This window comes from Aethalodelphis obliquidens, unplaced genomic scaffold (assembly GCF_003676395.1).
Source record: "Aethalodelphis obliquidens isolate GAN/ISIS:26980383/991018 unplaced genomic scaffold, ASM367639v1 scaffold40, whole genome shotgun sequence".
Lineage (NCBI taxonomy): Eukaryota > Metazoa > Chordata > Mammalia > Artiodactyla > Delphinidae > Aethalodelphis > Aethalodelphis obliquidens.
Genome location: NW_020837984.1, coordinates 12,577,376 through 12,649,464, shown reverse-complemented (window position 1 = coordinate 12,649,464; position 72,089 = coordinate 12,577,376). Strand labels below are relative to the sequence as shown.

The following is a 72,089-nucleotide window of genomic DNA, read 5'->3' as shown; positions in this document are numbered from 1 at the left end:
TTATTCTAAATTAAGTACTTACTCGTTTTTTGGTTTGTATCTCTCATTAGAATATCAGGTCAAAAATTTCTGTCTTTTTTGATTCCTGCTATGTTCCCAGCTCCTAGAAAAGCACCTGGAACATAGTAGGTACTCAAAAATTTTTGCTGAAACATGGATGGACCTAAAAGATTATCATACTAAGTGAAGTAAGTCAGACAGAGGATGACAAATATCATATGACATCACCTATATGTGGAATCAAAAAAATGATACAAATGAACTTATTTACAAAACAGAAACAGACTCACAGACAAAGAAAACAAATTTATGGTTACCAAAGAGGAAAGGGGTGGGGGAGGGATAAATTAAGTTTGGGATTAATAGGTACACACTACTATATATAAAACAGATAACCAACAAAAACCTACTGTATAGCACAGGGAACTATATTCAATATCTTATAATAACATATAATGGAAAAGAGTCTGAAAAAGAACAGATATAAATATATATATATATAAATGAATTGCTTTGCTGTACACCTGAAATTAACCAAGGTGGTATTAAATGGTCTCTAAATATAAGAGTTATATTATCTCACTTATCTTCAGGTCACCTACGAACCAAGGTCCCTTTCTTTCTTCAATCAGACAATGACTTTAAAAACTGAATGCACAGGGCTTCCCTGGTGGCGCAGTGGTTGAGAATCTGCCTGCTAATGCAGGGGACACGGGTTCAAGCCCTGGTCTGGGAGGATCCCACATGCCGCGGAGCAACTAGGCCCGTGAGCCACAACTACTGAGCCTGCGCCTCTGGAGCCTGTGCTCCGCAACAAGAGAGGCTGCGGCAGTGAGAGGCCTGCGCACCGCGATGAAGAGTGGCCCCCGCTTGCCACAACTAGAGAAAGCCCTCACACAGAAACGAAGACCCAACACAGCCAAAAATAAAAATAAATTAATTAAAAGAAGGCTCAACATTAAAAAAAAAAAAAAGAGCTGAGTACACAGGTGGGACTTGGCTGTGGTCCTCACCAATAGGACTGTCTCAGTTCTTTTCTCACAGGGGCTGATGGGAGGGGTCCTAAGACACATTTCTCAGGACAGCAGCCTGATGTTTCATTGCTGCCCCCAGTCCGATGCTGCCAGATTCCTCAAGTCATAATTTATGTGTGCAGTTAAGCCAGAGGGAAAGAAGAAGGGTAGGGGAAATAAAAACTCTTCTTCACGTATGTGCCTTGCCTTTTACTCATCTCCATCAACTATAGACTTTAAGGACCTGATTCCAAACAAGAAAGCTGAAAGAATAGCAGTGTTTTCTTGTAATAATTATTGATGAAACTGAAGCCCAGCATTCAGTTGAGTCCCTTCCAAATCCTCAAATATCAAATTGTCCTTAGAATAATCTGAGTGTAGATGGCTGCAGTGAAATTCTTCGAACATTGGTCACTTAGGGTCACTTAAAGTGTGGTCTGGGTACAAGCAGTGACATCAGCCTCCTCTGGGAGCTCATTAGAAATGAGCCTCCTCTGGGTACAAGCAGTGACATCAGCCTCCTCTGGCCTATCCCTGACCTGCTGAATCAGAAGCTGCATTTTGAAAAGATCGCCAAGAGACTCAAATGCACCCTATCTTAGTGCAGGCTGCTATCACAGAATACCATAGATTGGGTGGCTTATAAACAACAGAGGTTTATTTCTCAGATTTGGAGGCTGGGAATCTGAGATCAGGGTGCCAGTGTGGTTGGGTTCTGGTGAGGGTCTCTTCCAGATTACCGACTGCCCACTTCTCATTGTATCTGTTGTATCCTCACGTGGTGGAAAGAGAGTTAGCAAGCTGCCTGGCCTCTTCTTTATAAGGGCGCTAATCCCATTCATGAAGGCTCCACTCTCATGACCTAAATACCTCTTAAAGGCCCCATCTCCAAATACCCTCACAATTCCAGCATATGAATTCTTGGGGGACACCAACATTCAGTCCACTGCATACTGTAAAATTTGACAACGTTAGCTTAAGGTATTCACTCATTTAAATAATTTATTCTTCCCCAACTTTTAGGTACAATTACCCTATTGTAATTTCAGAGACTAAACTCTAGTCCGTACAAATAACTTGACGACAATAGTTATTTTGCATTTTATCTGGAAAGCCAGTTTATTCTAAAAGATCTGCTAATTTTCAGACTGTGTAAGTCACCTTTTGAAATCACAGTATCAGAAAATGAGTCTATGCAATTTAAGATTCAGGGGCAACTTGTGGAAAAGAACTTCAAACAGAGCAAAAGCAAAAATAGTACTTTGGATTTTAATTATCCTTGCTCTTTTTTCTCAGAATACTTAGGTCCCTACTGGACATTGTATATCTAGAGAAAGTAGAGGGCTTTAAGTGAATTAATGTCATCCTACATTTCTATGTCTATTCCCCCAAACTAAATTCCTGCAGTACTTACATCCAAATTCTCTCACTTGTGTTACCCCCATTTCTGCTATCACCGCTTCTCATGAGTCCAACTCGAGAGTGCAGACTCTTAGTGATATCATTTCAGATTATTCACACTTTCCCCCTTCTGTCTGAATTATTAGATGAACTTGGGGAATACACACACGATACCAACGAACGTTTCTCTCTGTGGAGCTCAGGTGTCCAGTCTGATTAGTTGAGTCACTGTCGTTAGCGTGGTGATTTCACTCTTCCTTGTTGGAGTAATTCCTGTACTATGATATGTCCATAGGACCTAACTGAAGTGCAAATAGACTGGGGTTAATAGTTTAAAAAATATCTGTCTTTGAGAAAAAAAAGGACATGCTTGAGACATACTCTTGAGGCATACTCTGTGTTCTTCAGGCAATATTGTGGGTCAGGAGTCCCTGCGAATCAGAATTTGACGTTTTAACAATCAGATCATGGGAGTTTAACCTCCTCATTGGACAGATGGGGAAATTGAGGGTCAGAAGATTTCATTGTTCTGCCCGGGGTGACATGGCTTGTGGGAATCAGATGAGAGGAGAACTTGGTGATACCGTCTCCCTTTGCTAAATAGAACATTGGGATGTGTGCTGACCGCCAGTCCTGCAATTGAATGCATTTTATTTAAAAAACACAAGCAGGTATGCAGCCGAGAACTGCCACTTAACCTTCTGGTCCCCAACTCCTGCAGTGAGAAGCATCCCCACACTAAAAACAGGAGGACATTTTGAATAAGCAAGTGGCATTGGAGGTTTCTGTCTCTGGTCCTGTTAACAGTAGGCTAAAAATTGGCCCTGACGTAGCGAGGGTGTACTGGTGACCTCTCTGGGGAAGTGTCTCTAGAGCACTTTGTTTTCTTGTGAGCTCCTCTTTCCATTTTCTGTTGCCTTAAAGTCAAGCCATAGAGAAACTAGGCAGGATGCCTCAATTTGGGCCAAATGACCTGTGTAATAGCAATAGTTACAACTGATTCCAGAGGACACACTCTCTTTGCTTCTTTCATTTCTGTGTTATGAGGCAAATAGAAAGAAGAATGAATATTTGGAGCAGGGAGTGAAAAATCACCAACTGTTTGTCTGGAAAGACACCAGCATAGATGTGTGAGCCCTTAACCCAGGGCAGATTAAAGCGCTTTTGACATGTCATACAACCAAGATCAGATATCACAATTCGGAGAGCATCGTTAAAAGACGTACCGTTGGGGCTTCTCAGCTTTAATCACAGGTGGTGATGAGGGCCTTGCCATGATGTGAGTGTCCGTCATACATACAGGCTGGTAAACCTTCCCTGGCAGAATGAGAGAAGGGGCTGAATCATAAAATAATGGTAGTGAAGTGCTGCTTTGGGACAGCTGTCCACCGGTGTTGAAGAAGCTGGGTTCTTCAACCAGGCAGGAGAGAGAGAGTGGGCGGTGATTCGTTTCTGTTTAAATGTCATGTTTCATGTGGTAGGGTTGATTTTAATTCAGGTTGTATTTGACAGAAGAGGAGCTAGTTTGATTCCAAACAGGATCGGGTAAGTGGCTGATCAATTCCGAGTTGATTTCAGTTAGCAAAGACCGTGGCCAGAGATGGTTTCCAACGTACACAGGTGAGCAAGGAGCACATCCCTGGACCCGCAGCAGGCTGTCCTACTGCCTCAGCTGGCCTGGGCCTGGTGGTGACAGATGGGAGACCTCTAGGAGCGCGGTGTGGTGTGGGACCAGGGCTGGCCATCGGCTGCCCCTCCACCCTGGAGAGGCCAGGGCTGCCAGGGGAGGGACTTCCTTGAAAATCAGTGAAGCACGGGTCCCATGTTGTTCTACAACGGAGCTGGATCGAGAGTCCGTTGTTAGAGTTGTGGGTGATTTAATTACAAGGAGGATGGAATTTTGTCTCATTTGTCAGCCCTCCCCTTTCCCTGTTTGGAAATCATGGTACTCCTCCACTGCAGGGGTGTGGTGACTGCTACATGTTATCTATGTAAAAAGCTCAGACCTTTTTTTAAAAAAAAAAAGGCCCCATCTGGTTTTTATTCAATTCTACTAAAACATTTAAAATATTGTTTGTGTTCTTAAAAGTATGAAAAGCCAGATGAGCCATTTACAGGCTTTTACAAATACATATTTCTCCTTAGACATGAGAGATAGTTATTTGCTCAAGGTATAGGAGGGGAAACTTCAAAAGACTTCAGTTTGCCTGCAAACCCTGTAACCCAGAATTTAAAAAGCATCCCGGGTACCTCTCCCACCGCTCTATTTCACTGCATCCTTCACCTACAAGCGGAGACGGGGCTCTCCCCTGAAGCTTGCCCTTTGCCACAGACATTAACTCCCCACCCAAATACATCACCAACGATTTCTCTGTTGATAGATATTTTTCTTTTTTTTTCCATCCAAGCCAGAACCAGGACTGTTCTCTTTTTATTTCTAGATTTTTTTTTTCAAACTCTCTGGCCAGCCCTGGGAGGTGCCTTTGGTCATTAACCACAAATCAGCAAATGGTGTCTCTTCATTCAGCTCATTTTTTTCTCTTAGGTGAAATCCTGAGCCTCAGGTCAGCCTGAGAGTGCTAATGATTACTTGGTTAATAACTTCAAGTGGAAAGTAGAAATTCCCCATTTCACACCGAAGACCACCAGCTTTGGTCTCCATATTTTCGAAAAACCTCTTTTTAATGGCTCTGCATAATTCAGGGTCTCTAATTTTAAGTGGGTCTGTGGTCATCTGCACTATAGTATATTTCAAATGATGCCAGGCCAGAGGACAGTAGTTTTGTGGAGGAAGTCAGTGCACCTTTACATTGGGAGAAAATTACCATACTTCAAAACATTGTCCCCTGCAATATTTGGGACATACTTATACTAAAATATTATTTGTTATGTATCTGAAATTCAAATGTAACTGATCATCCTGTATTTTATCTGGTAACCCTATATTAAAACAAAGGAGTGAGACCATTTTATGTGGCCACTGCAGTGAGAATATGGTCCAGCACTGAGACTTCTGTACCAGGAGGGCGTATCAAGAGAATAACCCGTTTAGGTTACTTTGAACTGCAGGGGGAAAATCTCATCTATGGCTCTAGATCAGAGTCGAAGAGATCAGGTTTTGCAACACGTATAAAGTGAGATCAGGAAAAAAGAACAGTCACATTAAAAAAATAAATAAAATAAAAATGTATTGTCCACATGGCAAAAATAAAATAAAATAAAATGAAATACAGAGAAAAAAAGAAAGAAAAGCAGATCTAAATCAGGTGACCCGATTTGTCAGTTTTCTGCATGAGGATGTTCTCTATTACCCATGCGTGTCTGTCTTCCTTTATTCTCCCTAAACTGCTCGTAAAGATGGATGTGGTTTGCTATCTAGTGATGCTATAGGAAGTTGAGCATTAATGAAGAAAATATGGCTGTCTGTCCTGGCTCAGGGCTCTCTTGGTGCTTAATGCTAACCAGCTTCTCTCCTGGTTAGTATTAAGATGGTGTCACAGGCTCTCTTATGCGGCCAATACTTAATGCATATAACAGGCTTGTTAAGCCGTTAAGGAAACAGGCATGGACCACAAATCTGCCACCATGGCGTCCTGACTCCTTGCTTTAGGGCGCCACGCTGCTGGGGGAGGGCAGACCCTTCCGCGGAAGGTAGGACACTGGGCTAGAAATCCAGAGACCAGGGACACGTGGGCACCCAGCTTCCCAATCTGTTTTTCAGTTTGTTTGCCCTTCAATCAGAGTAAAAATAATCCTCATACTTTCTGTGTAAAGGAGTGGATGTAATAATCAAACAAGCTAGTGAATGTGCAAGTCTCCTGAAATGGACAGAATACCAGATAAACACAAGAGAAAGTTGTTTCCCTTTGCTAGTTTCTGCTGCTCTCTTCTTATTGGTGGGATGGCCAGATGTCCTAGTTTGCCCAGGACAATCCAGATTTATGTCTATTGACCCAGTATAGTTATTAATAGCACCTCTTTCACTCACAAACATGGAAGATGTATTATGATGTTGCTTGAGTTATGGTAAACGTGTCTGTGAGTCCCAGCCTAGGATATATTTGACAACAGAGACAGAATACTTGATATTAGGACTTGGGAATTTTGATTTGTCAGAAGTCACACCATTGCAAAGAGGCCAGGGTGAGTGCCCATCTTCTAATCCCAAGGCAGGGCTTTGTTGCTACACCCAGTCCCACTTGGACCCAGGTCCCAGGTGGAGAATGGGGTGAGAATATCCTTTTCTTTCCTTCCCATAATCCCAGAGGATAGGATTCCTCAACCTACTGACATTTTGGGTAGGGTAATTCTTTATTTTAGGGACTGTCCCATGCACTGCTATCTAGTGATGCTATAAGAAGTTGAGCATTAATGACCTGACACCTTGTCTAGAACCTTCTCTGAGCCCAGTACCTTCTGAACAAGGATGTCTCCCTCTTACTTCCAAGCAATATTGATAGCAAATACTGAGTCTGAATATTTGCTCATTCTTTTGCAAAAAGCACAGGCTTTAAGCTTGGGATCTTTGTCAACCAGTATCTAATATACTTTGCAAATGCTGAGCTGGGGCTGTAACTGGGGCTCTCTGATGAGTGTGCTGTGTCCTCATTCTCCTTGTAAAATCAGTGACCTCCATTTTAAAATGTTTGTTGAGGAAAAAAATCACCTAAAACTCCCCTCTTGGGGGGTGATCTGATGGCTTGCTTTAGAGAAGTATGGACATCGTGATTCTTCCTGTGTAGTTGTTAAAGCCTGCCCGAGACTCAGGAGCACAGGGGGAGGGTACCACTGTTTATCCTTTAATGCCTAACAATCTGGGGCAGGACAAACATTAAACTTCAGTATAGTCCTCCTGTTGTAGCTGATCTCTTTCAATTCTAGATTAAGGGAGAGGAATAGAAGCAAGGAGAAGCGGGTTCCCTGGGGGCATGATTATTGACAGGGAATTATGAATAATTAACATGGATATTAACCAGTAGCCGTAAGAACAATGATGAATCATCCTATTTCGGAGGGAAGTTTGTTTGGGATAAAACAAGGACCGTGAGAGGTCAGTGAGTGAGAGGTGCTTCAGTACGTCAGAGTTTTCTAACTTCCAAAAGTGCAGGGTGGCATGATAGGACTTTAGGACTTGACAATGGAAAACTCATTATCTTGCTTAGCTGAGCTGGACTCTTGGTTGTCAGTTCTGAAGAATCTCTAAGGAAGGAAATTCTAACAGCTTCTTTTTTTTCTTTTTTAGCTGGAGTTAGCATCCTCAAATATGAAAATAATTGGTGCTCAGTAATAAAGGCTGTGAATACACGTGGGCAAGAGAACGAGATTTCGCTGGAATGACAGATGGAGTCATGGTCCCGGGAAGCAGGTAAGGATTTGGACGTGGATCCTGCATAGCCCAACCGTTGCTGTGGAGGGGAGAGCGGCACGCGAAACCAGTACCAGGGGCCCCTCAAGCCACACTCTTCCAGCTGAATAAATGAGCTAATTCTATGCTATCAGCCAGTAGATGTGTCTGTCTGTTATATCTCTTCTGATTATTACCTTGGCCATCAGACAGTTCTGCTACATTACTCGACTATACTGCCGAGAGGGAATCGACAGTATTAAAACGACTCCATTGCTTTTATGAACTGGCTCTAGGAGACTCAAGTCCATTTCCATTACTGAGATGTGTCGTGTGCCTAACCAAATGCTTTTGGAAGCAGGTAATTAGGCATTGCAGGCTGTGATTGTTTAAAGAAGATATACAATGAGGTTGCAGTCTTCAGCCGTGGCTCTGTGAAATGTCTTGTCGCCTGAAGATCAGGCTTACTTTCAAAAGTGCCTCCGGGATTATTTCAGTTGGGAGTTGGGAAAAGGGCAAGACTGCCTTTCTGGAGCACACACTACAGTAGAGGCAATGGCAATATTTAAAACTCAAGCAGTCCTTGAGAAGCAACCGTTGAGCAGTTCTGAGAAATTCTAGCCTCATACCTCCCTGCCCCAGAAAAAAAAATCACACCGTCATCGTGTCCGAGAAATCAGGGTGTTGCTTTTGAAATTTTAACCTTCTTGTTCTTAAAATGCCAGTGCCACCATACATAGTTTGTATGTTCTGATATAAAGCATATTTGAAATCTGAAAGCATTTAAGAGTTAAATAACACAAGACCAGTATCTGGAATAAATTACAGAAAATGCTGGTGTAAAGGGAACACATTTACGACATCTTGTAAGACCCCAAAGAGAGCCTTAAAGAGAAAAGAGTCTTTTCAGATGAAATATATCGATGGCCTGTGGATGATAAAGGGGAAATACATAAGGAGACCTTTTCCAGACCTTCCCAGGTGATCAGAAGTAAAGGTAAGATGATCATTGACCCCACACCTGAGTGAGATCACGAGCCGTGTCCACTGAGACTCCATCAATACTTCCAGAAGGTGCTAACTCTGGGATGGACTTATGAGGAAGTGACTCTAAGGTAGGTATACACGGATCGCAGTAGGAAGGCGTTTCTGGAAGCCAGTTTTCAGAAGCCAGTTTCTAGACCTACGTCAGCCGACAGTCAGCTAGAACCTTGATGTTCAAAGTGTGGTTTGTGATCTGCACCACTTGGCGCTTTAGAGATGCAGACAGACTCTCAGGCTTCCCCCAGACCTACTGCGTCAGAGTCTACGTTTTAACAAGGTGCTCAGGTGATTCGTTTGCACGTTCAACTTTGCAACCTCTTGGGCTCTCCTGCAAATGCTTCGGGGATAGAAATCATGTCGTCTCGTCATTCTTTTATTTATTTATGTATTTAATGAGGATTCACTGAATGTCTACTTTGTGCTCGGCATGAGGCTAAGCCCTGGGCTAACAGGTCTTAAAGAAAGACAGGATTCTTGCCATCATCATATTTTATTTTTTAAATTTCTTGAAAAAATAGATATAGTATGCATCTTACAGACCATCATTCTCTGAAGTACTTCATGTATATTGACCCATTGATCCTCTAACAACTCTGTGAGGCAGGTACTATCATTTTTTACATTTTAGAGGTAAGGGAATGGAAGCACAGAGAGGTTAAGTAACTTTTCCAAGGCCACACAGCTTGGAAGTGGCAGAGCCAGAATTTGAATCCAGAGAGTCTGGCTGCAGAGTCCAGGCTCTTAACTATGATGTTATGCCAGCAGTAACTCAATCCACTCTTTACAACCTGTGATTTTGCTTTTAATAAACAGAATGCTAGTGATGGTTTAAAACTTAGCTAGGCAGGTCAGGGAAGATGTTTGTGAGGAGATGATATTTAACCTGAGACCTGTGGGAAGGGAAGGACCCAGTCATGCAACAGGGGGAGCGCCTTTGAAGCAGAAGGGATAGCAAGGGAAAAGACTGGAAGTAGAAAGGGTGTGGTCTGTTCTGAGAACCTCCTGAATCCATCATGACTGGAACATGAGGGTAGTGAAGAAAGAGAGTAGAGGTGAGGGCTGGGGAGGTGGAAAGAGTAGAGTCCCTGGGGAGGTAAGCAGGGTAGGTGATGCAGGGCTTTGGAGGACAGGGATGGAGTTGGGATAGTATTCCAGGTGACCTGGGAAACCAGTAAGGGTTTAAGCAGGAAAGTGAGATGATCTGACTGCCCATTTGAGTGCTGAGATGGGCCTGCACTGAAGGAAGCTAGCATGGAAGCAGCAGATGTCCAAGAAGCCATCCAGAGTCTATCTGAGCAGTCCGGTTGAGAGATGGCACAGAGAGGAGAGCACAGATCTGAAGGGGAGCAGAATATGCCACCCCAAATATGCCTCTTGACATACAAATTATTTTGAGCTGATTGTTTCTGAGAGCCAGCAGTCACAGGAGAAGCTCGGGAAGCAGAGTAGAAGTTACCCTTCTGTAAGGAAAATCTCCACTTATAAAGGAAATCTCCATTTATAAGGCCATCTCCCTCTCTGTCCCAAGAAGAGAATGACTTTAAAGCACTAGAAACACATCCCTGGGGAAGGCCACATCCCACTTAAATCTGCATAACAACCACACCCTTGTTTACTGTGTTTTCCTGGTCGCCTCTCACGTAATTGGCTTCCCCTCTGCCACAACATCTTTCTTTTGTCTGTCTTGAGCTCAAGATGATATTTAAGCTGGTGGCTTGGACTATCTTGGGGAGTTTATTCATTGTTCCTGGGTATCTTCCATGTATCCGTGATGTATACATGTTAACGAACTTCTATTGCTTTGCATCTTGTTAAACTTTTATTACTGGGCATCTGAGCCAAGAACTCAGAAGGGTGGAGGGAAAATTATTTTTACTCTCCTACAGACACAAGATCTGATTTGGAGACAGGACCAAAAGGAGTGGTTCCTTGGACACGCGCGTGTGTGTGTGTGTGTGTGTGTGTGTGTGTGTGTGTATGTGTGTGTGTGTGTACTGCCAAAAGATAAACTGAAGCATATTACATTTTTTTAGGAGTTTATTTGAGCAAAAATTGATTTGAACCAGGCAGTACCAAACTGGAAGTGAACAGCAGCGCTTCGCTGACAGGAGCTGGGGAGAGACTTTTATAGAGAAAAGGTGGATGCAAAACAAGAAAATGATTGACTGACTACAGCTTAAAGCCTACTTCGTTGTTTGTGATCGGTTAGCCTTAGGTTTTGATTTCGTAACCTTGAGGTATTTACGGGCTTAGATTCTGCATAGGCGGCACCTGCATTATTAACCACCTGAGTCTAATAGCCTCCTTGTTAAATTAATTTCACAGGACACATGTGGATATGTGTGTCAGTGTGTGTGCACTATTCTGTTCTTCTGTGGGGTGGTGTCGGTAAAAGGGAGGAGTTAGATTACGCCAGGATTTCCAATTTGAGCACATTGGGTACCCAGCTCTGCTAGTCTCTGGTTTGGGTGGGCGGATTCTACTTAGGATGTATTCAATTTGAGATGCTTGTGGGGCTTCCAAGTAGAGATGTCAGAAAGGCATCTATGTCTTTCCAGCATTTAATTCTGGATCTAGAACAGAATCAGTACCATTAGGATCTGTTGAATTAATTTCAGGCAAGAAGACCTGGTAGGAAAAGCTCCTTAGGTGTTTACTATTGCTTGCAAGTTGCTCTAGCAGAAATCAAAGGTTTGCTTTTATAGTCGAGAATGACTTAGAAATGTAAACAGTCACCACCGCCACAAACAAACCACAAATGATGGAGAGGTACCACATTAATTTAATTTACACTAAGGTTTGCATGAAAACACTAGAACCTTCTTGAGAGCAGATTTCTGTAGGTGCCTTGGAAGCATGTTTTATTAGCACGAGTCCTCAATGAACGCTATTTTGAATGTGATGTCCAAAATGAATTTTGCTCAAGGCCAGTGCTGTTTCATTAAAGTAAATGTTGTGACCACAAAGTCTTTAGAGAATGTGAACATTGTCTGAAAGTCATTCACCTCCTACACAGCCACATCATCTGCTCTCCATACTTTGTTATCTTAGGTTCATCTATTCTATGACTTCGTCCATATCCGGGTCACAGAATGACTCAGCCTACGCTGAGATGTGCAGAAAAAGTATAGTTTCCAAATTTGTAGGCTGGTTCAAAACTTAGCCCACTAGGGTAAATGATCTCTTTGAGTTATTATTCAGATTCCTCCCTACACCTCATCCTCTCTTAAAACGTCAGAGTAAAGGAGAAAGATCTTCATAGGTTCAGGAAGAAGGGGTTGCCCCATGATTCTCCTTGGGTGAGTGCTGACTGGTGTCTGCTGAGATCTAGTTTAGCTGGCTGCTTCCTCCAGGCATTCTGCAGCTGATGAATTTGTGGTATGTTTCATAGCTCATGGTCCTGATTCTTTCCGCTTCTGTAGTTCACTGTGAGTCTCTGTCAAGTCCTCAAAGGTTCCTGGACCAGGCCATCCACCACAGACCCTAACTCCTGCAAGGTCTCCATGGCTGTACATTCAAAGTCTATGACACAGGCACATATAACTGCCTACTTCTCCATCCCCATGCCCTTTCTTCTTCAGACCTCCAAGCGGAAAGAGTTTTGTTTTTTTTCTTGTCATTTGCTCATTTTTCTCAAAGTGGCCCCTGTCTTCTCTATTTCAATGGGGCTAAAATGGAAAAGCAGTACAAGGCATATGGAAACACACATTGGAAAGTATTTTGAAAGTAGACTGGTGATACATATTTGGAGTCAGAGAATGCTGATGAGAGGCCCAAGGTAGTGTAAAAGAAGGCCAGGGGAAGTCTCAAGATACTCTTTTTTTTTTCCCTTTTTTTCTTTATGGCTGCGTTGGGTCTTTGCTGCGGTGCGCCAGCTTCTCACTGCGGTGGCTTCTCTTGTTGCGGAGCACGGGCTCTAGGCACACGGGCTTCAGTAGCTGTGGCTTGAGGGCTCTAGAGCGCAGGCTCAGTAGTTGTGGCGCACGGGCTTAGTTGCTCCGCAGCATGTGGGCTCTTCCCAGACAAGGAATCGAACCCGTGTCCCCTGCATTGGCCGGCGGATTCTTAACCACTGCGCCACCAGGGAAGTCCCCTTAAGATATTCTTGATGACAAAGTGCATCCATCCAAAAGTGAGAAAATTGGCCCCTGAAGGAAGAGTATCACATCTCTTTGGGTTTTTTTTGTTGCCATATTTTCTTCATTGGCAAAGAAAAACCTCACTTCTCCTGTAACGTAGAGCAGAGTGTCTAAGAAAATGAAATTGATTCAGTTGAGCCAATTGGGACTGTGTGTCCCACATTCTGCTTAGTGCTGTGGAGAAGATAAAAGATAAAAGGCACATTTACTATCCACAAATAGGCTTCAAACTTCTTGGGGAGACATGACCCACACTTAGGAAGCAGTTGATTTATGAGACCAGGTTGGATAGAATTGTTGGGGTAAGTGTGTGGCATAGACCTTGAATGCTAGAATAAATGAGGATTGGGAAAACCCCATCGGCTTGGAGACCTCAGGATACAATGGTTCATACGCTACGTATTACGGATGGCTGTGTTGCAGACAGGCAGAGAGGTATGGAAGGGAGAGGGTAGAAGGGAGAGTGTGGACGGTAGGAAGGTATGGGAGCAGCAAAAACCAAGACCTTGAAGTATAACTGCATAGAATTTCATATCCATATGGTAGCCACTAGCCATATGTGCTTAAAACATGGCTAGCTCATATCACAGTATTCCTGGAATAATTACCTTGCAGCTCATATCAGTGCAGATTGCCACATCTTCTTAGAAGTGTGCGTGTATTTTTTGAGGACGTCATGATGTCCCTTTAATAATAAAAAGATACAATTTTAAAATGTTTTATCATAGATTATCCATTTAAAAATTTCTATTACAAATGTATACTGTGTAATATGCACAGTATTTTATAACTGTAGTACCTAGGTATATTATCAATAAAATAAATACATTGGAAAAAAAATATGGCTAGCTCAAACTGAGATATCCTGTCACTATAAGATACATACGAGATTAAGACATATGAGATTAAGTCTTAATATGAAACAAAAGTAAACAACAAGGACCTACTGTATAGCACAGGGAACTATACTCAATATCTTATAATAACCTATAATGGAAAAGAGTCTGAAAAAGAATATATATATGTATATGTATAACTGAATTACTTTGCTGTCCACTTGAAACTAACGCAACGTTGTAAATGAACTATACCTCAATTAAAAAACATGAAAAAAGTAAAATATCTCCTTAATAATTTTGAAAATACTAATCACATGTTCAAATGATAACATTTTGGATATATTAAATTATATTATGAAAATCAATTTTCCTGTTTCGTGTTTTAAAAAGTGGCTACTAGAAAGTTAAAAATTCCATGTGTGGCTTGCATTCAATTTTTATCAGACAGCACTGGGAGAAAGAAAGATGTCAGGGAAGAGACGGCCTAGCTGAAGAAATGGGTCTGTGCAGACCACAGGACCCGACTTCTCAAGGCGGACTTTTTTGTGTTAAAAAAAAAAAGCTTCTAGGAAAGTAATTGCTCATTCAGTACTAAAGGCAAGGAAAAGTTCAGTAATATTTCTAAATGAACCATTACTATATGGGTTTCATACAAACTCTAGCAGTTTCATATATATATATATATATATATATATATATATACACATATATGGACAGATATGGGTAAGACAACCTTAGTGTATCAGAATCTGTGGCCCCTTGGACTGACTCTGAGGTCCTCTTGGTGTCTGCAACTGTAACTTTGGAGCTGCATCTGGGTAGCCGTGACGGCACAGTTGGCGAGAGAAAACTGGCTATGTTGGGTAGAGCCTTGAGTGTCAGGCGTAGGAGTTGGGACTTTGTTTCCTAGGCAGTGAGAAATCTTAAATATCCTACACTCTTCCACCCTTTCCTGTGCTTGTCTAACTGCTGTAGCCTTTTGAGGGGCTCTTGTCTTCCTGCTGACTTTCACTGTTCTTGAAGCTTGGGTATTGTTGGAAGCATCCTTGATGTCCACAGGAAGAAATTGAAGGGGATTCTAAGAGACTGGGTTGAACCTTTCTGGGTGTCCTCAAACCTCTTTTAGAATCACTGGGGGGGTATCTGGTCAAGTCTGCATGCTTGGGTGACAGCTAAGGAACTGCTATGATCTTGTAGCCCGAGACCCTGCTGCCCTCTTGTCTTCGAAGTCTCTTGAAATCCTTTTCCAGCTTGTGCTAAATGCCTGACTTCCATTTTCAATGTCCAGTCCCGTCCTGAAAGATTTGAAGCATCCAACTTACCTGTCAGGTAGAAGATAACCGTAACCCCTTGTCTAAAACCTGCATGTTTGAGGCCATTGCCTGGAAAGCAGGCCTGTGTGGGGCAGTCCTTGTGTTACTGCTGGGTGTCATCTGAGGTTGGTGATAATTATGGTCAATAAGGCCCATACCTGAGGGGTTAAAAGGAGACGTTATAAACTTGGGTAACCTTGCTACTGTTTGGGACACAAAGATTTATTTTCTGGATTCCTCAAGCCTTTCTCGGGAGATTTTGTCCTGTAAGTCGCGTTGACAGATTTATCCTGGACTCCTGTCATCTATGGCTGTTTTCTCACTAAGCAAGTGGAAGACAAAAGCCCAGGAAGGTGACTGCCAGCTGAGAGGTCATTTGTGAATTGGCGCCATGAAGTGGACATAAATTATACGGATTCCGCAAGGCCTTAGCCATTGCTTCTGCCTCGTCCTAGATTTTTTCTTTGTGATGGTTTTGCCATTGGTGTTAGTATTATTGTCTGCAGAGGTAATTAGAGATTTAGGCCTTGCCCGTACAGAGACAGAGGCCATCACAATTCCTCTCATAGGAGGGAGGGTTCAGTTACACCCATTAAAACAGGCCAGGGGAAATTCCATGATCCCGGGCTTTCCAACAGCATTTCCAGGAACACTTGAAAACTGGTGGACTTGCCCACTTCTCCTGCTCACCCCACCATCACCACCACCCACGGCCAAGGGGAAGATTCCTGTTTGACTTCGGTTCATCCTGAGGGTTTTGGTAGGAAGGGAGTGAAAGGATAGAGGCAATGAGAGGCAAAATGGTAGGAAAATCATAGAACGTTAGTCCTAGAGAGACTTTTAAAGATATCAGGTTCAGTGTTTTTTTCAGCCTTTCTTTGGACGTGGAATCCTTTGTTCAAACAGAATTGTTATAGTTAACATTTGTTGAGCTCCTACTAGAAACTGAGGAGTGAACTAAAGGTTTCACACGTATGACCTCATTCAGTCTTCACAAAATCTCCAATGGTAGGTAGTGTGATTGTCTTTATTTTCCAAGCAAAGGAACCAAGACACAGACGTTCAAGAACACACGTGAGGTCACAGAGTTAGGAAGAGGTGCAACTGGGATGGGACCCTGGCAACTGGCGTCATTGCTGGTGGGACCCAAACTGGACATGGTGGGGATGTCCTACATGTCACCTCTGTGCCCTAGTGGGGGAATAAAATGAACAGAAAATAAGGGAACTGCTCTGGTTGGAACTGGGGTGAGGTGCAGCCCAGACCTGACCCTACACCTCTCACCCCCTCACCCAAGTGCCCTTAAGGGGAGCCAACCTCCTGATCTTGTGAAGTTCCCTAATGTTCCTGGCTGATGAAGCTGAGAAGCTGTGTTTGAAGGTGCTGGGCCTTGCCCCAGGGTCACATAGCCCACCGATACCAGAGTCCAGCCATCTTGATTCCCAGGCCACTGCCAACTCCAAACCCCCAAACAGCAACACCAAGACACCTGACTGCACCTGAAATCCTGTTGTACAATTTTCTCAGAGCTAAAAAGTGACAGAGTAAGCCCAAAGAATAACTAGAATGTTCTACGGAAACACACAGTTTTGACACAACTGGGAAGTGGCACCTACCCTTCCACGTCCCTGCCAACAGCTGATGCCACAGTTGTTTAGGCCAAAGCCTGATTTCCCAAATTATGCCCACCAAATGCCCGAGGATTTATTCTTATAATTTCTCACACGGTTTTGGTTGTTACCAAGGCAGCGTCCTTCAGGGTCTAAGCTAATGTGTCCTCCCTGCCCTGCTGACACTTTGGAGTCTGCTTTCTTTTGCTTTGCTGTGCTGAGAGCCCTTCTAGAAGAGCTATTCCACACTTTTTTTAAAGGGGAATTCATTGCCCCTGTCTTCCTCCTTTTAGTGGACTTCCTCCTTCTCAAAGAAAGGAACTTGACATTTTTAATTCAAACTCCCTCAAAGGACTTAACTCTGCCCTGAGGTTAAAAAGGTGCAGGCAGTCCTACTGAAATTCAGTCTTAGTTACTTATTCCACTGCCCACTATGGGTGTCCAAAGTCTTCATGCCTGAGCAAATCTTCCCTGGTCTGGGGAGGGAGTGAAAGTGTCCCTTTGGATAGAGAGGGTGGAGGCAACACCTGGAAAGTTACCTGGGGAGGGGGATGGTTGATTCTCTCTCTCTCTCTCTCTTTTTTTTTTTTTTTTTTTTTTTTGATGTTTATAGCAGCTCCATTCAGAATTGCCAAAATTTGGAAGCAAAGAAGATGTCCCTCAGTGGGTGAATGGATAATTAACCTGTGGTATATCCAAACATGGAAATTTACTCAGCACTAAAAAGAAATGAGCTATCAACTCATGAAGAGACATGGAGAAACCTAAAATGTGTATTACTAAGTAAAAGAAGCCAATCCAGAAAGGCCACATACTATATGATTCCAACTGTATGATATTCTGGAAAAGGTAAAACTATGGAGATGGTAAAAAGATCAGCGGTTGACAAGGGTTGGGGGGCAGGGAGGAGTGACTAGGTAGAGCACAGTAGTTCTTTAGGGCAGTGAAACTACTCTGTATGGTATTATAATGGTGGATACATAGCATGTACAACGACAAGAGTGAATCCTAATGTAAACAACAGAGTTTGGGCAATGATGACGGGTCCATGTAGGTTCACCAACTGTTGGTTGATTCTCTTTTGTAGCCCCATGCTCTGTTCCCAAATATGGATGCTGTCTTCCCTAAGCCTGGATCCGAGGATCCAGAAGGAAAGGCTAAATGGTTTTATATCTTTGAAAGGAAGAATTACTCTTTTTTTCAAAACTTTCAAAACTTCTTCCTTGCAACCAGGGCTTGTGTCAGGGGCAGGTGACTTGGGCAATTGTATAAGGCACTGAGCTCAGAGGGGATCCTCCCTTGAGTTAATGCTCTGCATTCACCATCTTGAATTCTTAATGATTTTTTAACATGGAGTCTGGCATTTTCATTTTGCGCCAAGCCCTGTAAATCACGTTGCCTGTCTCATCTACAGCCCAGTTTGGGATATGTGTGTTTGTGGTGAGCGTAGGATAGAAAAGTTGTATTTGTAAGGGAGTTATGACCCATTCTGGTTTGCAGCCTTTTTTTTTTTTTTTTTTTTTATAAAATCTCGTTCTAGCATAAGAATATGTGTTTAATTCTGAGTAAAAGAATCTGTACTATATGAGAAGCATGTGGTTACACTGAATTCAGTATCTCACCTTTGTGAGTTAAAAGACTAGCCATTTCTCAGTGCCTTGTGCTATTTTTGGCTTATAGATCCCGAGACTCCAAAGTATGACCTTTTCTAACCAGTGCTTGCCTTGCTGGCAGTGAAGTTACCATGGGTCAGGGCCCAGATGCTTCATCTGTTGTTTTCCCTGTGGGTACAGAATGAGACTTCCTAATAAAGTAAGGAGTTTCAGACTTGTTTATCATCTTTCTACTTGATAATAATTAAAATAAATCATCAAACTAGAAATTTCAGGTCATTACATTCAAAAGACCCAGTGTTATTTTTCAAGGTAAATGTTGAAAAATGCCAACATCGTAACAAATTAGTTTATCCATTTAATCCTCAGTAAAGTCATAGTAAAATATATATTGAGTATTTGAAAGAAGACATTAGTAAATATTCCATAATACAGTTATAATTATTAGCAAGATTATCAACATCAGGTTTAAGATACTACAATGAAGAAAAATAACAATAAAATACGGGAAGAACATAAGTAGTTAAGTTATAAAAAAGGATAATGTAATTCTGAATCTCATTTGTCAAGGAATGTCAAAAACCAGAAGTCTACTTTATTCTGTAATTTAGAGTGAGACAGGGGCCAATTAAGCCCTGTCATCTAGTTCTGTCGCTCTACTGTTGTTTGTAAATATATATGGAGCGCTAGGCATGGCTGGGTTGTTTTGACCTGTCTTCTGCTCTCTGCCTTCGCAGAGAAGCAGATCAGAATGCTGACCCTCATTTTGGAAGACTGAGTGATGTGTTTGGGGGTCTTTATGCTTTCTTCAGACGTCAAAAACTCAAGGAACTACAAGGGGCCACATGGGCAAACAAAATGGGTGTGTGCCTGCGAGGGGACTGGGATGAATTGGAGACCCATATCCAGTCTCAAGTGGCCAGCCCTATACAGTTGACCGGAGGGAACAGTGTTGTCAGAAGTTCTGATTTTTCACAAAGTGTAGGTCGTCTTCACCGAGAGATTTGGAATGTTGGCTTGTGAATAAAAAATTTTTAAATTCCACTGTCCAAAAAGCAAACAAGCATCTATGGCTACATGTTGCCATGGGTTACCCATCTTCAGCCAGTATCCTGTGTTCTTTTGTGTGGCCTGGGGCGTGGATAAGAGTAGAGGGCAAGGAAGACATCTTAGGGACCTTGTTTCCAGACTCAATTTGTTTTCATCAGCTAGAGTAAACAGATGCCTTTTTCATTAGGTTATGGGGCAACCCTTTTCTTGTTCGAATTTCACATGGTTCCTTATTCGTGGACTCCAGTTGCCTAATTACAAAATAGGAGTGAAAACCTCCTGGTCTTTACTTCACATTGAAGTTTAGAAAAGAAAGCAGTAGGTACAGACATTTCTGACTGAGCAGTGTGCAAAGAACAGGACCCCATGGAGAAGAGGGGAAAAACATAACTGTCTGGCTATTATTTGACTTAATCAACATAAAAGCTCTGCATACCATTCTGACATATATAATGGAACTGAGCATATTTTAATGGGGAAATGACCTAAGTGACCCCATCATTCTTCACCTTGAAATTTTATGAAATCAAATAATTGACTTCTTAGGATTTATGAACTATTTTCCTTATTGGTGAGCTCTTAGTCTAAGCTAAGTATTTTTGATCAAGTTAGTAAATAAAGCCATTATCATTTATTTGTATATAGAATTATAATCATGCCTGTGTACAATTTATAACTGTGGATGTTAAATTTTATGGAATCAAATAACTAGAATATTAGAATAATCTGTGTCTCCCACTAGCATCTTTCTCAGATTACCCATCTTTATTTCTGAAAGCGAGCCAAAATTGGTTTATTTTGATGGAAATGTGTGTGTGTGTGTGTGTGTGTGCACATTATGTGGGTTGTGCATGCATATGTGCTTACGGTGTGTGTGTGTGTGTGTGTGTGTGTGTGTGTGTGTGTGTGTGTGTGTCTTCCCAGAGAGCAGCTTTTGCTATTTACAGACTCAATGCTGTGGCCAAAGTTCATTACAGGACACCCACCTTCAGGGATGCATATAGTTCTTGTGATTATCCCTAATCGATTATCCCTAATTTCTGTCTTCCTCCTTGCTCGCTGTTTTCGTTTCGTGCCTACCTCATTTTCCCTCTCACCAGCTTAGTGACTTGTCTCCTAGGACTCTCTTCAAAGCCAAGTGTAAATCTTCTAATGATTGACTTCTTTTTCTCTAGTTTTATGCTTCCAAATTTTCCTTCTGAACCATCAGAGGCCATCTTCCCATCATATTTCTTTTTCTTCCTTCCCCTGAATGTTTCCTACTTAGCCCTATACTTCAAACCGTTTCTTCATTCCTTACAGTTTAGTATACTCTTCTGTCTTTCAGCCCCACCTTGTTACCTAATTTCTTGAATTCTTAGATCTTTTTCTTGCTTCCAACCCATTTTTCTTCCCCATTCAGAAAAATGCTTTTTTTCTTCCCTGCATCGTCTCTCCTGAGAATTGACCTCACAATTTCCCCCTCATCGCTCTCCGCCCCCATTTTGTCTCTTTCCTCCTCTTCTTTCTTTGAGCCTTGTTATATTCTCAGCTATTTTCAAAAAGCGTTTAAAGCAGCTTGCAAAGATGTTTTCAATAGAGTGAATTAAAGAAAGAAATTTAAGAGCGAGACATGAAGAGAGTTGGGATAGAAAATGTGATGTGAATGAGAAGTGAGGTCAGTACACAACCTCAGCCGTAGTCGAATTCCCTGGGGACTCCTTGCTTTTTCCTCTTGCTTTTCTTTGGTGATCTTTCTCCCTGGAAGCACGTCAGAGAAGACTTCCCGGAGCTCAAGGGTCAAAAGGCACTGTGATCACTTAGTCAACAGTTTGTTGGTGCCATAGCTAAAAGCTGGGGTGACAACAGCTGGCCTTAGGAGAGTGTCCAAATACCAGCCATTTTATTACTGACACCAGAACTTACTGACAACTGCTTTTCAAAGGGAAAATGCCAGTCATGAAAGAGTTGGGTGTCACCTCCCAATCTGCATCTAGGCCTCATCACATGGTCACCCAAGAATGGATCGTGGGTCACCCCCAGTTGCTATCAAGTCGCCTCCGCCGGACTGCACTTGCCATTCCCTTTCTAGTTTTGCAAAAGCCCTGTGAGAAGTTTCCAGAGCTCTCTTCCACCATTCCCTTCAGGCCCTGGGCTAGAGGCCATTTCTGTCCCTGGAGTTTTTTGGGGCTTGGGACCATGGCAATTTCCTGGTGGCTGGTTCTACTATTGATCTTGATTTCCTTAACTATTTCTTCTTCTTTCTTCTGGAAATTTATGCCCGTTTCTGGCATCTGCCCCGTTCTCTATGAACACTCAGGCAGAGAATTCATTTGATTTTTTTTTTTTTTTGCCTCTTCTGGCAGTAAATTTCCCTTGCCATTTCCCTGACCCCTTGTTCCTTACGTACTTAAAAATGTCTTGTTTGTTTCAACCTCTTTTATAATTTATCTTGCGTTCATTCTGCACCTTTGCTCGTCTTATCATTTTTTTCACTGCCTTGATTTTCCTCTGTAATAGTCAAGGACCTCCTCCACCTGTATTTTATATCTTGCCTAAATGCCCCTTCTTTGCCTTTGAATGATCTTCCGGACCCCAGCTTCCTCTCCCCTCATCTCCTCCCTCTCCCTTGCATGCCCTGCCTATTTATTTATTACCAGGTACTGCCTATTGGCCGGTAATCACTTACATTGCTTTTCCATTTTTTTTCTTCTCCCTTGCACCCTATTGCTTTATCCCACTGTCACTCTTGCCATAATTTTTCAGCCACCTACGACTCTTCTGAGTTGAGATGACTTGCTGCTGCCTCTGCCGCAGGCGCAGTGTGACACAGAAATCCAGCCCACCTGTCTCTTCTTTCTTCTTGCAATGAAGAGCCACGTTATTTCAAGTGCCTACCCATCGTATAAGAAATCACTCTCCAACCATATGGCCTAACTTATGGCTGCAAATAAAAATTCCCCAATGTTTTGCTCCTCACAAGTTTTCACTTCCCCAGCACAGCTTGGGAAGTCCAAGACGTTAAAATCCCTACGGAGTGCATATTTTCATGAAAATTCACTTTCTACTTCTAGAATATTTCTTCTACTCACAGAGACTTGACTTTTCAACAGCATTATAGTGTCACAACTTTTCTAGCCTGACGCCCACCTCTGCCTGTGCTGCTTTTTTAAGGAAGGCAATTTTGAGTGGTTGACCTAGTTTGTTTTCCTCATTCATGGGCTAGAGGAGTTATCCTAGTATAAATATAGGCTTTAAGCTCTTTTTCACTCTAACTTATGAATCAAAGCTCATATTAAAACAAAAAGGCGTATTTCATTTAAGTGGATTCTGTTTCTGGGGTCTTGTGTGAGTGGATGCAGGGCTACTTTCTACAGTGCTCACAGTGGTAATACTGTAACATTGCCTCAAACTCAGCCACTCATGTGCAAAGCCAGGGCATTGTAAGCAGTTGTGGCAGCTGCATGGGGTCCCTTAGGACCTGATCCTTCTCCAGAGATGTTATAGAACAGCTTTGGAATTAAAAATCGGCACTAAATATACTTTGGTGTGGTGTATATTATGGAGATAACTTCTGTAATTAATTGGCTGATTGAAGTGATTGACTCATTCATTGATTCGTTCTTCATTCCAAAGACTTTCTGAGGATAGGAACAACGCTGGCCATATCATCACTTTGATCCAGTCCATGTTCACACAGTTTGGTAGAACTAATTTCTCCAAGGCTGTGGTCCATACCTGGTTATTAGGTCTTGACTTGATTACTGTTGACTGAGAGGTTTCCTGAGTTGTGATTTCCTATGTAGTCATTAGAGCATCCATTGCTTGTGGAAAGAAATCAGCAGACATGGGTTATTCTCTGGGCTCCACGCCTAGGTCACCGTGGGGTAAATGACTTAACTGTTGATGTCTATTTTTCAGTTTATATGTCTTAAGAGCAGTGCTTTTCATTCTCTCTGGCTCCCAGTGATGCCTTGAGAGTGATAGGACATGGCCCTAGGAAGCAATTGAAAGGAAGAGCCGAGTACTGGTTAAGTAGATTTGCACTTACGATGTTAGATTTAACAGCCTTGCCTGGTAGATTTCGAATCACCGCTCCTTTGAAAGCTCTACTCTCTGAAGTCTTCTGGAATTCCCAACATATGATACAGAGATGATAGATTTACCTGTCCTAACATCTTAGAGAGTGTTCTAGAAGACAGGGACTTTAAAATTTATTTGATGGCCATCCCTTCCACTTTTTTCTGTGTGTCAGTTACACACCCTCAAAATGTTCATCTTTGAAATATGATGCTGAATCATTTATTAACCTTTAAAGTATACCTTGGGTACTATGCGATGCTATGTTCTTACTGTTAATTCTTGGATCATGTTCTCAAAGGTGACTATATGTAGCACACTGTCAGGGATTTGGGGGAAATTTTCCCTTTCCTTCCCTAGGAAAACCAGTAAACAACGTTCCCATCCTTATCGTAGTTCCTGATATTTTTTTTTACAAGAAAAACACTTTATTCCACAATTAAATATAGGATGGTATCAAAATAGCCCTAGGAGGAGTAATACAGATTTACATTTAAACCAAGGTTTAAACACGTGATACTGGACTCTTTTCTGGGCAGATCTGGCTAATCTGGAGACATCCTAGGTTCCTGAAATGTAGGAGTGAGACCTGAAAACAGATTCTGTCATCCTCACAATTTTGCCTTTTGCATTTTCTCAGTCCCTCTTATCACTCTATCCCAGCTACTTTTTTAAAAAATTGAGATTTAGTTGATTTACAATATTATATAAGTTTCAGGTGTACAACATAGTGCTTCACAATTTTTAAAGATTTTACGGTATCTAAGCTACTTTTAAGAAGCCTTAGTTTGCTTTGCAGAGCCCTTGATTCTTCAGATTCCATGATATTATACTTTTTGACTAAGGTGGAGACAAGATCCACAGAGCAGACTGGTGAAGATGGGTCGAGTGTTGTGGGAGAATCATTAGAAAATAACCGAGCTTTCCCCACCCCCTCAGCCAGGAAGGGGTCGGAGGACCCTGTTTCTCCAGTGGCTTCTGTTCCTGCCACTCAGCACAGAAGTTTCAGATGGGGCCAACACACCTTGAAGGGCTAGCAATCTCCCTTCTTACCTCTAAAGATGAGCTGTTTTTATTAGTCAGCTGTCGCCTCAATACCATCCATAAAAAAATACCGCAAAACCTGGTGGCACACAAAAAATACTTCTTGCCTACACGTGTGTTGGTTGGCTGGTCCAGGCTCGGCTGGGTGTGGCTTAATTTGTATCTGGGTTCAGGTCTGCTTCATGTGTCTCCTGTCATCCTGGGACCTGCAGCTCCAGGAAGCTCTTCTTATGGCCATACATAAAGAGAGCAAGCCTGCTTAGCAAGCCAATTTCCAGTTGTTCTAGAAAACTCCAAGAAGCCAAGGCAAGTCACATGACAAAACCCAAAGTCAAGGGGTGGGAAAGAATTTTGTTGACCAGGAGGCCATGTTGAGGGTGTGACTATTTAATACTACTGTAGGAGATCGGGGCCGATTGTTAAAATATACCGCCGGCTCTGATCAAATAACGTTAAAACTATTGGACATCCTCAAAGACTAAGACACTTAAAAAAGTGCCTGGAGGGCTTCCCTGGTGGCGCAGTGGTTGGGAGTCCGCCTGCCGATGCAGGGAACACGGGTTCGCGCCCCGGTCCGGTAGGATCCCACATGCCGCGGAGCGGCTGGGCCCGTGAGCCATGGCCGCTGAGCCTGCGCGTCCGGAGCCTGCGCTCCGCAACGGGAGAGGCCACAACAGTGAGAGGCCCGCGTACCGCAAAAAAAAAAAAAAAGTGCCTGGACTTTTAAAGGGTAAATATTAATAAGAATAGCATACATTAATTTTTATGGTAAATTATAAAATAATAGAATATTTTCTATTATTCCAAGCTCCTCCATATGCAATCTTATTTGGGATCTCAGACCAAATGTAGGATGTATGTGAGTGCGCTTGTATTTTTAACCATTTATCGAGCACTGACTCTAAGCTAGGCATTCTGCTAAGTAGTTGTATGTTCATTATCTTATTTAATCTGTTCCCCGTTCCCACGAATATGGCATTATTAGCCACTTTTGAGAAGTCTGAGCCTGAGAGAGCTGATGAGACTTAACCAAAGTCACAGAGCTATTAAGAAGTAGAAGCAAAAACTCACCAGGTGGCTTCAAAGCATTTTCTCATATCTGCTGTGCTATGTCCTGCCCTCCCATCATATGAAATCAACAAGCTATGACATCGATGTTATCATTTTCATTTCACGGATCTGCAAAAAGAGAAACAGACAAGGAAAATGGATCCTGGTGCACAGGGGTGGTGCTAGCACCAGAATCGTCGTGTCCTAGACCCAGTCCCTTGGTGGCTTCAGTGCTGGCCTCAGACTGACTACTGGGATTCATTTATTTTTTAACCCCTTGTGCTTGTTGGTGTTCTGTCCCTTCTTCCTACTGCCTCTTTCTCTCTGGGTTCTTTAGTCCTCACCTAGATAGAGCTGCTGCTTTATAGATCTCTTGGGAGGATGAGCTGTGATGAAATCACATCACTATGCTTCCCACCTCTCTGCCAATTTGGGTTTATTTCTGTTCAGACACGGATTTGGCTGGCAGGGCTGTTGACAGTTATATGCCGAATTATTTCAGGTTGTTCCCCAAGCCTGGTCCACAAAATGGAATCAAGCAAAGGATACTCTGACTGTTTTTAGGAGGCACACTCTAGAGAACAGAGAATGCCGTGCTTCAAGGGCCAGCACCTCCAGGGGCTGGGATGATGACAGCTCTGGACTGATGTGTGTTTAAAATAGATTTATATGTGTTCACAAAATGATTTTCTAGAGTAGTTGTGGAGGGGAAAAGAAGCCACAAAAAGCAACTTGAGGGAGGAATAACTTGGGCGAACAGCAGCTTGACTTACTTTACTTTGATTATTGGGGGTTTTTGTCTAAGCGTGTACCGATAGGCTAAATCTCGTTCCGTTTATACCTCCTTCTGCATCTCTGCTTCAAAGTTGGGGAAACCAGCGGCTTCCCTGAATTTGATGGCTGTTAGATGAACTTGGGCTCTCCCTGAAAACTTTCTTAGTACCTCCCAGGAGCCAAGGGCAGGCAGGCCCTCCTTTGCCGGGATGTCATTCTGGACACCACGCCCTCCCTGATGTGAAACACCCTCCTCTGTGGTCAAAACTGGAGCGAAAGAGCCAACCCTGAGGCCGGGATTGGGGAGGAATGTGAGGGGCCACCCCTCCCTCTAGGCATTCATGGCACCATGGCCACCGCATCACTGAATCCCAGTGTTACCAGGTTAACGGAGGTTAAAAGAAATAGTGACCTGAGACCAGCATAGGCTTGGAAACAAACAACTTGTCATAAAGTTGAATGTAAGAGGGAATGAAGTATTAAGTAGGGAAGGGGTTGCAAATGCGGCTTCTCTTATTGATGTTCTGGTTATGGTTCATTGTTTACTAATATCGGGGTAAGGGAGGGAGAGAAACACAAACCAGATGGAAAATAAGATAAACATGCACAGTGGGAAAAGCAGTGAATTGATGGTGGGGAGACTGGGCATTGTCCCTTTTCCATGGGCAGTTATGTAGTTTGGGGAAAGTTACTTAATTTCCCTATGCCTTCTGTGAAAAGAATTAGGGCCGAGCCCAAACTGCTTCCTATAGAGAGTTGATTTGAGGAACTAATGAAATAAAATACATGAAAGAATTTTGGAAATGGGAAAGTCCTATCCAAATATCAGGGTTTATTATTCTTTCTTAATCCTGCCATTCCACTGCCCTCTCCTCTCAAAGAACAGAAAAAATGTTGGCACAGGATAATGTTCACAGTTTGGAAGGAGAAGTAAGTTGTTGCCTTTGCACCCTTCATGCTAACATCTGTCACCCCAGCTCTGACAGCTGCTTCGAAGTTTCCACTCTGAAAGTAACAAAACAGGGTTGGGTCAGCCCCCAGTCTCTACTCTGCCGTGATCCAAACCTTATTAAAAAATTAACATCTCTTTTTTCCATATGCTTGGAAAGAGGCCGTGAAGGAAAACTCTCGACAATCTTTTTATCCTGTTTTTCATCTGGTTTGGGTTTCTCCCCTCCCCCACCCCAATATTAGCAAATTATAAAATATAACCAGGACATCAATATGAGAAGCAGCATTTTGGAAACCTTCCCCACTTAATAATTTATTCCCTCTCACACAAAACTTTGCGATGAGTTGTTTTGTTTCTCAGTACCCCATCCAAGAAAATTTCCCATTCAGTAATATTAATAATAATATATTTTTAAACCTTGACTTCAAATTACAGTAAGTGCCAAGAGGCTTTAGTTGCTATTTTGTTGAAATAATATCAGGTTCCTTGCGATGCTTTACATAGCTGTCATCTCTGTGATATGATACTTCTGTGATTTATTGACTTACTAAAAGTGCTGTCATTGACTTGTCATAATAAACTTTTCTTAAAATATGAAAGCATAGAATATTGAGTAATAGCTCAAACCAGGACACAGCCTCAGTTAGGTTGTGGATTTGGATTTGGCGGCCTGAAGTGCATCTCTTACGCCTTGAAGATGAAAGTTCGGCCTTCGCCTCCTCACACTCCTTCCTCTGCTCCCCCTACCCCCCGCCCCAGGCTTAGTTGTCACCAAATAGATGACCTGAAGGACTGACCATAAGTTTCAGCCCAAGGGTCAGTGCTGTGTCTGGAAAGGCTTTCCAATGGCCTCAGCAGAGAGAAATCCAAATGCTGGGATTCTCACCCGACTAATTTGTCTTTGTCAACGGGCTTTGCATCCACCGGGGTGGTGGAGGGGTTAATCTTTTTCACAAAAAAGGGAAACATAGTTGGCCATGGAATCTGAGTTTTTTGTACATGGAAAGGGGAGCAGGGAGGAATTTTGAATCAGGGACTACCCAGATAGAACCATGAGAGCATGGAAGATTCGTAGTTAAGTTTCTGCCTCCGTTCAGGGATCTGTACCTCTGCCCCTGTCATGCCTGCCAGCTGGTCCTCTTAACTTTGGAAGGAGGTTGATCCTGGTGACCTGACCACTATTATCCATTGAAATATTCATACTCTGACTCTGGTCTTCCCAGATTCAGCTGGCTGTTCTGATAAGTTTGTGGTGATGGGATAGGGTTGGGAGATCCTCCCCATGTAATACACATGTATTTAAAGTGGCGGTTTAGGTAAATCAGTAAAGGTACAAGTCCTAGATCCCAGGAATATAGGAGTGGGGTAAGGTTGGGGGATAAGGGAACAAGAGAGGTAAGGGGGATAAAAAGGAAAGCTAAAAATAGAAATGAGAAAGGACAAACAAGAAAGTCAAGTGATAAACCACAATCTTGAATAAGGAAATGCCGTAAAGCATTTATGGGTATATATTTTTATAAATATATATGTACAAACACACAGCCAAAACCCTAACAGGTTAATTAACTGTCACCAAATTACCTTTGAGAGTCTAAATTTTAATGTAACTTTTAACCAGATCAAATCTTATATAAACTATTAAAAAAATTTTTTGGTTTTCTTTATCCACAGAAATTCCACTTGCATAGAAGGGTTGAGTGAGAGATTTTGTAATCATTTTTTAACTGAGGGAAACACATTTTGAGAAGAAACCATGTGTATCTGTAGCAATATATAATACACATCTTTGAAGTTTCATTACACTTTAAAATCATTTTGTCACGTTAAAAGAATAAATATATAAACGTATTTAAATATATGAAGAATTTTGAATGCTCACAAAATGACCATGCTTGGACCATCTGGAGATGTGAAGGCTTGAACAAGGCTCCAACAAAAAAACCCAGCAAACAAAGTATGCTCAACAAAAACTTGCTTACCGACAGGTAACAAGTCAAGGTGTGTGGTAAGAGACACAAAATTTATGTAGAGAAAATGTTTGTGTTTTAAACCAAAAATTCACTTGAGAAAGACTCCTGATTTTGTTGTTGTTATGATTTCACATTTCGAGAATAAAAAAGAAAAGATACAGAAATTAACCTTCCTTATTCAACCAGCCCTTTTGTGGCTAATGCTTGGTGTTGTCAGTGCCAATGGATCAAAAATATTGAGGGCCGTTCAATTTATTCTCCCAGGGTAGAATGCTAAGAAATCAGTCACTAAACCTATATCACAGAACTGCTCAGAGAATGAGATAGAAAAGCATTTTGAGACAGGAATAAAGACACAGGCCTACTAGAGAACAGACTTGAGGATATGGGGAGGGGGAAGGGTGAGCTGTGACAAAGCGAGAGAGAGGCATGGACATATATACACTACCAAACGTAAGGTAGATAGCTAGTGGGAAGCAGCCGCATAGCACAGGGAGATCAGCTCAGTGCTTTGTGACCGCCTGGAGGGGTGGGATAGGGAGGGTGGGAGGGAGGGAGACGCAAGAGGGAAGAGATATGGGAACATATGTATATGTATATCTGATTCACTTTGTTATAAAGCAGAAACTAACACACCATTGTAAAGCAATTATACCCCAATAAAGATGTGAAAAAAAAGAAAGCGTTTTGAGAGAGCGAGGGCTTTCAATGGCTCTATAAACATAAAATAAAATATTTTCAGTTACCGGTTACTGGAAATGTATGAGATGGTCCTCTTATTGCTACTCTAGATCTTAAGCCTCTTGAGAATAGGCATGAGATAATCAGACAATCAATAGGCTATAGGGTCCAGGAGATACACTAGGCACCGTGAAGATTCTTTCTTTTTTTTTTTTTCTCCTGCAAAAATATTTATGGAGCTCGTATTATCTTCTAGGTCCTTTGGAAAGTGCAACCAACGCAGCAGTAAACACATCTTAAGATTCTTCATGGTGTTTACATTCTAGCAGAAAGAACTGATAAAACATGAAGAGTTGTTTTTTTTTTTTTTTCCTAAGCCTCAAATTGCTTACAAGCTGGATTGGATTGAAAAGAAACACATTTGAAAGAGCAAAGGCGAGATAGTATATCATAAAAAGGGCATATGTTTGAACACTTCAGAACTTCTGAAGAATAGAAATCCATGAGCTATGGAAGACTTTGAAAGGAGATCCAGTATTTTTGGCCTTGAAAGATGAATGAGGTTGAGAAGGGAAGAGGGAAGGGGTTCTTGACAGGAGGAGCATCAGTCGGCAGGGATGAGAATAAAGGGGTCTGCATCCTCTTTATATTCAGCGGATCTAGTTGGGGGCCAAGGACTGGATGGGCATCCTACAGGGAGGCACCCTTTCCTGTTCCTCCTTTAAGCTCTTATTGTTGACAGAATGAGGGAAAGGCTGGCTTACAGCACATGTTAGCATTGGTAATATTCCTGCAGGATGACACACCAAGGGGGTGCCTTTACCCATATTTGAAATCAATGCCTTGTTGACAGAACTTTTTCTTGGAGCTGGAATGCAGGAAGACCCATGGGTCTCATGTTGCTCTCCCCTGGAAAAGCTGGTAAGAAACCAGGGTTGGACTTGTAACTCACAGGAGCCTGGCATAGGGCACCAGGAATTTGGTGTGGCTCACTCAGGAAACCAATTGATTGGGACTCAGATAAACCAAACATAAAATGCAAATCCCTATGCTCTTCTGAGGTTGTCTATTTCAGGACTAAATTTAAAGGTTTAAAGGGATTTTTCCCCTTGGGGAAAAGTTAAGTGGAGAGGAAGCTATGTAAAGGAAAAGAAGTCAGTTCTTCATTTTTTTTCGGAGGGCATTCACAAGGTAAAAAGAATTGTGGATCCAAATTGAAACAGAGAAACACGATTAGTTTAGAGAAAGTCAGTCAAATCCTTTGTTTGCTGTTATGGAAACAAAACAACTGCTGAATTGAATGATCCTAATGTTATATTTTTTCTTTTTCAGCTGTTCTTAGAAACTTGTGGAGACATAGCAGAAGTTTACACAGTCTTACATTAATTCCATAACCTGTGTAAAAAATTAACTGCCTCAGAGATAGACCTAACATTCTAAAAGGAAATGCATGGAGTCTGCACAAACAACCACAGAAAAATAAACGTTACATTCAAAAAATCAAGAAAAGCATTTGAAGAATAAAATTATGAATTTAATAAACTGCACAGTGGCTTCTTGAAGGACAAGCATGTGTCTTCCAAAGAGGTCTGGTGAGTCTTTGCAATACAGCATGAACTAATGTGCTTGTTATACTTTGACATAAAATCCAATATATAGAGAGAAGCAGCTAGGAGGACATGTTTATTTAAAATAAGTGAGGAAAGAGATTGAATAAATAAATAAGTGGGAGAGAATGCACAAATCTTCTGTAAAGAAGAAATCCAAATACTGTAAGTAGATACCCGCTCTCTAGGAGATAAAGCTTAATTCCCCTCCTTCTCAAGTGGATGTTGGATGTAATGACATGCTTCCAAAGAATAGAGTATGGGAAGGAAAAAATAGTAACTTTACAGAGGAGAAACCTGGCAGATCCCATCTTCACAGAGTGAGCAAGGTGTATATCAGCAGTAATAAATCATGTTGATGTCCGCAGAGCCTCTTATATGATGCAATGAGAAGGGTACTTGAACTCTGTGGTATTCTTTCCAAAAATCCACAACCCCAGTCTGGTCATGAGAAAACATGAGACAAACTGAGGAATGTTCTGCAACATACATATTCCTCAAAATGGTCAAGGTCATGGGAAACAAGGAAAGACTGAGTGGGTGTCACCAACCAGAAGATTGTGGAGGTGTGACTAAATACACAATGGTATCCTGGATTGAATTCTGGAACGGAAAAAAGGACAGTATTGGAGAAACTGGTGAAATCCAAATGAAGTGTGGAGTTTAGTTAATAGTAATGTACGAATGTTGATTTCTTAGTTTTGGCAAGTATATCATGGTCATGTAAGATGTTAACACTGGGAGAAGCTAGGTGAAAGGTATATAGGAACTCTCTATTATCTTTGCAACTTCTCCGTAAATCTAAAATTATTCCAAATGATTACTGCTCTTTCTTTTCTCTCCTGTCTATTCTCCATCCTAGATTCCATGAGTGTAGGACTTGTACCTTTATCTAATTTCTCTGTCTCATGAAAGGCAAAGCTGTTCTTTGCTAAGTAGAAGCAGACAATAAAAAATTCTCCCTCATTTAAAGCTCTTTGTTTTTTTATCTTTTTGGCTTTTTCTTTGGTGCCATGAGGTCCCAGTATATTTATAAAACTCTCGAGTTATCTTTACTCATAAAGTCATGAGAAAGTAAATTTTTAAAAAATCTGAAAATGTTAATACCCCTAAAGATTAGGTTCAAAAGACTGTAAATAGCTAGATTATCAAGTAAAGATATATTTCAAGTGAAACACCAACTGTATTTTTAAATGCCACCAATCCTTGAAGTTCTGTTATGAAACCTCACATCCTGAGCACAATATTTCAGAATATCCAAGCGAAGGACAAAGGATCAAAGATATACTTTCTTCTTATTTAAGGGTCTTCTTTCATTTTATTGCAGGGCCCTGGGGTAACCTCTCAGCTTCACCCAGTGTTCACCAATCACTTGCTAATAACTGGAGCTGAAAGAGAGCCCTGCCCTAATGCCATTATGTTCAAGAGCCATGATTGATTGTGTTATAGTATGTTTTTGAAACCTAATTACTGTCTGAGTGAGTATCTGAACTCATTAATCTTTAGTCCTGTAAATAAGTAAAATTGACTAAATAACTGGATTTCTCTAATGATGGTTTAGGTTATATTTGGACCTACTGCCTTGCCCTACCCTCTTCGGGGCAGCAAATTATTTTGCTTAATGGTAATTGCTCCCCAGTTTTGAAATCAATTTGTAAAAGTCGGCTTATAAAACAATTTTCTATGTTGCCCTGTGATTGCTTGGTCCCTACTCTGTCTTTGTGGTATAATGAGCACATCCCGTGATGTGTTCACAAGCCACTGTATTTGCTGATGACCCTCCTTTGTGAGGAGGGTCACATCGCTTAATGAGATAAGAGGCTGTGTGTGTGTGTGTGTGTGTGTGTGTGTGTGTGTGTGTGTGTGGTGTGAGAGGGAGGGATGGGTTGGAAGAATGGCTTTCTTTTTCCTTACTAACTCTACCTTGGTTTTTTTCCTCCCCACCAAAAGAGAAGAGAATTTCATATAGCATGGCCTGTTTCATATACTCCAAATAAGGTAGTAATCAGTAAAGGCGATTTCCTTCTCTTTTCTCTACTATCCAACTCCAGCATAACTGTGGTGTGGCATTTCACTGTACTTTCTTCTTTCTCTGATTTTTTTTCATGCTTTACTTGTTGTTACCATTTTATCATACTTTAGACCTGTTCCCCAGAGAGTATCTCTATGAGGGAGAGGATTAGGCAATGTTCACATGTACTCTGGGACTTCCGTTTCCAGTCAAGATAGAGTAACATAGACTGGATATGGTCTCCCTCTGAAATAATTAAAAATCAACACATTGGACATCAGGCATCAAAGGACAGAGATCCCTGAGAGATGAGAGAAACTTAATTGAGCCCTACAATTGCTACAGCTTATAGTCTTGAGAAAGTTTACAGGCTGTGGCTCAAGGAGAGAGGACTCCCTGAATGAATATTCAATTGAGTACTAATCAGGACATGTGAATGAAGAAATTACCCTGGAAGAAGAAAGAATCACTCAGAAGTATTAGAGAGAACAGGACCTGACATTCATACAAGGCAAAGAATAGTGATTGTTTCCACCAGTCAAATTGGAAAACTTCACAATTCTTTGGTCATTGGGTAGAATTTTAGAAGGTTTTTGCTAGAGTAATGAGAAACAAATAGCCCTAGACCTAAGGCTACCTAGCAAAGCTGAAAAGCAAGTCAACCATAGACCAAATTTTCCAAATAACTTAATATCTCAGGACAAAGTTCAAAAATATTTATGGGAATTCAAGAATATCCAACATCCAACAAAATAAAATTCACAATGCTTAGCATCCAATTAAAAATTACCAGGCATGCAAAGAAACAGGAATATATAACCGATCTGGGTTGAAAATCAATTAATCAAAATCAACCTAGAGCTGACAATAGTAGTAGAATTAGCAGACAGGACATTAAAGACAGTTATTATAACTATATTTCATATGTTCAAGAAGCTAGAAAAAAGATTGAACAAGTTAACTGGAGACATGGAAGATGTAAAAAAAAAAAAACCCTAAATCAAACTTTTAAAGATGAAAACCACAATATAATGCCTGAGATAAAAACACATTTGATGGGATTAACAGCACATTAGATATTACAAAAGAAAAAATTAGTGAACTTGAAGACATAGCAATAGAAACTATCCCAAAGGAAACACAGAGAAATAAAGCTCAAGAAAAAATGAAAAGAGCATCAGTGAACTCTGGGACAACTGCAATCAGCCTAGCATGCATATTATTGGAGGTCTTGAAAGGGAAGAGGAATGAGACATAAAAATACTTGAAGTGGGACTTCCCTGGTGGAGCAGTGGTTAAGAATCCACCTGCCAATTCAGGGGACACGGGTTCAAGCACTTGTCTGAGAAGATCCCACATGCCGCGGAGCAGCTAAGCCTGTGCAGCACAACTACTGAGCCTGCGCTCCAGAGCCCTCGAACCACAACTACTGAGCCCACGTGCCTAGAGCCCATGCTCCGCAGCAAGAGAAGCCACCGCAATGAGAAGCACGCGCACCGCAACCAAGAGTAGCCCCCTGCTCGCTGCAACTAGAGGAAGCCTGCACGCAGCAATGAAGACCCAACGCAGCCAAAAAAAAAAAAAACCTTGAAGAAATAATGGCTAAAATGTTTCCAAATTTGATGAATGCTGTGAATTCACAGATCCAAGAAATTAAATGAACTCCAATCATAAGAAACATAAAGAAAACCACACCAAACATATTGTAATCAAATTGCTCAAAGCTAGCAATAGATAAGATCTTAAAAACAGAAAAAAAGACACACAGAGGAACAAAGATCAAGATGATGGCTTATTTCTCATTAGACACAATGGAAGAGAGAAGACAGTGGAGCAATGTCTTTAAAATTGTAAAATAACAAAAGCAAAAATTGCATAACCAGTGACAATAGCTTTCAAAATGAAGATAAAATAAAGACTTTTTCAGAAATACAAAAACTGGAAAAAATGCATCATCAGGAGAACTGTATTACAAGAAATGTTAAAGAAAATCATTTAAGCAGAGAGATGATATCAGGCAGGAATATAGATCTATACAAGATAATGAAAAACATTAGAAACATTAGCTACATAGGTAAATATGTAAGGTTCTTTTTTCTTATTAGCTAAATCTCTTTAAAAGACAATGGACTGTTTTAAAAATAATACAGTATAACACCGTATACCGTATAACATACCTACCAGTAAAACATACGACAAAGGCCAGGAGAGGAGAAATGGAAGTATATGCATTGTGAATCCATTCATAAATTAACATTTACTGTTTATAAGGGTGAAAAACTGTTTATTTAGCATCTATTATGTATTAGGCACTATTCTAGTGGTTACAGATACTATGGATAACAGAAAAGATCCCTGATTTCATGGATTGTACATTTCAGTGAGTTGGCAGTTAACAGACAAGTACACAAATAAACAGGAGAATTATAGACGGTTGTAGGTGCCATACAGGAAATAAATAGGATGCTATAATAGAGGATAACAAGGTATAAGGAATGAGTTAGAGTGATCAAGAAGGTTTTGAAATGACAAGGGGACATTCGTCCTGAGATCGGGGAGATGAGAAGCCAGCCAGTTGAGAATCAAGGAAGAGGATTCCAGGTTGAGTTAACTTCCAGGCAAAGGCCCTGAAGGTGGGTAAGAACTCAGCCATTTCTTGAAACTGTCCAAGGGCCAGTGTGACTGAAATATAGTGAGAGAGGGATAGAGAGGTGTGAGATGATGCTGGGGCAGAGGTCAGATCACGCAGGGTCTTGAAGCCGTGGTCAAGGTCAGGGATTTGGGCTTGATTCTAAGCACAGTGGGAAAATGTTGAAGAGTTTCAGCGAGGGAGTAGGATGTATGGTTTCCTTTAAACAACAAGGCAATTTTGTTATAGTATGAAGAATGGAAGGTAAGGGGCAAGAATAGAAACAAGGAGGCTAGTCACGAGCCTATTTCTGTGGTTGAGGGAAGAGGTGATGGTGGTATGAATAGAGACAATGGCAGTAACAAGAGAAGTAATTAGATTAGATATACATTTTGGAAGAAGAGAAAGCCTTGATGATTGAATATGGAGGCCAGGGAAAGGGAGAATCTAGTAAGTAGTGGATCTGGGATATGACCCAGATCTGTCTGAGTCCCAAATTTTTTTTGTTTGTTTTCAGTGCTGCCATTAATATGTTGAACACCTGTTATGAATGGTGTATCTCATCAGTCATGAAAATATCAAAAAGCATAAAGCCATAGTCTCTGCCATTAAGGACAAAGATAACTGACAATAAAAGAAACATGTGCTAGGACCTAAATGACACCAACAAGTCCAACGGAAGAGAAAGAGGATGGATCAAAGAATGCAGACTCAGAGGAGATTGCTTTCACAGGGAAGGAGAGAGCATTGTGTGAGGGTGAGTGACCTGGGCAAAGACCTGGAGTTGGGAATTTACACAGAGTTTTCAGGGAACGATAGCTACACTATGATGGCTTAGTAGTAAAACAAAAAACCCTGAAAGAGAACTGGCTTTGAATAGGTAGCTGTAGTTCTGGAGTTGGACAGCTCAGAATGATTGAATGGTAGTGCAAAACCTTTAAATGGCAACCTTCAGATAGATCAATTTATCATCATCGCAGAGCTATTGATTAAGATTGGAAAATTGATGTCATACATTACATGCACATAACAATCACTTTAAGTAAAAGTTAGGAATAGCAGTGTTTCATTGCTAAGCATGTAGGCACAGCCTGAGACAAATGGTGAAAGCAGAATTTGAAAGGGAGAATCGAGTAAGTAGTGGATCTGGGATTTAACCCAGATCTGTCTGAGGTTTGTTTGAGGTTTTTCTACCTCTTCATATAAATGAAAAGTAATTTCTTTACCCCTTCTCTTTCCTTGAGCTTCTTCTTTAAATAAGAATATACTAGTGTTTTTCCTAGTACTGTGGTGGTCACCTGTGAGCTGTGATAGTTGCAACTTCCTTGAGCATTATCAGGATGTATAGGTGTAAATGGCAGTAGCCCTACCCATTGAGAGTATTCTGAAATCTCTACCAGACTCCGGAGGCGCCAAAGATTAACCCAATAGATTGGTCCTATGGAAAGCAGCCTCAACTTTGCCAGTCTTATGGAGTCAAGGAGAGAATCCTCAGAGAAATGATCCACTGGAATTCTTTGGTTTGGTTCTGTAACCAAAAGGTGGCCATTGCCAATCTTGGGCCCCAACTTGAGGACTGGAAGTCTGAAATTCCCAATTTACTAGCTCAATGGCAAATTACTTCCAACTGAGCCTTCTGCAGTGAAACCCTTACTTATTTCCATGTGTTTCCAGCTGTGCAGTAAGAAGAAATTAATCAGTTCTGAAAAAATAACACTAGAATCAAGTCTTCTTTCTTTCTTTTTTCCAGATCAAACTCCAAACTCTTTTCAAACAAGGAATAGTTGGCATCAATGATCTTCCTTTTCATCTCTGCTTGCATCCCACTTCCAGTAGTTTGAACTTATTTAGGTTCTAAATACTTCTTTTAACCTATAAATTATTGGGCAAGTGTGTTATTCATCATATTCTGGCTTTGTAACACACACACACACACACACACACACACACACACACACACTTCACAATTCCTAGACAACATGCTCAGTTTAATCAAATGATTCCTATTCTATCAAAGTATTTATTTGGAAAGTTTATAGTTTGAGAATTAATTATATTTTTAAAAACTTTATGACTGGCTTGATGATAGCAGTTGAAGGTAATGAGATAGCATTTTAACTCTCAAAAATAAACAATAATATTAGCTCTATAGTACAGCCAAAATATTAGGGCAAATGAATAAAAGAATGTATTTCCACAGGTTGGTGGTTCTGTATACAAACCTCTCACTTCCACACAGGGAATACATTTAAATTTCTATCTTTCCAGAGGCAATAAAGCAAATTTCTGATATTTGATTCATATCACCTTTCAGGCTGCAGTTTCAAGGGAGGTCAGTGTTCATCTAACCCATTATATAAGTCAGGCTGCTTCTCTTTGGGAGATGGTTGGTTCACTGGTAATTGCTAATCCCTCTTCTAAGAGCTGGGTGTGTTCAAAAATGAGGAGGAAGAAATTTGGACACTGGTGGGGACCCACTCTTCAATACCAACCCTCTTCTTGAGTGACATTCATCTGCTCCAGCCCTTGGTGATGCCTTGGGTTTTTTCACCTCTGCATATTTGCTGACCCAAGTTTACTATTTAGGACCTTCTGTTCCTCTCAATCTACTTCCATTGCTTCCAACCAGCTTTCCAGGCCCAGTGAAAATCTCACAGCTTTTGCAGGGCCCCCTGACCACACCAGCCTGACCTGGTGGCTTTCTCTCTGAGGTCTCTATTTGGGCTTTTTGCTGTTTTGGGTTGTTTATGTCCTTCTCATGTCTGTCTATCCAGTCTCCCAACTAAATATAGATAGATGAATAGTAAAGATGTTAAAGCAGGTGATCATCTACTGCAGACTTCTCAGTTTTCAAACTTTTGATCCAGTGCTCTTTTGACTGAGTCCTACTACTCCTTATTAATTTTACCACGCCCATTAACTCTCGAGGGCAGTGATTTATACATTTATTGAGTCATTTATGCATCACTAAGTAAATAGTCATTGAGCGTCCGCTGGATGCCAGGCTCCATCCTAGACACTTGGAGATATAGCAGTGACCTTAAGAGAGTGACCTTGACCACTGTCTCAAAGAGCATACATTTTTGTGGAGGACAGAGAAATAAACAATAAGTAAGCAAACAGAATAGTTTTAGAGAATCAGTGCAATATATAAAACTGAAGAGGATAAGTAGGGCAGTAGGGTAGAGAGGGATGGTGAGAGGAGAATGCTACTAGGGCCGTCAAGCAGAGGAGATGGCATTTGCGTTGAGATTGGAATGGTGAGTTGGCGGCAGTCTTGGGGATGGGTTCTGGGAGAAGAATGTTCCACTCAGAATGAAGAGTAAATGCCAAGGACCTAGGTCAGAAAAGAGCTTGGTGTTTTTGAGAAGAAAAATATCAGTGTGGCTGGAGGGGAGTCAGAAAGAGGAAGTGGGGCAAAAGTGGTGAGAGATGTCGAGGTAGGCTGGTCCCAGAACATGCATGACCTTGGTAAACCAAGTGAAGAGTTTGCAAGTCATTGTCATCAGAAGCAGGAAGCTCAGGAAGGCTTGATGTAGGAAGTGACATTACATGAGACATGTTTGAAACTGATGACTCGGGGAGGGTTTTTTTCTTTACTTTCTTTTCTTTTCTTTGTCTTGCTTTTCCTTTTGCTTTTATTTTGAGGGGTATACCATAAATAAAGTTCATATATAGTAACTAACTGTCCAGCTGCATGAACTTCTACATATGTATATACCTGTGGAACTACACCCATAGTAAGTTACAGAACAATCCCAACACACCCCAAGGGCTCACTCATGCCCTGTCCAGCCATTACCTCCACCGCTATTATGATAACTTCTATCACTTCTAGTTTTGCCTATTTTTGAACAAAATATAAGTGAAATCACATAGTATGCACTCTTTTTTTTTTTTTGGTCTGGAAAATATTTCTATGTGACATTCTATGGAACGAATATCTCACAATTTATCTTACAAATGATGGACTTTTGGGATGGGGTGATTCTGAATAAAGCTGCTATGAACATACTTGTACAAGCCTTTTGGTAGACATATATGCTTATTTAGGTTGGATATATACCCGGGAGTAGAATTGCTCCATCTTAGGATTTATATATTTAGTAGATAACCATCAAACTGTTTTCCAAAGTGGTTGTACCAATTTACGTTCCCACTTAAAATACATGAGAATTCTAATTCTTCCCATTCTTACAAACACTTGGTATTATCAGTCCTTTTAATTCTGTTTTGGTCGGAGTATAGTGGGGGAGGTCTCATTGTGGCTTCTTGCAGGGGAGTGGAAGGGGTTGTTTCTTGTAGGTGTTTATGATTGTGTTGTTGATTATACAGTTTGGTTTTAAAACTTCGATTTTCAGGCTTCCTGGCTTTCATTCCCTTTTCCCAACACCACATTATTATTTTTTTTTCCCCTTGTAATACCCCCAAAGAGCAACATAAAAGTCAAGCAGGCTGATATGACATCATCATTGTCTTTCAGGAATGTGAAATTTCATTTTTTATAGAGTGACCCTATTCCAAGATAGAAGGGAAAATAGAAAACAGGGCTTAGAACTTGAAAGAGAAAATTTGGGTCAGGCTCCGGCTTAATGCAGTTTCCATTCTTGGAGCCAAAAGACCTTCTAGTCAATGCACAAAGGGAGTCACTGGGGTGGGGATTGTTGGTTTCATTTCATGCTCATTGTATCACTGCATCGGGGTATCTAGGATTTTGCCCTCATGAAGAAATTAAGGGCGTTATGCTTCATTTCCTGTTTTGGAAAACAGAGTCTCTGGCTTAAAAAGGCTACTTGCATATTGTTTTAAAAAATTGGGTTGATAGTTCATCATATCATAATTAAACTAATTCAAATACTGTTATTTTCCAACAGCTTTAATGAGGTCTTCCACTTGGCGGAGAACTATGAGACCCCAAAATATTGCCATTTGTTAAAAGATGGAGAAACTCTGATGACAAATGACTCTATTCAGCTGCATTTCGGTTAATAAGATTTATGCATTAATCTAGTTATACTTTGTTCCCTCGAGTTTGGCAAACTTCTGAAGTTTTCCGATTTTCTACTGTGTCTCCTGCTCCCCAACCCCATCTCCTCCATAGAGAATTCCTGGCGTCTGAGTTAAAATAGGTGGAAATATTCTCTGTTTCCAGCCGAGGCTCCCCAGCTTGGTTGGAATGCTCGTCTGGTTGTAATAGAGCATGCTTTTCGGCCAGCAACTCTTAAAATAGCTCCTCGGCTTATGAAGCAGAAAATAGAAGTTTGGGCAGCCCAGTGTCAGCTTACAGGATGTTGCTGGCTGCTTGCTTTGGGGGGCAGTGTTGCTCTAGCTTGAGAACTCAGAGAAAGCCTCTGGTGAGTGATGGCTCTCCTTTGCGCAATTTTGTATCTGCACTTCTTGTCAAGTAATCATTACAAATGTTTCGTGGAGAAAGGAGTTGGCTCCGAGCAGAGGTCTGCCTCTTGGAAGAAGTGAGGCCCTGAAGGGTGGGCACTGGTCTGTCTGCGGTAAAATTTTCCCCTTTGACAGTGTAATTAAGTGGTAATTAACCAAATGAGTGTAAATGTTGAAGGCTGAGATAAATATCTGCATTTCCTTAATCTATTTTTCCCCTCTAAAATTTGATAAAGGAAATTTGGATTTAATGGAGGATATATGTCAATTTTTTTTTTTTTTTAAGATTACAAATCTGTTTAGAAGGAACTCAGGTCCACGGGTTTGGAGTTCTACAGGAAAAGTTAGCAGCGTATAAAGATAGAGGAGGTACCATAAAATGTGGATGCGCTATTGCAATAATTATGTTAAGAAGGCTTAGTGGAGCTACCTTTTGGAAACATCTGGTTTATTTCTGCTCTTTCCATATCCTGCAGATGTTGCTGAACCCATGAAATGTACTAACAGGAGAATACATTAGCTCACGAAGTCATTCCAATGAATAAAGCAAAGAATGGCCTCTTAACTTTCTAAAAAATCTAGTTAGGAAAGAATTCTGCTTTCAGAGCAGGCAGAGATTAGGCCAATAATTGAGAGGGGCCCAGGGCCTTCTAAAAGTGTCAATAGTGATCTGTTCTTGCCAAAGGGGAAAAGAGATGCTTTGTGGAGGGGCGGCCAGAGTAATAAATGGGAATCTTTGTAATTCAAGTACTTTCTCATTACCTTCCTTGGTTAGTGATTAAAAATAGGGCTGAGGATGGGGCAAGGGAAGCCCACTCCTTCTGCGATTGGTCTTAGAGCTAAAGGTTCCTGAGTCCATCTGGAGTTCAGCTCTTCTGCCTCACCTCCTGGCCTCTGGAGCCCCAAGTGAGACTCAGAGGCAGGTAGACGGCTCGTGTGGCCAAGGCAGACGCTGTGGGAAGGATGCATAATTGAGGTACCATCTGTGGCATGGGGCTGATGACAGCTGCACGATGCCCTGACACTGCTGTGTCAACACCCTCGGCAGGCAGGAAAAGACAGGGGCAGGCGCATGTATGCTAAGGCTTTGGGAGAGCAGACACAGGCATCCCTGAGGGGGAGGGCCTGAGGAGTTTGAGTTTATTAAATAGGAGTTGGTTGCCTATGAGATTAACACCCTGAAATAAATGCAAAGTTAAGAAATATTTTGGCCTCCAGCCCACTTGGCAGGAGGATTAGGAACTTGGAGTGGTCAGAAGGACAAAGCCTTAAAGGGCCAATGTCACATTTAGTTTCTGGCCAGCTGTGATCTCTAAATTTCCCTATCATTTACATCATTCCTTTGGGTTATAGCGTCATGTGATGTGTTCCACAGACCCCTATTAAAATGTGTAACAGATGTTTTTCTGGCCACCGGCCTGGCAGACGAGAAGGATGCACTCATATAAACCTATCTATGAGAAACTAGTATTTCTCTGGTTCAGCTCTGAATCGTTGAACTGCCGTTACTGACATCCAGCCCTATTTGCCTCCTTCCCTGTGGGGCAAAGTGGATGAATCTCTGGGATGTCTCAGAAAAGACTTTCTTGCACGTTCTTCTAGGGTTTCTGGCTTCCTTCAGGTCACTGAGGAGGGGTCTCTACTGCTTGAGCCAAAGCCCTCCACTTCTTCAACAATTTCATGTATGTTTCCACCAGGCACTAGCTCCTGGCTGACTAGTTATCCCTTTCCCTAGGTCAGGAGAAATCTCTTATGAAAATCATGTAAGCTCTGTCTCCTCCTCGGAGAATGATTTTAAATTCCCCCTAACCTTTCGCCCCACCAGGGTTACACCTTCCTTCTCCTTCTCTTTTGCAACTGGCAAATTTCTGCTTTTGATCCTTCAGCTGTTATTTCCCTATACTCAATTGACAGATTAAACCCAATATGACCAGTTTTTAAACCTCTTTGGGAACTTTTGACACTAATGTAAATGTGTAACTTCAGGAAAGAGGTTTAGCATCGTTGTCATTACCATCATAATAATTTTTAACGTTTATACCACCTTTTAGAGTGAATGACATGTTTTCCCGTCTATTATTTCTGCCGATCCTTAAAGCAATACTGATATAAGCAAGACAGAAATTACGATGCTGAGGTTACAGGTGAAGAAATCAATGCTCACAGAAAGTAAAGCTGTTCATTCAAAGTCATGTGGCCAGTTCAGCTGGGATTCAACCCATTTCAGATTCCAAGCTCAATGATTTCCTGCACATAGAGAGCCCTTATTAATACTTTAACATGGTAGGAACTTAAAAGCGTAGTCCACAGGATGGGAATGTTTTTGTAGGGCAGTGTAAGGATACCAAGAGTTCGAGAAAGTAGGGGATCCAGACAGAAACAGAGATATGGAATCTAGAACTACTTTTCCCTAAAATGTGTACTGCAAGATTTCAATAGGTATATTGTCAGCTAAAGAGTTCCATAACCAGAGAGGCTTGATACATATTAAATTAAACAATGTCATGAAAATTTTCTGATTACAGCATTCCCAGAGGCTTTGACACACATTACGAATTGCCAAGGCAGGGATCAGACATGCCATGAGCATTTGCAAACATGTTTGATACAGGGCCCTTCTTGACTAAACCATCTCATGACAACACCCTTGGGAGAATGCTGGTCAAAAACACCATCATTTACTGCCTCAGATGAAGGTAAGTCGGTCAAAGAGGGGAAGGGTGAGAAGTGTTCAGATGTCAGGGAAAGATCTAGAAGTCAGGTTTATTCTGTTATCTAATTACTGAATCAAAAATTTGATCATTCAGTTTAGTTGATTTTATGTTAAGGTCCTAGAAAGGGTAAAACTAGTATGTCAATATTCCAGCTGTGAGATTTTATTGGAAGAGGAACTGGCAAGACTAAGGGGGAGGGGGGCAATTGGGTGAGAAGACCACGCAGGAAGAGGATGGAGAGCAGGTTCTCGTCTCGAATGTCTCTAAATAGTCTTGGCCTTGTGACTTTGGTCAAGTCACTACACCATCTGGACTCTGGTTCCCTCTACTATGAAACAAGCAGAATAGATTAAATGGTTTCTTTTCAAGGTTTAATAATTCTATGAATAAACGTTATATGTTAAAGAGGGAGATAGTGGCTGTCTAAGGTGAAGATGAACTGGAGAGTTAATTTCCTGAGGAATCTTAATTTCTATAGATGCTAGTTTAGCATTGCCAGAGGGGAAAGGTGAGAGGCCAAGTGGGATCAGAAGCAATTTGCCTTGCGGACACCAGCAGACAAAGGGTCCGCCATGTTACCCCTACTATTAAAGACAAATGACCCCAGAATTCCAATCTGAAAGCCAGAGAAGAATCATTAGATAGCTAGCCTTGAATGGAAAACAGAGAATACCTTACCAGCCAGACAGCAGGCTTTGGAGAAAAGAGGAGGAATGAAGGTTAATCAGAAAACCTACTGAGAAGGGAGACAAAATCATCAGAGAGTTGAGGAGTTGGTGGAGGAGTCAAGGAAATGGAGAATAATAATTGAACCAAGTGTAGGGGGAGCTCTTACAAATGGGGAGGGAGAGAAACTGGGGTTGGGAGGATGGAAGAAACATAAAAATACCTGAATGTTTGTGGCTTCCTGTGAACAGATCTTGACACCCATGACACAGGAGGAAGCTGATATCATATGCTTCTCTACTCAAGACCCAAAAAGTATAAAAATTGAATTCCACACTGTTTCTTTCAAAGAGGCTCTGGTCAGGGGCATGAGAAATACTGGAATAAGAGTTAATAGTCTGAATGAATAAAGAAGATGTGGTATAGATACATACAATGGAATACTACTCAGCCATAGAAAAAGAATGAATTAATGCTTTTTGCAGCAACGTGGATGGACCTAGAGATTATCACACTAAGTGAAGTAAGTCAAACAGAGAAAGACAAATATCATATGATATCGCTTATATGTGGAATCTAAAGAAAAAGATACAAATAAACTTATTTAGCAAACAGAGAGAGACTCACAAGCTAGAAAACAAACTTATAGTTACCAAAGGGGAAAAGGGATGGAGGGATAAATTAGGAGGTTGGCATTAACATATATACACTACTATATATAAAATAAATAACCAATAAGGACCTACTGTATAGCACAGGGAACTATACTCAATATTTTGTAATAGCCTATAAGGGAAAAAAATCTGAAAAGGAATATCTGTCTATCTACAACTGAATCACTGTGCTGTACACCTGAAACTAACATGATATTGTAAATCAACTATACTTCAATAAAAAATTAAAAGCAGCTCATAATCTGAGACCAAAAGTGGTTCTGGCCCAATAGCTCTTGAGTCTTGGAGTATAATGATGGGTATGAATTTGTTGTCTATCCACCATTGACCCGCTGAGTGATCTGAAAGTCATTTCTTCTCTCCAAGAGGTTTGAACTCACTGGGAAGCAGAGAACAGAGGAAAAGAAAAATTGGATGTGAAGGCCAATATTTTCAGGAGGACAAGGTTAAAGCCTACATCCCTTAAAATCGGAAGTACTGAGCCTCCTGGAAATTGCGACTGCTTAACTTCTCTGTTCTACAGATGGCCGTCATCCCCATGCTGATAGGACACAGAAAGCAAGGCAACACAAAGTTGCCTTAATGATAGGTCTTTGTGGTGACTGGATCCAGGAAGAGAAGGAAATGAGACGTAGTTTACAGCAACATCACAGTGTTGGGCCAGACCCTGCCTGGGCATCTGTGCCTGTGTCGGGAAGCATGGGGCCTCAGCCATGATCCAGCAGGTCAGTCCAGTGCAGAGCTGTTCTTTGTTCTGCTCTTCTCTAATCTCACTAAACTCTGCAGCAAGTATGAAATGAAAAGTTTGAAATGAAACAAGTATTATGTGGACACATGTTAGAAGCCTCCTGAGATATATTCCTTGGTTTTAGAAGCTCTAGGATTCTCTGACCCTTGGGAATTTTCTGCAGCAGCAGTGTCTACATTGGGCAGCACAAAATATGACCACACAGTGTAGGAAAAGCGTCCTAATAGAGGGAAAATAAATGAAGAAAAAGCCCATGTGTCCTCTGCTATAGTCACTCATCACAAACAGAAAGGTCCTTCTGTGAGCCTGGCACCAAGCTGAACCAAAATGGCCAGACATGGCCGTGTCTTTCTTTGAAGGGTTAACAAGGGGGGATACTCTTATTTAGATAGGGAACAGCACTTTCTTGGGAAGTCCCTTGGCCAATAATACACTTGATTTGACTTGTGTAGAAGTCATCTCATCGCAGCCTGTTTCTAAGTCATGCCAAAAGTAAGCTGAAAAGTGAACATGTCAGCTAGTCAAGCAGACTTTTCTAACTCTCTGGGTCCTTAGCAACATGCACGGCAAACTTCTGTTTAGCCAGTTAGCACATCTGTCTTGGAGGAAATAATGGTGTCTTGCCACCATAGATGTTTGAGTAAATGGGTAGGAACAACCATAGATGTGAGTAAATGGGTAGGAACAACCCATCCAAACTCATCTCACATGAGCTGTCTGGAAGGTCAGGCCCGTCTTGCCCTTGAATTGCAAAGCTATCTTTGGTCAAAGACTGGCTTTTCGTTCCTAACTCTCGTGTGTTCAGTGGCTCAAGAAATATATGCCGATGCAAAAGAGAGCAATGCCAGGCAATTCAGATCTCCTTTTCCTGGTCAAGGAGCAGCAACGACATTGACTTTCTTCTCTATAGAGCCTTACTCCTCACCAGCTATGAATAATTTTTCCCCCCTACCCACGACAGTCTCTTCCCCTTGCTCCCTCTCAGACTAGCCTCTCAAGGACAGAATCCATATCCTGTTGCCTTGTTCTCCCATGACTGCCTGGGTACTGTGCACATAGGAGGTGATTTATAGATATGGACTGAGTGAATGAACTGAGTGAATGAACCACTGTGTGGTTCTTTTAAGAAACCACATAGACTTTTCCATGCTGAGCCAGACCAGCCTGCTCCAGGTTCTTTGCTCTTCTTCTTTAGATCACTTTAGTTTCCTCTTTTTATCTGTCACCGCCTTCTCTGCCCCTTGAGGTTCTTCTTCATGCAAGTTAGACTAAGGAGACACAGTGTTCCAGCTCCTCTCTTTCTTTTTGCTCTTGCTATAGACTGAATGTGTCCCCTCAGAATTCATATGCTGAAAACTAATCCCTAATGTCATGTTATTTGGAGGTTGGGACTTTGGGAGGTGATTAGGTCATGAGAGCAGAGCCCTCATGAATGAGATTAATACCCTTATAAAAAGAGACCCCAGATGTATATATGTGTATATATATATTTATTTATATACACAATGAACTATTACTCAGCCATAAAAAAGAATGAAATAATGCCATTTGCAGCAACATGGATGGACCTAGAGATTATCTTACTAAGTGAAGGAAGTCAGAGAAAGACAAATATCATAAGATATCACTTGTATGTGGAATTTTAAAAAAAAGATACAAATGAACTTATTTACGAAACAGAAACAGACTTGCAGACAAAGAAAACAAATTTATGGTTACCAAAGGAGAAAGGGGTCAAGGAGGGATAACTAGATATCTATATTCTATTTATGTGTCTATCATCTATCTATCTATCTATCTATCTATCATCTATCTATCTATCATCTATCTATCATCTATCTATAACTGAATCACTTTTCTGTATACCTGAAACATTGTAAATCAACTATACTTTATTAAAAAAATAAATGAAGATGCACACATTAAAAAAAAAAAGAGAGACCCCAGAGAGCTCCCTTGTCCTCTCCACCGTGTGAGGACACAGAAAAAAGGTGATCGTCTATGAACCAAGAAGCTGCCCTCACCAGACACCCATTCTGCTGGTGCCTTGATCTTGAACTCCCCAGACTCCAGAAGAAATATATTTCTGTTGTTTATAAGCCACGTGGTCTATGGTATTCTGTTATAGCAGGTGTAATGAATAAGACAGCTCCTGAAAATAAGCCCTCTCTCCTCATGAGGTTTTCCCTCCTGATGATTGTAGGAAATCACATACAAAAATAACAAACAAAATCATGCCATGTTCTGATAGTCCTGTTTCTGTTCTGTAGCTCTAATGCCTCTGAAGTTGCTGCCTCTGAAGTTGCCAATGAAAGAACTTGCTGTGTTTATTGCTGTAACCTGAATATAACTAACATACCACATGGCCCTGTCTCTGCACAATATAGAGTCAAAGAAAGAGCAGTATGTCAGGGGAAAATAATAGAAAGATGTTTAAATGTTACTACTCTCAAAGAGAAGGGGTTGGCAAACTGTGGCTCCCAGGCCAAATCTGGGGTTTTTTAAAATAGTTTTTTGCTTGTTTGTTTAAATAAAGTTTTATTGAGACATAGCCATATTTGTTTATGTTTTATCTATGTCCACTTTTTGTGGCAAAGTTGAGTTGCTGTGACTGACACTGTGTGGTTCTAAAAGCTGAAAATATTTACTATCTGTCCCTTTCCAGGAAGTTTGTTGACCCCCATCTTAGAAGACGCCAGAGTGGGGAGATCATTCTTAATGTACTGGAAAACATTTTTTTTTTCCTATTTCTGCCACACTTTGTGATCACCATGGAGACAGCAGGTCTCTCAAAGAAGAAAATGATCCTTTTTGTTCTCTCAACTTCCATCAAAAACTCCTTGAAATACAGCCCAGGTAGCTCCTAACTCCTCCATTCTGACTTGTCCTCTTTTAAATCAAATTCTTCTCTCCAGCTAGTAATTCTAATTTTTCCCCCTAAATACAAAAACTCTACCCTGACTCTGCTCATTCCATTTTTCAGTGCTTTCTACTGTTTATCCCAAACAATCGAAGAGAAGGTTCAGGGTTCATGCCACAGGGGTCTTCCTTAGGAGGGTGTGTGAAGCGAAGGCTGATAGGCTGGTCAAAATCATACAATTTGCTCCTGCTACAGAATGAATCATTTTGACGATAGTCACAGTCCTGAGGTGAAACTCACCAACAGCTCAACTTTATGCAGTCCTGGCCTTTTCATCTGAATCTAGAACTCTGCATGGCATCCTCTCTTCCTGCATGTAGCCTTACAGTGATGACTGCCCACTTCCCTCACGTGGGTCTCAGGTGGAAAATCAGACCCTCTCGGGCTTCTTACGAGCACCCATCCATCTCCCAGGGCTTCTGCCCCTTCCAGTCAAAATTCCTCTAGGACATTTCCTTATTCTTCTCACAGCGTTCACATTTGCCATATGTGATATATGTGTGTGTGTGTGTGTGTTTTAGTAATTTATTTTCCTGGTTTTAAAAGTGAATTCTATTCACTGCAGGAAAGTTAAAGTACAAAATTGTATACATAAGAAAAAAAAATCACCTATAAACCCATATGCAGAAATAACCAGTTTGGTTTACATTTGGGTATGTAATTTTATAATTATTATTGTTAGTGTGTATGTGACTCTTAAACACACACACATACGCATATATATACATGTACACACACGTACACACACAGACATATATATAAAATCGTTGAGTCAGATTTTCATTTTGAGTGTATTCTTAGTTTTATGTTTCTTTTCATTTAGTGCTATATCCTGTGTCCTGGCTTTTGGGTTTGTACTACTATAACTTAACTTGTAGTTCAATAATTGCTTCCATGGACTTTTCTAATTAGTTCATAAATTCCTTGAGTGCAGGGATAGTTTCTCCTTTATATTCTTCTCCTCTCCTTACCTCCATTCCCATTCTCGCCACCACCAGTGTCATTTAGGAGTACAGAAGGAGTGTTTGATAAATATTTTCTGAGTGGAATGGACTGAAATGATGTGCACACACCCATAGGAGGAAACCTGAGGGCCTGATCTTCCTCTCTTGTTCTTGCCACACAGGGGAGGTCACAGCTTGAGACGAGCCGCGAATGGTTGTTTGGCTGGCGCGCGCAATACACCTGCTGAGTTATGAGCCTGATGAATCATTTGCCTGGCTGTCTTGTTAGTCATGCTGAACTGAATGCTACTTTTCCAACCAAAGAGGTCCAAACCAGGACTCTTCCTTTGCTTTGGTCTTGGGTGAGTGTTTTCTCTGCAAATAGTCTCCCTCCTTCTTTAAAAAATCTATAATAATGGACTTACAAAAACAGTATTCAAAGAATATTCTCCACCGCTCTTGCTTTTCTAATAAGAGTTTTATTCTCTATGGTCAAGTGAATTTCATTTCTTTTATTTATACATAAAACCGAGTAAAGATATCAACCTTGGGATAAATGAATAACGAGGCATGACCCTGCCGGGTACTTCCCTTGGGGGACAAAACAAACAACAAAACCACCCCCCCAAACTCATTCTTATCTATTTCATTACATGCTTTGGCAAGTCTAAATGACCCACTCGCTTAACTGACCTATTGGTTTTGTTTATGTTTTTTAAATTTACTCTTTTGCGAAAGTTAATGTCGCCTTGCTTTGGCATCCAAACTTCTCTCTTCTTTCCCGGGCTTCCTTACAGACACCCCCCGCTCCCCCATTCCTTAGATGAGGAACTGCAAGGGTCACTGAAGTTAATGAAAAACACAATCATGACAACATGAAACTAGAGGCTCAATTTGGCTTGAAGGCGCTCCGTTTGGGTGTATCACATTGCATTAGATGATGTAAGGGCTTCATATGGGTTAATCAAAATGTAACCTCAGCCTTACTCAAATCACCTGTTGGACTGCTGTTTGCCAGAGGTTGAGCCTTCCTGATGCTGCTGGGTCTGTAATGCATTTAGCTAATCATAATCCCTTCCATTTGGGAGAGTGCCTTCTACTTTTCAAAACTCTTTCACCTCTATTATCTCATTTGATCCTTACTCAGCCCTGGAAACATTTCCCATTTTACAGATGGGGAAACCCAGAAGAAATTGACTTGCTTATGGTCACACAACAAGTTTCTCCAGTATCTCTCTCTATCCTTCCCTCTATGTTTCTTTCTCTGAACTATTATAAATAACTCACTAAAGTTTATGCATCTTTTTCATGTTTCTACTTAACACCATTCAGTGTATTTTCTTATGGTTGGGATTAACATAAACACACTGCTATATATAAAACAGATAACTAATAAGGACCTACTGTATAGCACAGGGAAGTCTACTCAATATTTTGTAATAACCTGTAAGGGAAAAGAATCTGAAAAAGAATATATATATATTATATATATATATAACATATATAAAACTGAATCACTGTGCTGTACACCTGAAACTAACACAACATTGTAAATCAACTATACTTTAGTACAAAATTTTTAGAAATTAAAATACAATCATATTAATTGCCCATGATTTTATATTAAAAGTTGAGTTCTCAAGTGCCATATTCCACAATCCATGATTTAAAGACACCCAGTGCTGAAAAGAAATCTAAATGTCCCTCAGTCTATACCTTGGCCTCTTTGTCCCTACTTTCTTTTTTTTTTTTTTTTTTGCGGTACCCAGGCCTCTCACTGTTGTGGCCTCTCCCGTTGCGGAGCACAGGCTCCGGACGCACAGGCTCAACGGCCATGGCTCACGGGCCCAGCCGCTCCGCAGCACGTGGGATCTTCCTGGACTGGGGCACGAACCCGTGTCCCCTGCATTGGCAGGCGGACTCTCAACCACTGCGCCACCAGGGAAGCCCTGTCCCTACTTTCAAACCATCATAAACTGGGACACTCTGAGGGTGACTGACCTCAGTTCCATTGGAACACCTTTCCCATATCCATAGCCTTTCCCATATCCATAGCCTTTCTCTGGTCCAACTATCCTTTTGGTAAGAAGTCTCTGTCATAACTACCCAAGTCCTTTCCTCTGCAATTTCAACCACTTGCACCTTCTGCTCTCAACACAGTCAGCAAACAGCCCTTCTCTTTTTGTATCCAGTATCAGATTCTGATTTCCTGCCCTTTACCTCTCCCCAGATTTGAGGTTTTGCTTCACATCAAGATGATTTATGACCTAAAGGAGGTTAACACCCTGGAACTTATTTTTCTGATAAAGTGTAGCTTCTCTAACAAAAGACCTGAAAGTCTTGACAGCAAGTTATAGCCAGAGTCAAAGCGAACTTTTGTCTCTTTGGGACCCTGTTTCCTGAATCTCAATTTCAGAGAATCCAGGGACACTTACACGCACTCCCAGGAGTGGGGACGTGAGGTGGCGTCAGCCACATGCAGGCTTCCCTGTGGCTGAACTCAGCTGCAGACTGTAAACTATATGTTACTCATACAATCCCATTTTCTAGTCCCTCTTTATGTGTATTTCCCTTTTGTCATCCTCTAGCCTCTAGTAAACTCTTGTTTAAATGCTTCTGCCTCATTTCAGCTGTACTACGGGGAATTCAGGAAAAGGTTGTTCCCATACTTGGGACAGAATGTGAAAGAGGCAGAAGTTCCTTCTCTGCCCCAGGGTTGATGTGTTGAGCTGATAGCCAGGGAGAGCTGAATTTCCAATGTGAGGGACAAAATCAAGTGGCCTAATCACTCGTCCCTGTTGGAGAGCATCCCTCCATTGTCCATCTTAAAGGATCTACCCTTCATTTTACTGAGGATGACAGTAGCTTTTTATTTGGATAAAGAATCTTATTGTTAACTCATTTAGCAAATACTGAGCACTCAACCTATGTAATATATACGAAGGTTCAAAGATTCATGTGGTACTTTATCTGTCCTCAGGGAGCTAATAACAGGTGGATAAGACCTAAACATCAATGACTATAATCTTGAGGGCAGCTGGGAGGTACAAGGTAATCACATGTTAAAAGGGTCCCTTTCAGGTTCTGGTCCAGGCAAGGCTCTTGGTACTGGTAATATCTGAACTGGGCCTGGGAGGCCAGGAATTTCTGGATAGGAAATGGCCTTGGCAAAAACACAGAGGCAGGACATCTTCAGGATTCAAAGAGTTCATGTAAGGGACGAGTGGGAAAGGAGTTGGACAGCAAGATTGAAGCCTCATCATGTGTGTCAAGGAAGCAGGTATGGAAGGCCTTGAATGCCACTGTCGGTGACTCCCACACTGTTCGTTCACTTGCCGGTTATACATGGTGAATTCCAAAGGTAGTGGCAGATTCAGGGACATGGTGCTGTGGGTAGTAGAATAGAGAACATACGGACCCTGCAGTTAGGCAGACTGAGTGAGAATCTCATGCCTGCTGCTTGCTGCTGTGTGACTTTGGCCAGGTTATATGACCGTTTATGGCCTCAGTTTACATGTCTGTAAAATGGGGATGAAAGGAATAAAAATGCCCTCATATGGCCATTTTAAGGCTTAAATGAGGCAATATATGAAAAGTGAAAAATACAGCAAGCATGTAAAAATATTTGAATGTATTCTCATCCCTTTCCTGGGAATTGGCAGAGTATTACCCAGAGAGTCCCTGTAAGCTTCCCCAAGGGTACCCATACTCCTGGGAAGGAGCAGTCTAATCCTCATCCTTTACTTTACCTGCAGCCTAGCTTGGTTTCTACCTAATAGCCCAGAGGTGCCTTGTTATATTTTCTAGAGTAGGGCTGGATAAAATATAGCCTGACAGCCCAAATCCAGCCCGTTGCCTGTTTTTGAATGTCCTGGGAGTTAAGAATGATTTTTAATGATTAAGAAAAAAAATCAAAAGAAGAATATCTTGTGACATGGAAAAATTACATGAAATTCAAATTTCAGTGCCCACAAATAAGTTTCATCAAAGCACGGCCATACTCGTTTGTTTACATATTGTCTGTAGCTGCTTTTTGCCTACAATGGCAGAGCTGAGTAGCTGAAACAGGGATCATATGGCCTGAAAAGCCTAAAATATTGACTCTCTGATTCTTTACAGAAATGTGTGCCAAACCCTGGTCTACATCACACTCTTCTAATTCCTGTTCCAAGAGTCGTGATGAATCTATAGAGCATGAACACTTAATTTTTCATTTTAGATCTTATAAGTCTGCCTGAGGAAGTTTTGCATTGAGTAGTGTTTGCTTACTTTCCAAAAGGAGTCTCCCATGTCCCCAAGTGCATGTGGCTTATTACCCTCTCTCCATGGGGGCATCACAGACACAAGTAATGTTATTTTAATCTGCAAAGGTGGAATTGAAGTTTCACTATCAGAGAAAAAATTTCTGTGAACTTTAAATGAGCAGTTTATTTAAAACTTTTAAAACATCAAAAGTTTAAAAACAGTGAAGTAAGAAGGAAAAGAAAGCCCTGTTGCTTTTTAAGTTGAATTCAAGTTCTGAGGCTTAGGGATAGTACCGATGATTGTTTTTGTTAAGAATGAACCTTCTCTTTTGAACAATGTTGAGGATAAATGTCCTCAGGTTGCCTGTCAGTGTTGCTATTGTAGAATCTGCCTCCATGCAAGTCTGTCTACCTTTTCTTATCCTTAGATGAACTTCAGTATAGTAACCAGTAAAGAATGAGATTGTGCTACTCAAATCTGATGAGTCAAACCTTCCCTCTGTCAGCACTAGAGCTACTTTTGCTCCAAGGAAGCCCGTGCTGACTGTCCTTTACCTGCAGTCAACCTGGAGCTTTCATGGTACTAAGTTACTTAAAGGATGTCTGAGCAGACAAGGCTTGGAATATAATCTGTGAACATTGTAAATACTCCTTTGGGCCACTCAAAGCCACTAACAGAATCTCACTAACTCACCCATCTTTTAAATATTTATCAATTTAATAATTATCGACACTCAAGAAAGGTTGAGATCTATGGAAGATGTAGGTTAAATAATTTATTTACACAAAAATTTTCTTTACTGCTTAATAATAACCTATGAAATAGGCGCATTCCCTTCCTTCCTTCCTCCCTTTCTCCCTTCCTCCGTCTCTCCCTCATCCCTCCCTCTCGCTCTCTCTCTTTGGATAAGGTGATCACAAAACCTAAGTGGTATATGGATCATAATCGCTACAGGCTTTCAATGACTTACTATCCATAATTAAGGTAAACACAATGTGCTCTTGAACCAAGAAGAAAAATGCCAGACCCCGATTGGGAGACTCAGAATGACTTCCTGAAAAGATACTTTGGGCTGGGATCTGAGGCTTCAATCGAATTTGTTCTACGAAGAAAACAAGGAAGGACAGTCATCCTCAGTAAAGAGATCCTTGTGGATGAAGACCCAGAGGTGAGCCAGCCCTGAGTGTCTGGACATCCACAAGGAGGTCAGTGTGGCTGGAGGACAAGGTATGAGGTGGGGCTGGTCCTGAGAGAAATGGCTGGAGGACAGTAGGAACTTCTTATACATGACTGTATATCATACCAAGGAGCATGCACTTTTGCTTGAAGGCAAGGGAATAGCATAGTCAGGTTAGTATTTTAGAAAAATCATCACGAACAAGTATGAAAGGTGAATTTGAGTGAAGCAGAATTGAATTGGTTGTTAGAAGGCCAGTTGCAGTAATCCAGGCAAGACAAGCAAATCAGGATAGAACTCCTGGTGGAAACTGGGCTTTCTCCTTCTGATCACAGAACCTTCTCTTTGCACACTATGTGCTCTCTGCATTCTTAGTTGCTGTCTGTTTCTCCCACTGGCTTGTGAGAGGAGAGATTATGCTCAGCTTACTCTTAACAGTCTTGTAGAGAGCTGGACACAGAGAAGAATACACTCCATAGAGTTGCCTAACAAATAAATTATTGAATTAATCATTCTATCTCAGAGCCTATCCATTAATTGTTAAAATAATGAATAGGTATCATCCTAGTGAGAGCAGTGCTCATTTTAATGAGTTTGGAGCAATAAGTCATGTACTGTCACGTGCTTTTCAAATCTCCAGCTCTGTAGAAATCCAACATCTTGGTCAGTTTAATAAAAATATTAGATTTCTGTTGTTTTATCTCTTTCAAACTTTTTGGAAATATCTTTCCTTTCAGAGATTTTCTTATCCTGCATAAACTAAACCAGTAAGATAGTCTTATAATAAAATAGGAGACTAATATCTAGGGCTAGACTCACTTTTATTGAAGTGACAGTTTTCATAATGCCTTCCCCCTTTAAGCATTAAATCAATCAGTAAATAAATTTTAGTGTTTTATAAGAAGAAACTTCCAATGTTCACTATTATTCATGAATGGAATGACCTATCTACAAAAGAGAAAGTCCTCTGGCTCCAGTGCTGTTAAGATAGATCAGTTGGTCATTTTCTGGGATGGTACACAGGACAATTCTGCTCTGGGGAACACTGGATTAATTGAACTTTATGATTGCTTCCAACTTGAAGATTCTGGAGTCTATTTATTGAAAATCTATTATTTGATGTATAAATTATTATATTTATTTTTTGCTGAATAAAAATTTCCATTGGTTTTAAGTGTTGGCCATATAAGAGAAACATTTTCAAGAATCAATATTGTGAAAATGACTATACTACCAAAAGCAACCTACAGACTCAATGCAAACTCTATCAAATTACCAATGGCATTTTTCACAGAATTAGAACAAAAATTTTACAATTTGTATGGAAACACAAAAGACCCCGAATAGCCAAAGCAATCTTGAGAAAGAAAAACGGAGCTGGAGGAATCATGCTCCCCAACTTCAGACTATACTACAAAGCTATAGTAATCAAGACAATATGGTACTGGCACAAAAACAGAAATATAGATCACTGATACAGGATAGAAAGCTCAGAGATAAATCCACACACGTATGGTCACTTAATTTATGAAAAAGGAGGCAAGAACATACAATGGAGAAAAGACAGTCTCTTCAATAAGTGGTGCTGGGAAAACTGGACAACTACATGTAAAAGAATGAAATTAGAACACTCCCTAACACCATACACAAAAAATAAACTCAAAATGGATTAAAACCTAAATGTAAGACCGGGCACTATAAAACTCTTAGAGGAAAACACAGGAAGAACACTCTTTGACATAAATCACAGCAAGATCTTTTTTGACCCATCTCCTAGACTAATGGACATAAAAAATAAACAAATGGGACCTGATGAAACTTAAAAGCTTTTGCACAGAAAAGGAAACTATAAACAAGACGAAAAGACAACCCTCAGAATGGGAGAAAATATTTGTAAACAAAGAAACAGAAAAAGGATTAATCTCCAAAATATATAAATAGCTCATGCAGCTCAATATTAAAAAATCAAACAACCCAATCAAAAAATGGGCCAAAGACCTAAGTAGACATTTCTCCAAAAAAGACATGCAGATGGCCAAGAGATACATGAAAAGCTGCTCAACATCATTAATTAGTAGACAAATGCAAATCAAAACTACAATGAGGTATCACCTCACACCCGTTAGAATGGGCATCATCAGAAAATCTACAAACAATAAATGCTGGAGAGGGTGTGGAGAAAAGGGAACCCTCTTGCACTGTTGGTGGGAATGTAAATTGATACAGCCACTATGGAGAACAGTATGGAGGTTCCTTAAAAAACTAAAAATAGAATTACCGTATGACCCAGCAATCCCACTACTGGGCATCCCAGAGAAAACCATAATTCAAAAAACCATGCACCCCAATGTTCATTGCAGCACTATTTACAATAGACATATCATGGAAGCAACTTAAATGCCTATCAACAGATGAATGGATAAAGAAGTTGTGGTACATATATACAATGGAATATTACTCAGCCATAAAAAGGAATGAAATTGGCTCATTTGTAGAAACGTGGATGGGCCTAGAGTCTGTCAGACAGAGTGAAGCAAATCAGAAAGAGAAAAACAAATATCGTATATTAACACATATATGTGGAATCTAGAAAAATGGTGCCGATGAACTGGTTTGCAAGGCAGAAATAGAGACACAGATAGAGAGAACAAAAGTATGGACACCAAGGGGGGCAAGCAGGGGTGGGGGGGTGGGATGAATTGGAAGACTGGGATTGACGTATATACAGTAATATGTATAAAATAGATAACTAGTAAGAACCTGCTGTACAAAATAATAAAATAAAATTCAAAAAAAAAAAGAACACTCCCTAACACCATACACAAAAGTAAACTCAAAGTGGATTAAAGACCTACATGTAAGACCAAATGCTATAAAACTCCTAGAGGAAAACAGGAAAAACACATTTTGACATAAATCACAGCAAGATCTTTTTGACCCATCTCCTAGATTAATGAAAATAAAAACAAAAATAAACAAATGTGACCTAATTAAACTTAAAAGCTTTTGCACAGCAAAGGAAACCACAAATAAGAAGAAAAGACAACTCTCAGAATGGGAGAAAATATTTCCAAATGAAGCAACAGACAAAGGATTAATCTCCAAAATATACAAACAGCTCATGCAGCTCAAAATAAAAAAATAAACAACCCAATCAAAAAGTGGGCAGAAGACCTAAATAGACATTTCTCTGAAGAAGACATACAGATGGCGAAGAGGCACCTGAAAGATGCTCGTCATCACTAATAACTAGAGAAATGCAAATCAAAACTACAATGAGGTATCACCTCACTCCAGTCCGTAATGGCCATCAACAAAAAATCTACAAACAATAATTGCTGGAGAGGGTCTGGAAAAAAGGGAGCCCTCTTGCACTGTTGGTGGGAATGTAAATTGATACAGCCACTATGGAGAACAGTATGGAGGTTCCTTAAAAAACTAGAAATAGAACTACCATATGCCCCAGCTATCCCACTACTGGGTATATACCCTGAGAAAACCATAATTCAAAAAGACACATAGATCCCAATATTCATTGCAGCACTATTTATAATAACCAGGACATGGAAACAACCTAAATGTCCAACGACAGATGAATGGATAAAGAAGATGTGGCACATATATACAATGGGATATTACTCAGCCATAAAAAGGAATGAAATTCGGTCATTTGTAGAGACATGGATGGACCTAGAGTCTGTCATACAGAGTGAATTAGTCAAAAAAGAGAAAAATAAATATTGTATATTAATGCATATATGTGAAATCTAGAAAAATGGTACAGATGAACCTAGTTCCAGGGCAGGAATAGAGACACAGATGTAGAGAACAGATATATGGACAGCAGGGGAAGGGGAGGGTGGGATGAATTGGGAGATCAGATTTGACATAAATACACTACCATGTGTAAAATAGATAGCTGGTGGGAGCCTGCTTTATAGCACAGGGAGCTCAGCTCAGTGCTCTGTGATGACCTAGATAGGTGGGATGGGGCAGGTGCGTGGGTGGGAGGGAGGTCTAAGAGGGAGGGGATATATGTATACATAGAGCTGAGTCAGTTAGCTTTTCAGCAGAAATTAATACAACATTGCAAAGCAATTATACTCTAATAAAAAAAATGTATCCAGTGAAAGACACATAAGGTATGTAACTCTCCCAGGAAATGCAACGGCTCAATATATTAGTATTATTTTGATGGGATGCGCTGGGGAGACCAAGACATTGGTTTTTAAAGTCATGGAAACATTGCATTTTGGTTGAATCCCTAAGTAGGAAGGATAAACATTTCTTTCTCTTCGAGTGGTGTTTATGTTATTCACAAGAAACATGATTGATAACACATAAGTGGGAGGCAATAGTATATTTGTGTGAGACCCACACAAAGTAATCCCACATGGAGAAATATCCTATAACACAATCATTAAGGATGACTTGACCAAAGTGTTCCTTTTCCTCCAAGGAAAAATATGTCTTTTAATAACGGAATAATTCATCTATTTTGATTCTTCAGACTAGATTACGACCTGAAGTTACTGCAGTACTACAGGAAATCAAGTTTGATTTTGTAATATAGTCAAATGAATACTTTAGAGTGCCATGTCTGAGATCAATAAGGAAGTGGTAACTACATTTACTGCCATATGATGATATTGATGTAAAAACATAACAGTCAAAATTATAAAATCAATTTCATAATTTAATCAGAAATGTTTATTGATACTGTTAAAGTCGAATTCAATAGCTTCTGGTATGTAGTTAATTTCCTACCTGTCAGAAAAATGTATTGAAATGTTCTTTCTTAAAAATGATTGGAGTTAATTCAGTAGAGAAAACAGCAAAGTTTCATGATAATAGATAGATATTTCTTCTCTCTCCAATCCTTGGTGGTGAATGCTGGAAGTTTTCTGTTTGGTTCTTTTAAATATGACACAACAAGGAAATATCCACCAGCCACCCAAGTGATTGGCATTGTCGTCCCCTAAAATGTAACCAATTGCCTTCTTGGGATGAAGACAGAGTTTTAACTTTACTGCAAAACTGAAGAAATGAATAAGCAACATGTGTATAAAGATGTGAGAGGAGTGTAAAGGCTCAATAGCCCCTTGTAAAATAACATCTAGTTAAAAAATTAAATAAGAAAGAGAAAGTTCTAGAGACTGGGATTCTTTGATGCTTTTACTTTGTCGCTAGCTACCAGTTTTGATCTTTATTCACTTTAAGTTGGAGGTATCTTAATTGAAGCAAAAGACACTTAAAAGAATGTCTGTAAGTGTGACTTGTATGTTTGAAATAAAACTCTTATGGATTGTGAGAACCCGTCCAGCTCATCCAATTAAATGAGATAAAGACCAAGCTCTGAAGGTTTAGCAGTTCATTCAGATGTATGAAACATCTGTATGTCATGACCAATAACAATTCTGACAGCCTTCATGATTCTTTAGAAGTTATCATTTTCTTGTTTAAAACCTAATGATGGTTCCCTATTGTGTGGGGAATGAAGTCAAGTTTTCTTATATGGGCATTCGAGAGTTTTCACTCTCTGCCCATACTGTTTTCTGCTCATCCTCTCCCTCTCCTTCACTCATTCCACTTTGGTCAAACTTGCCTTTAAACTCTTCTTCAAATGGCCCATGCCTTCTCCTTTGTCCGTGATTGTTCCCAACACTATTGTCTGCTTAGCACTCAAAAAAATTGAGTCACGTCCTATTTCACCCTGTACTTGCATTTTCTCTTTGGTGTTGCTTCACCAGTTCGACGATAAGCTCTCTGGAGGTTGGTACTGGGTCCCACATCCTCCAGAACATTAAGCAAATGCACATGGAGTGGTTGCTCAGAGCGTTTGGTCAACTGAATGTTCTGTGAAATTGTTAAGATTAGAGTTCCCAGAGGCAGAAATTTGGAATGCAGCCAAATTCACACTTTGGGTATGCCTCAATTCATTGCAATGAATCAGAATGGAATAGTATTCTTTTTTTTTTTTCTTTTTGGCTGTGTTGTGTCTTCTTTGCTGCGCGCGGGCTTTCTCTAGTTGTGGTGAGCAGGGGCTATTCTTCGTTGCGGTGCACGGGCCTCATTGCTGTGGCTTCTCTTGTTGCGGAGCACGGGCACTAGGCGCGCGGGCTTCAGTAGTTGCAGCACGCAGGCTCAGTAGTTGTGGCTTGCGGGCTCTAGAGCGCAGGCTCAGTAGTGTGGCACACGGGCTTAGTTGCTCCACGGCATGTGGGATCTTCCCAGATGAGGGCTCGAAGCCATGTCCCCTGCATTGACAGGTGGATTCCTAACCACTGTGCCACCAGGGAAGCCCCAGCATTCTTAATTAAAATAAAAATTTCTGCACCGGGTGGAACTGCACGTCTCATTGTACAAAGGAGAGAATGAAGGCTCAAAAAGTTCACAAAGGTGTTTAGCATCAGAGTCACCATTAGACCCCAGGTCTCCTGACTCCCATTCACTCCTCTTTTTGCTATACCATGAGCCTCCTGAGGAGCTAATTCTAACTATCCACGGATGGTAAGAAAGGAGAGACAGGTTGCTTTAAAAATAAACAAAATCCTTTGAAGATGAGGTGATGCTCCAGAAACTTTAAGAATTGATCACAGAAGATACCAAAAGTTTGCTTGGGTTCCTAATTTTTGACTTTGGGGTATAAAACATCATTATTGAAACGAATAAAACCAGTGGTTCGGTGAAGAACATAGCTAGACTACGTGAAAAAATATACTGTATTTTGAAACAGAATTCACTGGATCTGTGTTCTAACTCTAGGCTTGCATGGGATCTGCCTTTAGGATTTTCCCCCTTTTTCTCTAATTGGGTTGCTCTTGACCTCCTTGGGCCAACTCCTGCTTCCCGGAAGTTGGACTAAGGAGGGATTCCCACTCTCATTTATCCAGGAAATGTCAACTAAGACTATGCCTACACAAAAAGAAAAGTGTATATTCATGTATGAACAAATTAATACATAAGGAAATATATGGGTACTTTAATGCAAGTATGAGTCTGTCTATAAAACTTATATGTTCCAGCAAAACTAACTGTAAGGCAAAACCTTTTTTCCTATTAACTCTCATATAAGTTTCTAGGGGGGATAAACACCCAATCATTTGGGTTAAGATGATCAAAGCAGGATATACAGGGCTATTGATATACACATGTAATAAGATATAAAGAACACTATAGTACTTTAATGACATAAAATCCATCATTCATTACATGCTTATTATATGTTGGCCCTATACACGCTTTACACGTCTCATTTAATCATTGCAATAACCTCACAATATCTATATTATGATCTGCACTTAAATAAGCTTCAGAACACAGTCTTTTAAGTCAGAGGTACCTGGGTTCAACCCCAGCTTCCTCCCTTAATCAGCAGTGAGATCTTAAGCAAGTTCCTTAACTCTGCTAAACCTCAGTTTTTTCAACTATAAAAATGAAAGAATCATAACACATACATCATGGGATTATGATAAGTATTAAAATAGAGAATGATAACAGAGCCCCAAGTACATTGTAGTTCTCAATAACCTAACGAATTTTGCTTATTATTACTACAGATGAGGAAACTGAGTCTTAAAGAAGTGAAATCACTTGTCCAAGGCCACACAGCAAGTAACTGGAAGAACTGAAATTTAAATGCAGGTCTCTCCCAGTTTCGTGTCTGGGGGAATATTGTGGGGTCCCGTGAAAGAAGCAGGGAATGAGGAGTGGGCCAAGGCAGAGTAAATGAGAATAGAAAAGAAAGAATATACGTGAGTGAAGCATATTATGAAGCAAAAGATGATTGACAAGCTGTACCAGAGAGGGAGAATGGTCATGCATGACGTCAAGGCTTTATACCTGGACAGACTAATGGAAAAAGGAGGAAGCTTCTGGTGCTCTTGGACTGGAGCTTAGGAGCCCAGACCTGCTGCTGCCCAAACTGCCGACGGAATGCTGCCTCAGGGTAACCAGAACCATGGTCAGGGCTGCCCACTCTGGGGCTCTAGTGGCTGTAGTTCCTCTGCGCCTGCTGTCACCATACCATCAGAAATTCCTAGCGACTGCTGTGCTGTTGAAATAAGAAGCAGAGAAAAAAAAAACCAAACCACTGCTTCTGTCTCTCCTCCCACTTTCTAATCTTCAAACAGTTCCTCCAACTGACAGGACATGAATAAGAAGTCAGCTGGCAAGGAATCTGGGAAATGTAGTTTGCAGGCTTCCAGCCCCAGCAATACCCAGCAGAGTGTAGAAGGGAAGGCCGTGGGCCTGAGAAACAAAAGATAAATAACCAACATGGGGGGAATCATTATAAGAGTTAGGAGCTTCCGGAGGAAGAAATGGTTTTAGAGAAAATAAGTTGTTTTGGTATAGATAACTTATATCACAGAGAAAGGTAAATGCTTCTGCTCTTAGAAATGCATTAAAAATAGGTTACGGGCTTCCCTGGTGGCACAGTGGTTGAGAGTCCGCCTGCCGATGCAGGGGACACGGGTTCGAGCCCCGGTCTGGGAAGATCCCACATGCCGTGGAGCGGCTGGGCCCGTGAGCCATGGCCGCTGAGCCTGCGCGTCCGGAGCCTGTGCTCCGCAACGGGAGGGGCCCCAACGGTGAGAGGCCCGTGTACCGTTAAAAAAAAAAAAAAAAAAAAAAAAAAAAGGTTACATTGTTTGTTGGAACAGACCTGTAAACGTTAATTAAATTCCATTACCTATGATCATGTTTTAGCTTTAACAGGAAAACTAATTAAAGTATAATAAATATAACAACTGGGTAATGTGTATATATCAGCCTCTCCGTATTTCTCTTATCAGGTGCTACATAACAGACTTACATTTTCACTCATCTACGGGCCTCTAATAATTGAGAAGAAGTCACTCAAGTGAGGAAGATCTGTAGGTGCATGAACTGTAAGTTGGTTCCATTTTCTTTTTATAACACACATATAGTATCTCTAGGGATTGGAACACTGATGCTTTGGCATGAAAAGTTCTCAAGCTACTAGACTTTATCTAAACTTGGTGGTAAAGCCCTTGACTTTTTCCCTTGTACCCTAGAAGAAAATATGGAAGAATTATTGATCACTTTCTGAGTATTTCTTTTCCCTTAGGTCCATTGCTTGTCACAATACTTACTTTCCTCCCCCCACCCTCCCTTTTTTTTTTTCTTTGTTCAGTTAAAGCAGAAAGCACATGTATCATGAGACTCTTAGACAATTTTGTAAGAAGATTAGGGATGCTTTTTGGCAATTTTCTACATTGCAACTCTCCCTTCATCTGTAAACATGAAGTCTGTACCATCAAGCTCAGAACTTATGGCTGAAGAAGGTATCTTTTAAAAAATAATTTGCCTATAACATTAAAATTTTTTTTAAATGGAAGGATATATTTTCATTCTATGACCATTTTCATTCTATGACCAAAAATTTTAGTGACCCTCCCTTCTTTAATTTTCATCATCTTCCTTGGTAATTAGGGGACAAAACAGCTAACAGCATGTGAACTTTTCACCCTTGTAACAATTGTCTAGTTCTTTGCCTATTTGAAAACACAGATCAAGTTCTTAACTTTCTTTGAAGCTCTTCCTGACTGTACCAATTTATAGCAATCTCAACAGCTTTTGGAAAGTGGCTTTACAAAGACATCCAGGCTTCACATCATATTAGTTAGGATTGGACTAAGGAGGGATTCCCACTCTCATTTATCCAGGAAAGTATTGGATAAATGAGGTGATGATGAGCAGGCCCACTAAAATGGTTACATGTATCCCTCGTCAGCTCCCCATCTATGAAGATATGTCCTCCTAATCTCTGCTATAGCCCTTGCTTCTTTGATTCATAGCCTGGTTTCTACTGCTCCGGATTCTCCATGCCCAGTTCCACGAACTGCTGCCAATAGCCAGATGAACTGCCTCCACGGTGGCTAGGGCAGATCCTAGCAATACTTACCAAGGTGTGTGTTTCCCCTCCTCTTTCTGGAACATTCCCCAAGCCCACTGAATCTAGGTAAAGCTGTGGGACTGATTCTGGTCAATGGGGTGTGAATAGACTCCACCTCTTAATCTCCATGAGATTCTTGGCTTTCTTGCTTTCCTCTTCCCTTGTGCAGTTGCAGAGGATTTAATGGGGCTCCAGTCAGAACCACTTACTAGGTACAACCTGAATCGCTGAGTCTTGCCTGGAGCAGAGCTGGCTGACCTATACCAGGAGAAAATTAATTGCTGTTGGGTAAAGTGGCTGATAGATATCATCATCACCACCACCACCGCCATCATCATCATCATCATCATCGTCATCACCATCATCAGCCTCATGTGCCTCTCTAATGAATACATACATCCTGAAGAAAACCATTTGACAAATCTCTAATGAATACATACATCTTGAAGAAAACCATTTGACAAATTTAACACCCTAGTCTTAAAGAGATTAAGTAGTTTGCCCAAAGCCCCAGAGTTGGTAAGTGGCCAACCCAAGTCTGCATTATCAGATTTAAGTTAATTTAACCTCACAGCTGACCATCAACCTATAACCTGATTGCCACCATAGCTCTGGTATCAGGATGCCTGGAGATGTTTTAGGTCAGTTAAAAAGGTCTACCAGTTGCCCACTGGCAGACTGAAGAGCAATACGAGATGAAATGTAACTGACAGGTATCAGGCCGAGGAGGAGGAAGCTGTGTGGAACCTCTGGCCATTCATTCAGCCTGAGTGTATCATTTTGCACCTCTAATAACCCCCACTGAAGGGTATCAACCACATCTTTACCACTTCCACCTGCACCCAGCCTAATAAGACCAAGCCCTGCCTCTCATGCAGCCACAAAACCCAAAATGGGGAATTCAAGGATTTGTTGAAAAAGGTCAGGGCTAGTTTTTCAACTTGATGCACTAGATGAGGTTAAGAAGAGAGGTCAAGCGATCCAACCTCCTACTTCAAGGAGACTCACATTGGGTCTGAGTTTTCCACTGGATAAGTTTAGAAAGCCCTGTCATTTTTCCTGTGAGATGAAAGAAACACCAAGAAGAGGCAATGTACATTTTTCCTTTGTTCTTTATGGCTTATCTAAGCATCTGTTTTAAAAGGGTATATGAGAGCAAGCAAAAAAAGAAAAAAAAAGGCCATATTTTAGACTATAGCTCATTGGTATTAGATTGATCACTTTTGATCCACCAGGGCTTCAGCTTCTAACTCTGGATTTCTACTTTCCATTCCTGCTTCGGGCCCCTTGGTTTTAGCCTTTGCTTCAAGGTCTGCTTTGGATTCTTTAGATTTCAGCTTTACACCCAACTCTTTGCTCAACCTCTGATTTTTGGAAGTTCCTTCGTCTATAGTGGCTCAGTGGTATTGCCCACCAATCCCTACTTCACCCCCCAGAAAATTGCAGAGACTTTTTTTTTTATCAGGGAATGAGAATGAAGACAACAGAGCACTAGTGAACATAAGATCCTGTGGCCTTAAAACAGGTTCAAATTTCAGTTCTTTCTTATCTGCCAGAACCTATATCATTTGTCACAGACTTAGAGCCAATGACTCTTGTCTTCAGATTCCATCAGCAATATGCATCGGGGGCTCAGCCAGAGGCTAGTGCCTCTATCCTGACGCTCCAAATGGGGCTCACTCTTTACTGATGGTGATATTCGGAACTTGATGGGACACCAGATGTTCCAGCAGCCTTTCCTTAATGTGAAGCTTCTTTGATCAGAAAGCTGAGTGGCTATATTTGCATATGAAACTGTTTTCTATGGCAGTGCTGGGAATATTAAGTGGTGATACTCCGTGGAGCTCTGGAGACCTGAGTCCTTAGCAGTGATTTAGGAAGACCCGTTGCAGATGACTACAGTGAAATTGGTAAGCTGTGCAACTGATGGCCTTGATGGGGTCCTGAGGAGTGTCTCTCGAGTCAGCTAGAACTTATGGCCTTGAATTATTCTCAGTGCTTCCAGGATGGATTAAAAGATGATAAAGACCCTCCCCTAAAGGAACTTACAGTCTAGTTGTGTAGGTAAGACATACACACAGGAACATTACAAGGTGACATATGTGAGTGAGGTGAAAGTGTGGGACAGAATGTTTATGGAAGCACTGAAGGGATTGAAGGTGAAGCCGGGGTCATTCTGCTTGTCTTTTTTTCCATGGACTTAAAAATCTCCCGATAAAGTAAAAAAAGAGGCATCCGTATCTGACTACTCTTTGTTGTTTATTTCTAAATTCCAGATGACTTAGTCATGATTTTCAAAGCTGACAATAAACGAAATGTGATTGTTTTGAATATGCAGAGGTGAAAAATGAGCTATGCCTTCTTTATTAGGGATTTAGAATGTACTTTTATAATATAAATCCTGTCCTGTGCCTATTCCACCTGAGACTTTTGGACAGTCGCTAAACCTTAGTGCTTGAAGGCATCAATTGTCACCACTTGTTTTATCTTCCTACTTTTATTCACCTGCATATACGTTAGCATTTACAGTCTAGTTAGAGGTCTTCATTTTTGTGGAAGAATCTAAAGTGGTTAACAGGTTTATGCAGACTCAATTTTTATGGTCAGTGTGATTGGATGGACAAGTATCAGGCAACCTGAAAACTTTAGCTCTAATGAATGTAATTTTGGCTGTATGTAATTCTACTATAATCTTGGAATTTGTTTTTCAGGCTCCAGGCATGAATGCTATAGAAAAACACAAGGACTGCACGGATCAAAAGCCAGATACAGACATAGAAATGAGGTACAGTGCAATAACACTGCTCAGGTTCTGAAACAATGAGGAATTCTTTTGAGGGATTTTGGACAGTGTGGAGAAACAGTTACCAAAGCCGCAGGAATGCCAGGCCTTAAGCCCAGGCTACAGAATCTGAGTTTAAAGAGATGATGATGGATTACCCAATTCTTCCCTAAGACCCTTCTCAGAATCCCATGGTGAATGAAGCCCTGGTCAACACGTTTTTCACAAGGTTGCGGTAGTAACTGAGAACGAGCAAGGATAGGGAATAAAGTTGAAACTAGAACGAAAGGGAATGAACTATGAAGATGGGCTCAGTCCCTTAATCTTTTAAAGATATTTTCCAGGTGGAGGGACTGAGCTGTGTAACATTTCCAAACATGTAGATAAATCTCCTCATCTATCATGATGTCACCAACGACCCTGAAAATCTGCAATCCACGGTTCATCGTGAAAACATTTCATGGATGCTTTATTATTTCTCATGAAAAAGGGTAAACTCAGGTTTTTGGAATTTGGAGTTTGCTCATTACGGGCTCAGGCTGAAGTGTGAGTGTGTTTGAATTCAACCTTCAGCATGAGGATGTTTGAGTATAAAGCTACAAGGTCTTTTATTAAATTTAAAATCGTGGGTTACGTGTTGAATGGCCTGCATTCCATCCCATTGTTTAAATTCATCAAATAGTCACTCTGGAATTATTTCTAACAATTGGGATGACTTCATTTGTGTTTGTTTTCCTTTTCTATTAATCCATGACAAACTGTGAAATTTGCCATTTTTACCATAACCAGGCCATGAAATTTGTCATCTCTCTCTGTAATTTACATGGAGCCTTGGCTATAGATACATTTCAGGCAGGATGATTACTTTCCATCTGATGCAGAGGACAGAACAAAGGAGGGATACACACAGAATAGAACACAAACAAATTCAGAGCAGACATCAGGAAGGGCTTTCTTCCCCTTTTTTTCTTGAATGCTGTAAAGTCCTCTAAAATGTGCCGTCTGCCTCCCAGAGGAAAAAAAGTTGATGGGACAAACTAAGGCACTCTAGTCAAATCCAAGAAACAATACAGTGGCACTCTGGGGAGAGGGGAGAACTTAAAAGATGAGATGTCTTGACAAACTGGAATGAGTCGGAGGGATGTGGGGTGAAATCATGTGAGTAATATGGTCGGGAGGCATCTGGAAGTGGAGTTTCAGAGGCGTACCACCATAACAGTATGAGAGTTTTAAAGCTTGTTCACAAGCAATTGTTCCTGGGATGGTGAATTTTCCCTTCTCTTTTTTTTTTTTTTGCTGTACGCGGGCCTCTCACTGTCGTGGCCTCTCCCGTTGCAGAGCACAGGCTCCAGATGTGCAGGCTCAGCGGCCATGGCTCACGGGCCCACCCGCTCCGCGGCACGTGGGATCTTCCCGGACCGGGGCACGAACCCGTGTCCCCTGCATGGGCAGGCAGACTCTCAACCACTGTGCCACCAGGGAAGCCCCCTCCCCTTCTCTGTTGACTCCCTCATCTCCAAAATTGAACATAAATTAGTTTCTTCCATGTCAGGTGAATGAAAAGTCCACTGAACCATTTGAGTTGAAAATTAGATTGGACATTTTGCAAGGATGATCTTATATCTGTTTCTAATGATCTTCTTCTTGGTTGGGAGAAGGAAGGAAAGAAAAGAGTTTTCACTGTCCGTTTGCCTGACGTGCAAAATACAGCATCTCCCTGGAACAGTTGACTTCAGCAAGTTAGGTTGTGGCAGCGGCTAACCGACCACTGAATGGAAGGTTGCTCGGCCAAGTAGATGTCCTGCTTCTCCACTGTAGATATCACTTTGGTGTTGTGAGGTTCCTCTGAAGGAGGAGCATTATGGCTCTGTTTGACGGTGGCTATGAGGCTAGAAATGAAGGGGATGAGAAGGAGACCTCTAAGCACTATCTCATTCCCCTTTGTTCCCATCTCTTCCTGACCTGAGGGAGTGAGAGAGCAGGTGGGTACCACATAATCACATGAGCCCTAGGAGACTGAAGGTTACTTAAAAAGACACATGTAGTTACTTAAAAAGACACTTTTTTTTTTTTTTTTTTTACCAAATTGCATTCCAGAATAGATATACCAATTTACATTAATAACAGACTGTCCACCTCACTTCACCAGCACTGAACATCCTCATTTTAAAAAAGAACTCTTGGGCTCCTCTGGTGGCGCAGTGGTTGAGAGTCCGCCTGCCGATGCAGGGGACATGGGTTCGTGCCCCGGTCTGGGAAGATCCCACATGCCGCGGAGCAGCTGGGCCCGTGAGCCATGGCCGCTGAGCCTGCGCGTCCGGAGCCTGTGCTCCGCAGCGGGAGAGGCCACAACAGTGAGAGGCCCGCGTACCGCAAAAAACAAACAACAAAAAATACAAAACTCTTACTTTGATAATTTTAAAATAAAAAACAAAATGGTCTGCTATCTTACATTTCACTTTTGTGACTACCAGGGAAACTGAACGTTTTATATTTCCTTTATTGTAAATCACCCCCTATCCCTTTATCTCTCCTGTGTGGCAGCCATGAGAAGGTGCCTCCCATGCCTCTCACTTTGAAACCTGTGGCCTTACTTACGCTGAGGCCACGCCTCCTGGGCTGCGTCCTGCCAATGACCGCGTATGGAGTGTGGTGAGGATACTGAGGCAGACCCATTCCTAGGAGATGCAGAACGCCTTTGTTGACTGGCTCTGACTCCCCTATGACTTCCTGACCCCTTCTTAGACTAGAAGGCAGTCTACACCCTCTCTCTCCATCTCTGATGCCCTCCCCGCCTCCAGCCTGCTGGGCTCCCTCCTGATTTCCTTCCACACAGGCTGTTCCTTTAATGTTATGGGTTAAATTCTGTTCCACCCAAGTTCGTATTTTGAAGTCTTACCCCCCCCAATACTTCAGAAGCTGACTTTATTCAGAAATAGGGTTGTTGCAGATGTAACTACTTAAGATGAGTTCACCCTGAAATATGATGGGCCCCTAATCCAAAATGACTGGTCTCCTTCTACAAAGAGCACCATGTGAAGATACAGACACTTACAGAGGGAAGATGAAATGAGGACATGAGGAGAAAACCATCTACGAGCCTAGGAACCCCTGAGACCACCAGAAATTAGGGGAAAAGTATGGAACAGACTTTCCCTCTCAGCCCTCAGAATCAACCCTGATGACCCCTGGGTATCCAGCTTCTAGTCTCCAGATCTGTGAGCAAATAAATTGCTGGTGTTTAAGCCACCTAGTTTATAGTATTTTGTATGGCAGCCTCAGGTAACTAATACACCTGATAAAATCCTCCCATTTTTAATCCTGTCTTATTGTCTGCTTCTTGGACACCTGAACTAAGATAAGCTTTATATGAGCTTTTAATATATTGAATATTAAACCTCTGTCAAAACTTTTATGTGTTTAAATACTCAACCTTCTCAGGGGGTCTTCCTTCGCGGTATGAGGGCCTCTCACTTTTGTGGCCTCTCCCGTTGCAGAGCACAGGCTCCGGACGCGCTGGCTCAGCGGCCATGGCTCACGGGGTCCAGCCGCTCCGCGGCATGTGGGATCTTCCCGGACCAGGGCACGAACCCGTGTCCCCTGGATCGGCAGGCAGACTCTCAACCACTGCACCACCAGGGAAGTCCCATTCTTCCTTCCTTCATTTCCTTCCTTCTCTCTTGCTTTCGAGTCTTTCCCTGCTGGAGAGATGATAGATAGTCACCCATTTGGTTTTTTGCTGATTGTTAAAGTCTGGCCTTTA

General features: G+C 41.2%; 1 long non-coding RNA gene across 1 annotated transcript; it reads left to right on the top strand.

Moving 5' to 3' along the window:
- Positions 1–17,280: 17,280 nt before the first annotated feature.
- On the top strand, positions 17,281–68,799 carry LOC113633589 (uncharacterized). Its single transcript, XR_003438260.1, has 9 exons — positions 17,281–17,552; positions 31,229–31,488; positions 44,063–44,233; positions 45,958–46,316; positions 49,005–49,195; positions 50,386–50,565; positions 64,421–64,516; positions 67,355–67,454; positions 68,256–68,799. It is a non-coding gene; the product is annotated as an uncharacterized LOC113633589 (long non-coding RNA).
- The last annotated feature ends 3,290 nt before the right edge of the window (positions 68,800–72,089 follow it).